Here is a 72,089-nt window from a genome sequence, read left to right on the forward strand (position 1 = left end):
AATCTTAGTTATCATCAGATGCCCCTCTTCAAGTCAGATGGAAGAACGAAATCAAATGAAGTACAATTAAATGTGTGATCAAAGATAATTATCATGGAGATAACCCCGACTACCAACATATGCTAGGAACTAATTATATATTATTGATCCTGTCCGAATGCTGAATCAATGGACGCTAGGCACGGAGCGCTCTTCGACTGCTGTCGTGGATCTTCGACTGGTGGCACGAAGTTCCGGCGAACCTGCACAGAAGTCGGGCCGGGAAGGGGTTCCCGGCGGCGACCCTCCGACGCTCAAGTCAGACGAAGCTCAAGAAAGAAACAGTGGCTTCAAAACTCGTAGAATGCGTACCTCCGGCGAAGAATGAGGGCCTTTATATAGGGGAGCGAAGAAGTGAGTGTACACCGACCGAGGCGTACACGTGTCCATGGCCCATACTCCAGTAAGGACTTGTCAGTGAGCTTCCCTAACCCATACTGCTACAGTCTCAGCATGTCCTCGATGGGACAGCGGAATCCCCTGTCACAAGATTTGGAGCATGGCTCACACGTGAAACATACCTGCTGTCAAAAAAAAGACGTTCCATGTCCTTTTCCCCTTTGCTCCAGATCTGGCTTCCGGGCGGACAGCTCCCTCAACATCTGGCCGGACATATGCGGTGGTTTACTTGGGGAGATCTTCCATCACGTGCTTTGCGGAGACTATTAGCAGTGTTACCTTATGGCTTTGGCCGAGCGTGAAGTCCGCTCGGCCCCGCGACCTTTTCCACTGAGCGCCGGAACCCTGATTTCGACAGAGCGCCTTTAACCATCAGCCGCATATCGTCCGGTCGGCCAGCCGATCGGACCCATCCCTCTCCGGACGTTCGATTCCACCGGACGGCCGGCCGGCCGTCCGGTCGGACCCGACCCTCTCCGAATGGACAACTGCCACTGTGACTTCCACGTGGCGTTGACTCCACAGGGCGGGGTCCCCTGTTCTTACTACCGGATCACTTTCCTCCCCTTCAAGTCTAGTCGAAGGAGGCGAATAGTCCGACTGACTGGACTAAGAATCTGGCCGAGCGGCCCCTCCGTGCTGGTATCCTCCGCTCGGCCAACCATAGAGGTAACCTTAAGCGAATCAACAATGGCATTCACCGGATCTCCTCGTGTTCTGCGCCAATCTTCGACATTAAGGTTGAGCATGCTTTCATTAAATGCTCCGAATGATTGAATGCCACGTGGAGCACTGCCATCGGCGTACGGCGGCGGTGGCATGGTGTTTTGATGTGATCAAAGTGATTCGAAATGGACGGCTCGATGCATGCTTTGATTCCCGTGACCTGGATCCAACGGTGGAGGCCGCCCGGCCTTCACCCTATAAATTCTTCGTTTCCTTCTCTCCCTCACTTGCCTCCGCAATTTCGACCATTGCCCCCTGCGCTTTGGAGCTCCGGCGATCCTATTTCTGCTCTCCGACGTTCTCCGGCGCCTTTTCCTGGATCTCTTTCCCCGCAGCAAGGTTTTATATCTTTCCTTCCTCCTTTCCGGTGTTTCCTCCGCATTTCTTTCTCAGTTTCGATCCTTGAAACCTCCTTTTGTTTGCTGTTGTTTATCTCCTGCCTTTTTGCCTTTTGATTCCTTCCGATCGACCCATGGCTAGCTCTTCCAATCCCGAAGATCAGTCGCTCGGCCCATGGTACACCACCATGCAGTCCCGATTCGAACAGCGGGACTTCGATATTTTGACAGATAATTTCGAAATCCCAGAGGATTTCGAAATTCGCTTAGCTGGTCCTTCCGCTCGGCCTTACAGGCCGTCGCGCGGAGCTTTCTGTGTCTTCCGAGACCAGTTTACCGCCAGTCTTCGTTTTCCTGTACACCCTTTCATCATAGATGTCTGTAATTTTTTCGGTGTGTCGCTCGGCAGTTTAGTACCCAATACCTTCCGTCTCCTTTGTGGTGTTGTCGTTTTGTTTAAGATTCACAACATCCCCCTCCGACCGGAGGTCTTCTTTTATTTCTATTACCCCAAGCAAGCCGAGCCGAGCACCTTCATGTTCCAAGCTCGGCCCGGCTTGGTCTTTTTCAACAAACTTCCTACTTCCAATAAACATTGGAAGGATTATTTTTTCTACATCCGTATGCCCGATCAGGCCACCTTCCCGACAAAGTGGCAAGTCAACTTGCCCCCCACTCCCGAGCTAAAGAAGTTCAAGACCCGACCGGACTATCTCCAAGCTGCAAATATACTGGCCGGTCTGCGACTTGACATCAACAAACTTCTCCACGAGGGAGTGATGTACATCTTCGGGCTGAGTCCTATATGGACTCCTCTTCCGGCCGGCTTCGGTAAGAACTTTGGTTGGACATTTGCTTTGATTGCTAACTGATTTCTTTTCCTTTCTTTGCAGCTGACATCGTCATGGATTCGGTCATGGCCGGTGTTTTGAAGAGAAAGGCGGCCGCTCTGGAAGCCGCGGCGGCCAGAGAAATGGAAGCTTTGGGTATCCAGCTGGTCGGATCCCACGAAGGAGAGAGCGGGACTCAAGCTGAGTCGGCCGCTCCCGCTTCTCAGCAAAACGTGGCCAGCGGAGCCACCCCTCCTGGAGAACCAACTGTCCCTGAGAAAGGTTCCGCTCGGGAGGAGGAGCAGCCTCTACAAAAGAGGCGCCGAGTGGAGACTCCCCTGCGGTCGGCAACCTCCGCGGTCCAACCATCCGAGCGGGTCACTGCAACTGCTCGGGGCAAGGCGCCAGAGACCGAAACCATCTCGTCCGACCGGACGCCTTCAGACTGGGACGAGCCAGCTGCTCCGGTGGAGGCTATTCCAATCAGCACCCTTCCGCCCGCTCGCCACTCAGCCCAGCGCTCGACCATTCATTCCCAGTTTTCTGCGCCGGCTTCTGATCCCCTTCCGACCGCCGATCGGACGACCCCCGGTCATGGCCGCACGATTCGGGTCACTCTTCATCTCCCGACTGAAGAGCTGCTTCCAAAGGCCGACCGCCCGACCGCGCCCGAGCACACCATCACCTTGAAAGGACCCCTAGCTGAGATGTGGGCCGATGCTCGGGCACGCACGACGCTGATCCCCCTCCGAAACTTGGCCAATAGCCACATGCGGGAGGCCACGGGGGTAAGTTCGCTCTCTGCGAAGTTTTGTATGCATTCTTTCCGATCGACATCTAATAACTATAATTTTCTTTTGCCAGAGATGGGTGAAGGAAATTGCGGTTTCCAACCGCTTGGCCTTGGTGGATGAGGAGCTACGACAACTGAAGGCCGCAGTTGGTCCGTCCGGCCTTCAGGGCCCTTCATATTCCGAGCTGCAAAAGGAGCTGAAGAAAGCTCAAACTTTGCTGGCGGCCGAGCAGAAGAAGACAGCCGACCAGGCCCACGCCTTGGCCGAGTCCGAGCGACAAGTCAAGTCGCTTGACACAAAAATAACCCTGGCCACCACTCGGAAGAATACAGCTATCTCCGATCTGGAGAAGAAGAACGTTGAGGCTCGGGGCCTGGAGCTGAAGATAAAAGAGTTGACAGAGCAGCTCGACAAGGAGAAAGCGGGCCGCTCGGTCGACGCAGCTAAGATTCAGAATCTGAATGAGGCCCTTACTGGCTCCCAAGCGGCTTTCAAAGAATATCGAGATGCCGAGCCGAGTCGAATTGCTGCCTTAAGACAGAGCTACATCCGTTCGCCTGAATTCTCGGAGAAAATATGCGAGCGGATGTACACAGCTTTCGACTTGGCTATGACCGCCACCACTACTTATCTGAAGTCTAAGGGTCTTCTTCCGGAGTCTACTACTATTCCGGCCGGTGATCAAGTGGAGCTTCTGAATAATATTCCCCGGGACCTCTATGATTACATTGAGTAGCTTTATGTAATTCGGCCACCCGCCTGGATATCATCCTTTTTGTAATTGGGCCGCTCGGCTTAAAACTTTACCTTTAATGCAATGTTTTCCTTGTATTTGCTGTCTCCTTTCATAACCAAGATGTGTGTTTATCCGCTCGCCCACTATTATGTCTCGTGCTCCCTCATAAGGGATTTTAACAAAGTAATCGTCGTGATCTCCCCGCTCGGCGAAATATACCGTGTTCTCTGATGGTAGAGCCCGCTTACCCGATGCCAAGTACTTTTGGATACTAGGCCAATCGGAGCGTAGAGACGATCGCACGGTATCGAAGTCGCGTGTCTTGGGACATTAGATGCTTTAATCCGCTCGGATTATTTAGAGACGCCGGCTCGTATCTCGATTTTGAACGTCGGAGCTCGACGGTCTTCCGCTCGGACGTTTATAGACGCCGGCTCGTCTCTCGATTTTTAACGTCGGAGCTCGACGGTCTTCCGCTCGGACGTTTATAGACGCCGGCTCGATTTTAACGCGAGCTCGACGGTCTTCCGCCGGAAGTTTATAGACGCTCGCTCTCGATTTTAACGCCGGAGCTCGACGGTCTTCCGCCGACGGTCGTCGGCTCGGCTCTCGATTTTTAACGTAGGAGCTCGACGGTCTTCCGCCGGACGCTTATCGGCGCCGCTCTCGATTTTTAACGTCGAGCTCGACGGTCTTCCGCCGGAAGTTTATAGACGCCGCCTCTCGATTTTAACGCCGGAGCTCGGCCTTCCGCCGGAAGTTTATAGACGCCTCGCCTCTTGATTTTAACGCCGAGCTCGACGGTCTTCCGCCGAGAGTTTATAGACGCTCGTCTCTCGATTTTAACGCCTGAGCTCGACGGTCTTCCGCCGGAAGTTTATAGACTCCGGCTCCTCGATTTTTAACGTCGGAGCTCGACGGTCTTCGCTCGGACGCTTATAGACGCCGGCTCGCCTCTCGATTTTTAACGCCGAACTCGGCGGTCTTACGCCGGAAGTTTATAGACGCCTCGCCTCGATTTTAACGCCGAGCTCGACGGTCTTCCGCTCGGACGTTTATAGACGCCGGCTCGTCTCTCGATTTTTAACGTCGGAGCTCGACGGTCTTCCACTCGGAAGTTTATAGACGCCGGCTCGTTTCTCGATTTTTAACGTCAGAGCTCGACGGTCTTCCGCTCGGACGTTTATAGACGCCGGCTCGTCTCTCGATTTTTAACGCCGGAGCTCGACGGTCTTCCTGGCTAATCTTTGACACAGCCGCTCGGCAGGAATGACAGCCATCCTTTTAATTCATTTCTGCTTCCTGCATTACAAGGACATGGGCAACTAGAATATACATACACACGTGTTACACCAGTGCACCTTTCATCCGGCACGATAAGGCTGGAGATGATTCGCACTCCATGGCCGATCCAGCTGCCGTCCGTCCTCATCTTCCAGATAGTAAGCGCCCGAGCGGAGCTTTTCGATAACCTTGAAGGGGCCCGCCCACGGAGCTTCAAGCTTGCCGACGTCGCCGACCGGCTTGACTTTCTTCCAGACGAGATCGCCAACCTGGAATGATCTGGGGATTACGCGGCGGTTGTAGTTTTGCTTCATCCGCTGCCGGTATGCCATCAGCCGAACGGACGCCTTGGCTCTTTCTTCTTCGACCAAATCCAGCTCCATGTTCCTCCGTTCGGCGTTGTCCTCATCGTAATTTTGGATCCGAGCGGACTCGACGCCGACTTTAACAGGAATGACCGCTTCGCCGCCATACACCAAGTGGAAAGGCATGACGCCCGTCCCTTCCTTTGGAGTCGTTCGGATGGCCCATAAGACGTCCGACACTTCATCTACCCAACTTCCTCCCAAGTGATCGAGCCGAGCGCGCAGGATGCGAAGAATCTCCCGATTGGCTACTTCAGCTTGACCGTTGCTTTGGGGATAGGCTACAGATGTGAAGTGCTGCTCGATGTCGTAGCTTTTGCACCAGTCTTCAAGCAACTTTCCTGTGAACTGCCTTCCGTTGTCGGAAATCAGTCGGCGAGGGATGCCGAACCGACAGATGATGTGTTGTCATATGAACTTTTTGACCATTTGTTCGGTGATCCTGGCTAGCGGCTCGGCTTCCACCCACTTGGAAAAATAATCGACCGCCACTAGTAGAAATTTCCGCTGTCCGGTCGCCATAGGAAATGGACCAACGATATCCATTCCCCACTGGTCGAACGGACATGAGACCGTCGATGCCTTCATTTCCTCTGTCGGTCGGTGATAGAAGTTGTGGTATTTCTGGCACGAAAGGCACGTCGACACAGTCCTCGTGGCATCTGCTTGTAAGGTCGGCCAGAAGTACCCGGCCAACAGGATCTTCTTAGCCAGCGATCATCCGCCCGGATGCCCACCGCAGGATCCTTGATGCACTTCTTGGAGGATATACGCCACGTCTTCCGAGCTCACGCATTTCAGTAATGGGCGGGAGAAAGCCTCCTTGTAGAGCTGATCGCCGATGAGTGTGAACCGACCGGCTCTCCTCCTTAGCAGCTGAGCTTCATTCTGATCGGACGATGTGGCGCCCGAGCGCAGAAACTCCGTGATGGGTGTCCTCCAGTCACTCGGAAATGCGAGGCCCTCCATCCGATCAACATGCGCCACCAAAGATACTTGTTCAATTGGCTGCTGGATGGCGATCGACGTCATTGAACTTGCAAGCTTGGCTAACTCATCAGACGCTTGGTTCTCCGCTCGGGGTATCTTTTGGATGATAACTTCTCGGAAGTCAGTCTTGACCTTCTCGAAGGCTTGAGCGAAAAGCTTGAGCCGAGCGTTGTTGATTTCAAAGGTGCCTGTCAGCTGCTGAGCGGCCAATTGGGAGTCTGAATGGAATGTTACCCGTCTGGCACCTACATGCCGGGCGGCCTGTAAGTCGGCTATGAGGGCCTCATATTCTGCTTCGTTGTTTGTAGCTTTATAATCCAGCCGGACGGATAAGTGCATCTTTTCTTCTTGAGGGGAGAGCAACAGTATCCCAATCCCGCTTCCGAGCCGAGTGGATGATCAGTCCACAAATATTCTCCACATAGCTTCCGGCTCTGAATTCTGAACCTCAGTCACAAAATCCGCCAAGGACTGCGCTTTGATTGCCGAGCGGGGCTGGTATTGGATGTCAAACTCACTTAACTCCGTCGTCCATTTAATGAGCCGCCCGGACGCTTCTGGATTCAGCAATACACGCCCGAGCGGGCTATTGGTTTTGACAATGATTGTATGCGCCAGGAAATACGGACGAAGGCGTCGAGCGGCGAGGACCAGAGCGAAAGCTAGTTTTTCGAGCCCAGTGTAGCGAGATTCAGCATCTTTTAAAATGTGACTAAGGAAATACACAGACTCCTCTCCGCTCGCCCTCACCAGTGCTGAGCCGATTGCCTGCTCGGTCGAGGATAGATAAATACAAAGTGGCTCACCAATAGTCGGCTTGGCCAATACCGGGAGAGAATTCAGATATGCCTTCAAGTCTTCGAACGCCCGATCGCATTCTTCATCCCAGTAAAACCTTGTGGCCTTGCACAAGATTTTGAAAAAAGGGAGGCTCCGGTCGGCAGTTTTGGAGATGAATCGGGACAGGGCGGTTATCCGACCGGTCAAACGTTGCACTTCCCTTGTATTTCTTGGAGGTGGCATGTCTTGTAGAGCTTTCACCTTGCTGGGATTTACTTCGATGCCCCGCTCGGTCACTATGTACCCCAAGAAACGCTCTCCTTTTGCTCCGAGCAGGCACTTCTGGGGATTTAGCTTGACTCCATATTTGCGTAGCGTTCGGAAGGTTTCTTCCATGTCCTTGAAGAGATCGGCCGCTCGGACGGACTTAATGAGAATGTCGTCCACATAAACTTCTAGATTCCGCCCGATCTGCTCTCTGAATACTTTATTCATCAAACACTGATATGTGGCCCCCGCATTCTTTAATCCGAACGGCATCACATTATAGCAATAAGTGTCATCGACCGTCACGAAGCTGACTTTTTCTTGATCTTCACGGGCGAGCAGCACTTGGTGATAGCCCTGGTAGGCGTCGAGCATACAGATTAATTCACAGCCGGCCGTAGAGTCTACCAACTGATCAATCCGGGGCAGGGGGTAAAAGTCTTTCGGGCAGGCTTTATTGAGATCCCGAAAATCTATACATACTCTCCACTTGTTACCCGGCTTGGAGACTAATACTACGTTAGCCAGCCAGCTCGGGAACTGCACCTCACGTATATGGCCAACCTCTAGAAGTTTTTCCACCTCCGCTCGGATGATGGAATTCTGCTCGGCGCTGAAGTCCCTTTTTCTTTGCTTTACTGGCCATGCGTCCGGTCGGACATGTAGCTCATGCTGCGCTATGCTCGGCGAAATTCCAGGCAACTCATGCGTCGACCAGACGAAGACATCGTGATTCCTTCGGAGACATTGGATCACCTCCTCTTTTTGATTCGCCTCCAGATCGGACGCGATGAAGGTCGTAGCTTCCGATCGGGTCGGGTGTATCCGCACTTCCTCTTTTTCTTCATAAACTAAACAGGGAGGCTTTTCTGTGATGGCGTTTACCTCAATCCAGGGCGTTTTCGGAACAGAATTGGCTTCTTCTCGGACCATCTCGATGTAGCATCGCCGAGCGGCCAGTTGGTCTCCCCGTATCTCTCCTACTTTGTCTTCGACGGAAAACTTGATCTTCTGGTGGAAGGTTGAGACGGCTGCCCGGAACTCGCTGAGCGCCGGTCGTCCCAAAATGACGTTGTAGGACGAGGGAGAGTCCACCACCACGAAGTTCACTGTCCACGTCCTCCTGAGCGGCTCTTCTCCCAGTGAGATGGCTAGCCGGATTTGCCCGACCGGCAGGACTTCGTTGCCCGTGAACCCGTAGAGTGGAGTTGTCATGGGCAGCAGCTCGGCTCGATCAATTTGCATCTGATCGAATGCTTTCTTGAAGATGATGTTGACCGAACTCCCTATATCAATAAAAACGCGGTGGATAGTATAATTCGCTATTACCGCTTTGATGAGGAGAGCGTCGTCATGCAGCACTTCGACCCCTTCCAAGTCTCTGGGCCCGAAGCTTATCTCGGGTCCGCTCGCCCTTTCCTGACTGCAGCCGACCGCATGAATCTGGAGCTGTCGGACGCTCACCTTCCTCGCTCGGTTGGAGTCTCCTCTGATCGGCCCACCAGCAATGATATTGATCTCGCCTCGGGAAGTATTGCTTCTATTTTCTTCCTTCCGAGCGGATGGTCGAGACCTTTCTCTGGACGCTCGGCGATTCTCCTGCCTTGGAGAGCGATGCCGATCGGGAGTCTGTTGCTGTCGCCTATCAGCTCGCGCCCGGTCGGCTTCATGAGTTATCTGTCGCCGGTCGACTGAGGGAGACCGTCGGCCGCTATTCCGGGGAACGGGATGAGCCACAAAGGGAAGACTGCGACAATACCTTGTGTTGTGCATGTCCGTCCGGTGGAAAGAGCAGAACATCGGGGTCCATTTCTTCTTTGGTTTGGGCCGGGCGGCAGCTACTTCTTGCACGTGAGACCTGGTATGGAGGAAGCGGATTGCTTCGGCCCTCGGTCCTCTGGGCGGCTGATGAGCGGCGTGCTGTTTCCGCTTGGCAGGAGGGGCCCACTCGGTTGGAGTTTCTTTTTCCTGGCCGCTTGCGCTTCCTCCACGTTGATGTATTCGTTGGCCCGGTGTAGCATATGGTCATAGTCTCGAGGCGGCTTCCGAACGAGCGAGCGGAAGAAGTCCCCGTCCACGAGGCCTTGTGTAAAGGCATTCATCATAGTTTCCGAAGTGGCCGTTGGAATGTCCATCGCCACTTTGTTGAACCGCTGGATGTAAGCTCGGAGCGATTCACGGGCTTCTTGCTTGATGGCGAACAGGCTCACACTCGTTTTCTGGTAGCGCCGACTGCTCACAAAATGGTGGAGGAAGGCCGTTCGGAAGTCCTTGAAGCTTGTGATGGATCCGTCCGGTAGCCTCCGAAACCACCGTTGAGCCGATCCCGAGAGAGTAGTAAGAAAAACTCGGCATTTTACTCCATCTGTGTATTGATGGAGCGTAGCTGTGTTATCAAACTTACCCAGATGATCATCTGGGTCGGTTGTCCCATCATACTCGTCGATCGTCGGAGGCACATAGTGCTTGGGCAAGGGGTCTCTTAGAATGGCCTCCGAAAATTGGCGGTTAATTCGCTCGGGCGATGCATCCGCTCGGGGGGCTTTTCCTTTTCTGTTATCCCGTCTAGGCCTTTCATCAGAAGAAGATCCCCGATCTCTATTAGTTGCTGCGGCTTCGGGGGTGCGGAATAGGGCCCGATGAAATGCAACGGTGGCCTGTGGTGCCTCCGCTCGGCCACCAGACGCTGACGTTGCTTGCTGCTCCGGCCGCTCGGCTGTGGCTTTCTGTTTTTGCTCCACAAGGCGTCGAGTTCCTCCGTCGAAAGCGTCACCGTGTGTTGTCGTCCAGCCTCGTCCATTATTTTCGTTCGGATACAGGAGCGTTCCCACAGACGGCGCCAAATTGATCCTGTCCAAATGCTGAATCAATGGACGCTAGGCACGGAGCGCTCTTCGACTGCTGTCGTGGATCTTCGACTGGTGGCACGAAGCTCTGGCGAACCTGCACAGAAGTCGGGCCGGGAAGGGGTTCCCGGCGGCGACCCTCCGACGCTTAAGTCAGACGAAGCTCAAGAAAGAAACAGTGGCTTCAAAACTCGTAGAATGCGTACCTCCGGCGAAGAATGAGAGCCTTTATATAGGGGAGCTAAAAAGTGAGTGTACACCTACCGAGGCGTACACGTGTCCATGGCCCATACTCCAGTAAGGACTTGTCAGTGAGCTTCCCTAACCCATACTGCTACAGTCTCAGCATGTCCTCGATGGGACAGCGGAATCCCCTGTCACAAGATTTGGAGCATGACTCACACGTGAAACATACCTGCTGTCAAAAAAAGACGTTCCTTGTCCTTTTCCCCTTTGCTCCAGATCTGGCTTCCGGGCGGACAGCTCCCTAAACATCCGGCCGGACATATGCGGTGGTTTACTTGGGGAGATCTTCCATCACGTGCTTTGCGGAGACTATTAGCAGTGTTACCTTATGGCTTTGGCCGAGCGTGAAGTCCGCTCGGCCCCGCGACCTTTTCCACTGAGCGCCGGAACCCTGATTTCGACAAAGCGCCTTTAACCATCGGCCGCATATCGTCCGGTCGGCCAGCCAATCGGACCCATCCCTCTCCGGACGTTCGATTCCACCGGACGGCCGGCCGGCCGTCCGGTCGGACCCGGCCCTCTCCGAATGGACAACTGCCACTGTGACTTCCACGTGGCGTTGACTCCACAGGGCGGGGTCCCCTGTTCTTACTACCGGATCAATTATCATATTGCTTGCAAGTAAAATCTCAACTGCCATGATATATCCCTCATTCAAGTCGAATTGAAGACAGGGGCGGAGCTAGGTCGGCCCCTTATAACAGGTGGGGCAATGAATGCCATTATTGATTATGAAGTTGGTGAACTTTTGATCCTCAATGATTTGATACAGAGGATCAAAATTCAAAAGTCCTAGTTCAACAAAAGCAACAACAGTACAACACAAATTACACAATTGTTCAAGCAGAGTAGATTAGTAGAGCAGAAAAATAGATAACTTTTGTCCTGTACAATAAGGAGACAATCACAAAACACAGAAGTCAGTGAAGATTTCTATTTTCTAGTGACGACGCTTATCAAGGAGAAGAATGCAAGAGGAAAATAGATGATTTGTATACAAAAAGATGAAGCATTATTCACCAGGTCATAGTACAATTCTGCAACTTAATTGATTAAGCAACTAAACCCACATGAAGATTTGGTTCTTTGTATCACCCAATGTAAAATAGCAATTCTGAACCTCAAAATAGAATTTGTGAATCAATTTGGTGATGGATATGAATCTAATAAATTCAATTGGGAAAGAATTGGACAAAGTAAGCTAGTTATATAGTGGTAAAAACTAAGTAAATAAACTAGTTGGGAAATTTCTGACCTTGAACATCTTTTGCAAGAATTTGCATATAACAGAAGATAAATAGCTTTGTATTTGATTCTATTAGATACAGAAGGTAAGTTAAAGAAAAGAAGGAAGCGCCTTAATAACATGATTAGTAGAAATGCCAACTCTCAATTATTGTTTTTTTTTTTACATAGATCAAAGAAAATAAGCTGGAAAATTAAGTAAAGGGTTAAGTTCCTGTATTTAACAGCAGCTGCAGTATAAAAGATTTTGTAGGATTAAAAGATCTTACAATAAGCTTGTAGCCATATCTGAAATTTGAATGACTTAACAGACACAATACACGAAATTTTCTCTGTTCAGAATTGCAGAGCTAGGCCCCTTATAACAAGTGGAGCAAAATATTTGAAGCACAATCTATTATACAAAAATTACATAACAAAATATTTTACAAGAATTCCCTACGAGTACACATATTTTGAAAACGACGTAATATTAATTCATTGTCAATTGTATCAAAAACTTCTTTTTCAATAAAAGTAACCAAACAATCATTCATCCACCGATCTCCCATTCGATTTCGAAGTCGATTTTTCACAATCTTCATAGCAGAAAATGCCCTTTCCACAGTTGCTGTAGCCACCGGTAACACAAGTGCAAGTTTAATAAGCTTATACACCAATGGATATACAATATCTCTTGTTTCAACTAATTCTCTCGCAAGACTTCTTATTCCTTTCAAATTTGCAAACTCTTTACTGGAGTTCATATCCATAAAATAATTATCAAGCTGATTACCTAATGCCAGAATCTCAACTGATGAAAAATCTGCGGGATAAAACTTAGCAAACTGAAGCAACTTTTCCTTGTCAAAAGCAGAAAAAGAATTTTCTGGACTAAGACATTCCATACAAAGAAGCAATTCAGTATTTACTTCTATAAATCGATCATTAAGCTCTTGAAGTTGCATATCCAAGACTTCATAAAATAAACTAACCTTGTAGTAGTGTAAATTGGTAACAATTGGAGCTTTACGTCTTGATCTACCCTTGAGAACACGAACTTCATTCATGTCTGGAATTACAATATCATGGCAATTACAAAACATCATTACTTCATTCAATAAATCATCCCAACCATTATCTCTTATCAATTGCAATCTCTTTTTTGAGATTTTAACTTGTATCATGGCATTGACAATATCTTGATTCTTTCTCTGCAAAATCTGGGAAAGTTCATTTGTAACACCCAAAATGCTCTTCAATAAATGCAAAGTGAAAGCAAAATCAAATGTTTCTAAAGAATCCAAAAGACCAACAGCTTCAGCCTTTTGTTCTGAATGAGAACCATCTTCCACTACATATTCTAAAACATCAAGAACAGTGGAAAAATGCACAATTAAACTCATCAATGTGCCATAATGTGAACCCCAACGAGTATCACCAGCTTTTTTGAGCCCAGATTCTTGATTTAAGCCACGACCACTGAAAATTTCTCCATTTCCAAGTGCTTTTTTAACTTCGGCCATTCGTTTCTCTCGAAAGATATCTTGTCTTTTACATGAACCTCCAACTACTTTAACAACAATAGCAACCAAATTAAAGAGAGAAGCAACTTGGAGATGATTTTTTGCTACTGCAACAATAGTAAGTTGCAGCTGATGTGCAAAACAATGAACATAATATGCAAAAGGATTATCTTTCAAAATCAAACTTTTGAGTCCGTTAAACTCTCCTCGCATATTACTTGCACCATCATATCCTTGTCCTCTAATTCTAGCTATACTCAATCCATAATATGAAAGTAGTGATTCTATAGCTTTTTTGAGTGACAGGGAAGAAGTATCACCAACATGAACAATCCCAATAAAACGTTCAACAACAATGCCTCTCAAATTTACATAACGTAAAGCAATAGCCATTTGTTCTTTATCTGATATATCGCGTGATTCATCAACTAATATGGCAAATACTTCATCTCCAAGTTCATTCAATATGGCATTTGTAGTCTCAAGACTAGCAGCATTTACAATATTTTTTTGAATTTCAGGAGAAGTTAATTGATTATTTTCCGGAGCATTTTGTAAAACTGCATTCTTTATCTCTTCATTATGATTTGCAACGAATTTCAAAAGTTCAAGAAAATTACCTTGATTAAATGAACTTTCAGATTCATTATGCCCCCGAAAAGCTAACCCCTGGCGTAACAAAAATCGTATGCAATCAACTGAAGCAGTTAACCTGACTCTATAAAGATTGTGAGCTTGCTCTATTTGCCTAGTAAGAGCAACTTCAATGTGTTGACTTTCTTTCATCAAATCTACACATTTCTGCCAAGATTGATTATGTACGCTATTTGAACTTCCAACATGTTTAAGAAAAATCTCCTTTTTTTTTTCCAATTAGTAAACCCAACTGAAGTAAATGAATCTCCACCTACTTGTTTTCCAAAATCTGGTCGGAATAAGTAGCAACACAAACAGAATGCAGCATCTTTACTTATGCTATATTCTAACCAATTTCCAAATTCATTAAACCAAGATGGACAAAATCTTCTTGCTACTTTACCGATTTTTCTTTGTGGAAAATTATGATTACGAGGCTGACAAGGTCCTTTCTGCAAGTAAGCTCTTCTCACTTTTTCCCGATCATTAGGATCATAGTTTGAAATCTTTACCCGTAACCCAGGATCTGATTGAAGATCATCCAAATTGATTTCAACTCGAGATTTTTTTAAGGGAACATGTTGTAACTCTAGATTACTTTTTTCTCTTTGACTTGTTTCTTCATTTACCATTGACTTTCTTTTAAGAAATTTATCCATTCCTGTTAATGTTAAGAAGAAAAAGAAAATGTCATATGAACAATTATTTGTAAATTTTAATATAATTTACTTAACTTAAATGTAATCCTATAACAAAGAAGCTTCCGTAACAACTTAATGGCACTGGAAAATTGCAACAACAACTGACACTAATCGTCCACCACTTATTTTTTCCGCTCATTTATTCACCTCAAGTCCTCAACTGTCTAAGTGTCTAGTAAATGCAACACCATAAGCCTATATGATGAAGAAGTTCCTCTACAAGATTAAAATATTAACTTATTTTCTCAATTTGCATAATTGAGAATCTGATCAGTCGAGAAGTTCACTTTCTTGCTCTTAAAAATGTGTTATTTTACTGCAATGTGATTTGTGAGTTAACTAGTAAATTAGTAATGTAACTTATGTAAAGTCAATAATATTTAATCAACCAAAATTAGTAAATAATAAGAGAAATCATGGAATGGATATGGATTCCAACTTGCAAGCAGTAATAAGTGAAATTGGGGAAGATACCAGTTGTCCTCGAAGTCTTGAATCCGGCGGACAAAGCAGTGGAAATTAGGGAAATCTGGGAATGATGTCCAACACAGGTCACAGGGTGGATGGTGGAGGCAAGCACAGTAGCGTGACTAGCGTCGTCGAATCCAACGAGCGGCGGCGAGGACAACTTGACAAGGCGGAGGGAAGCCGGCTGTCGACACCGTAAAAGAGAGCCTCGTCGAGTCGTTGATGAGGTTCTGCTTGGAGTCTGGAGAAGCTATGCTGCTATGGACTATGAAGGCGGCGGAGGAGGAAAAGGAGAGCGGAGAAAATTGAAAATCTCAGACTCAGAGTCGCCGTCGCGCAGGGAGAGGGCAGCCGTCACGCAGGGAGAGGGCAGCGACAGCGAGGAAGGAATTTCAAGACGAGCCCTAGTTTTATTTTTTGTTTACTGGGGCAAGATTGTAATTTTATAATATCTATGGGCATTTGTACAAAATATTGAGGTGGGGCAGTTGCCCCACCAATCATCAACGTGGCTCCGCCCCTAATTAAAGAGCAAAGTCAAATAAAATTTGATTAAATATGTGATGAAAAATAACTATACTTGGGATAACCCAGTTACAATCATGTGGTGGCAACCAATTATATATATTCATATTGCTTAGAGGTTAAATCTTGGCTACCATCAAACCTGATTACAATATTTTTTTTTAAATTTTGTTTATAATTTTTTATTTTTATCTCAATATTTCATAATTATTATATTAACCTGATATTGATATACATTAAAGGATATTAATTTTAAAAATAAAATTTGATCTAAGTAAAAAAAATCTATTAAATCTTAAATTTAGGTCAGTTTAGATCAATCTAAACTCAATCCAATTCTAACACAATCTGAAAATTCCAATTCAAATACTAACCGAACTCAAAAATCCTCCATCCGAATTTAATATATATTTTTTTTAATCAACTCAAATTGAATTGATAAATTAGATTTATTTTTGATACCTCCACTCGCCCCTGAGACATAGCTAAGCTGATCCCTTATAATAAATTTATAAAAATAGATAAGGACTCATATTTAATGAAACTCATAAAAAAATCCTCCCATTCAATTTACTAATTTATCTCTATATAACTATAGGGTCAATAATATGGGACGTCCGGTCAATAATTTTTGTAGGAACATAAACCTCGTCCTTCAGGGCATTTGTAATGGGAGGTTTATAACATGTAATTTATGCTATAAATCTTTTAATATAAATCCCTCCTCAATTATATAGGTGGAGTTTATAATTTTTTTTATAAATCTGTATCAAAATTTTGAGATCAGGTTTATAAAAAAAATAATTGAGAGAGGATAAAGAGAGAATTTTTTTAAAAAATAAAATTTTTAAAAAAGAAATTTTATGATAATAGAGAGTAATTTTAAAAAAAAATAAGATTTTAATTTTTGATGTGATAATGATATAACAAAATGTAAAGTTCTTTAGACTACGTATGTTCGCCTTATAGAATTGCATCTGACAGATCCTATCATCAACCGTTGATAGTTTGACAACTGCGAATAAAATAATCATCGTCTGACACGATAAGATAACAGCCAATAATACCTAACTCTGATATGGCAGGCAGCAGTAGACTACCAGTATAAAAGAAATGCAGTTGTTCCATGGTCGGCCTGCTCTACTGTGCGGCCTACTTGACTCAAGAGGCTTCGGCCCATATGACGGCCCGCCTAGATAGCTAATCATTTCAGATGAATGTATCAAGTTTGGAAACACAATAGAAAATTTCTCTAAGGAAGCATTCAAAACTAACATGAGAGCCACCGAATGAGAGAAAGCATAAATCTCAGTTAGTCTTCTATTTAAATTTTGACATGAAGTTTGTGAAAGATGATAATAATCTATCTTAATTTAATTATTAACAAAGATCTAATATATATATACACTCATAGAATTCAATAATTCTATTCTCACAATCAAACTTTTCTAACAAATTGACAGTTACCATAATTATAATAATAAGAATCATGAATATAATATACTTTCCTAACATATTTAGAATCAGAGTCATATAATACAAATTAGTTTTTGCTCATTTTTATAACAAAGGTGGAGTAAACATTAGAATCATTCAGTGGTGAAATTCAAATATGAAGGAATGATTTTTATATGAAATAAGGGACAGTATTCTCTATCTTTAATGGTAGAATTTTATAATACTAAGGATTTTATCATTATTGACAAAGAACAACCGCCATGCACCCCGTTGGATCTGCCCGTGGAATCATTTTTTGCAATTATTTATTGCTCGATAGATAGGAAATTGAGACGTCTTTGTATGAATTCTAAATCGCATTCAATCTTCCTTTTTTTTCTCATTTTACTCGTAACTGACGAACATAAAAATAAATAAATAAATAAATTCAGATTATATATAATAATTAAAAAAATTCACCCGTTCATTCATTTAGAGGAATAATAAAAAATCATTTAAATTTAAATTTTAAAACGAGATGAAGATTTTTTTTTTTTCGTGCGGTCTTATTCCTTCGTTATTTTCGTCCTAGTAAACAGCATAAATCTCTCCTCCCTTCCCTTCCCTCTCGTTGTTTTCCCACCGACCTATGCCCTCGCCGCCGTTAACCAGCCACGACCAGACTCCCCGATATTTCTTCCAACCGCAGGCTCAATCGAGCTGTGTTCGGGCCGCTGTCCAGCCGCGGTGCCGGTGGTCCGTGGGCTTTCCTGCTGCTTCTTCTCTACAGCAGGCCACCTGCAGGCGAGTCGCCGGATTTGCATACCGATCTTGTAGCAACTCAGATCCGGCTAGGTTCTTCAATCTTCATCCTCGGCATAGAATACCGCCGGTAACGACGAAAGGAACCCATCAGATTGCGCTTCCCGGCGGCACGCCCTAACATAGTTCTACTAGGATTTAGCCTGAGGGTGGTGGTCGATGATGATGGAGAGGGAGGAGAAGGCGTCCATGGAGTTGACAGATGAGATATTCAAGAGCATGGAAGTCGGCATGGCCTTTCGAGATTATGTAATCTTCCATCAAACTCATTGAGTGCTTCTTTTTCTTCATGCTCTTTATCTGTTGTAATTTTTCATTGTGCTTGTGGAGTGATTTTTGACGATAAAACTTGTTTCTTTATTTCGGTTTACAAGCGACCTGCAAAATTCGTATGATAATTGGCTAGTGACTCCTCTTAGGAGTGACGGTAGGGGAAGGAAAATTGCATCTCTTGTTGATGATGACAAATTAATAATAAAGGGCTGGAAGGGCAGGGAAGATAAGTTTGCTTTGTTTTTACATTTATTGTTCAATTTGAAACTTTCATATGGTCAATCTGAAAGAGATGAAACAGTATTCTTGGGGTTCATGGCTATGAATAAAATATAATAATTACCTTGTCATAGGAAGCACAACTAGCATATTTGTATTTTTAATTTAATTGGAGGAACTAGAGCAAAATCTTCTAGATTGGTTAAGTATACTTATAAGCCCCTTTTACATCTACTGGCACAAGCATGATAGTATTTCATATTCATTGTTGCAATAACAAATAGTCTAACCACGGTACAAGAACAACATTCTAATTTTAAATTTGAGCAATTTTTGAAATCTGGACATTACAAAATTGATCAACAGCATAAACATTACAAAGGAAGAAGAGAGTTATAACAAAGAAATTCAGGAAGAAGATTGGACATCAAAAGAAATTGAGGATTCAATGAGACTGTTAATAAAGGGAAAGGCAGTGTGACAATCAGAACATGTGGAGTAATCAAGGTTCAAGTAGAAAAACAGGAAGGAACAGTCATTATGCAGTTGCCTTCTTATTTTCATGCCCATTGTTGTGTTACTATCTTTTCAAGCAAGTTCAGACAGCCAAAGCTAGGCTGGCTTATCTCTATTTCTCTATATGATGGATTTAAGAATTCTAGGAGATTTTGTTGCATGTAAGTACTTTCTTCAGTGTTCACACCTTGCTTTGTTCACTCTACTGTTTTCTTTTTAATTTGTTGTCAAGTATTGATTTATAGGTGTTTTATGGTTAAATAACATAGTAAACATATTGACATATGTAACGCGGCTTAGCTTATTATTTAGTCGGACTTGGAAGATACTCAAAAGTTATCCTTAAATATTTAGAATATTAGGCAGTGCAACATCAATGCACTTATCATGTGTTTATCTTTTGAATGTGTTTTTTTATTTACCAACATTTTACTTTAGATTGCCATTCATATGTTGTTATTACAAGAACTGAGTTGACTGTTTCGGTATTAGAATGGCAGAATCAGCTCGATGGATTTTCATAAGAGTGCAAGTTATCTAGTAACTGCAAGTGATGATGAATCAATTCGCCTTTATGATGTACAAAATGCTTTGTAAGTGGTGTTTAAATTGTAAATTTTGAGGCAATCAATCAACGCATTTGTTCTGCATATCCATCTCTGATATAACCAATCTGTTTGGCAAGATAGTTAAGGATCATATGAACATTTCAATTCTCATCTTTGGCTGAATTTACTTACATCTGTTAGGATATGTAATATTTTTAATTTAGTTACTTGGATTTCAGGATTACTTTCAAGATGTGCTAGTATATGTATTCTTAAATTTTGATTGGCTAACTACTAATCCCAGAAGCAAGAGTTCTTAAAAAAGATTAATCTATTTTATATTCTTAACACTTACCTTTCACATGTGATTGTGCAACTTGTACTTGACTAGATTCAATAGCCTAAATCCACAAGCAAATTGTAAATATTTAGTGAAATTCATTAATCAACTCCTGTCTTTCATGTTCTTTTGTTTTTAAAAAATAATGCCTTGGATTTCCACTAACCTTCTTTTATATCTGACTATCAATGTCTATTATTGTTGCTAAGTTCTGGCTGTTGAATATTAACACAGAAGAATTTTTTCATCATGGCATTTTGTTTTTTTCTTTGTTATACTTGAAGACTCTGTCTTTGTTAACTTGCTTTTTTAGATGCTTGAAGACTATCAACAGCAAAAAATACGGTGTTGATCTAGTTTACTTCACTGATCATCCATCAACAGTTATATACTCCTCAAAAAATGGTTGGGACGGTGAGTTTAATCTGGTACATCATTTAGGTTTCCATCACTGATCATTTATGTACGTTCTAATTGATTTTACAGAATCTTTGAGACTTCTCTCCTTAAATGACAATAAATACTTGAGATATTTCAAAGGTCACCACGACAGGTATGCATTTCTTTTGTTTTTCTTTGAACCAAGCACATCAGTTAAATTTGGGAATAACTGCAAACATTTACTTGTTTGCCTTATCCTCTTATGTTTCTGCAACTTTTGTCAGGGTTGTATCTTTATCATTGTGTCCCCGTAAGGAATGTTTCATCTCTGGATCTCTTGATTGGACTTGTTTGCTATGGGATCAAAGGGCTGAGAAAGCACAGGTACATAAGTTGGATTATGATACACTATAGGAAAGGTGACCTTTTTTTGGCTTCGATGAATTAGTTGTTCTGTTGGTTGTTGCAGGGCCTTTTACGTGTTCAAGGCAGGCCAGCAGTTTCTTATGACGACCAAGGGATGGTTTTTGCTATTGCTTTTGGTGGTTTTATTAGAATGTTTGATGCTCGGAAATATGAGAAGGTTGATAACTAGGTTACATAATATCTATTAGTGAAATAGGTACTTTCACTGAATTTATTTATTTTTTTCATTAGGGCCCATTTGATATCTTTCCTGTCGGCGCCTTTGAGTCTGATGCTCATGTTGTGAAATTCAGCAATGATGGAAGGCTAATGCTATTGACTTCTAAGGACGGTCATGTTCATGTGTTGGATTCCTTCCGTGGAACTGTGGTTAGTTTTTATCCATGACGTTTAGTTTGGATTTTTGATCTCTATTAGATTCAGGATTTTTCGTTGCTATTTATTGGTGGGGTTTATAATTGTTAGTCATGATGCCAAACCAGTCAGTTTCATGGAGTTTTTGTGTTGTTTCCCAGATTTCAACTTATAATGTAAAGCCAGTTGTAAGTAATGGAACATTAGAGGCTTCTTTCAGTCCTGATGGAATGTATGTTATATCAGGTAATATCAGTTGTTAAAAGATGTTTGCTGTTGATTATTATCACGTCTAATACAATAACTGATTTTCATTAGCAGGTTCTGGTGATGGCAGTGTTTATGCTTGGAACATCAGAAGTGGCAAAGTATGGAAAATAGAGCTTTGCCGCGTACATTTGCCTAGCGTTATCGATAACTCAATTGCTTTTTGTATGTTCTTTCCTGATGGAATCATTTTTTTTATTATGTCCAGGTTGCTTGTTGGGCTAGCACTGATTCAGAACCACCACTGATAAAATGGGCACCAGGAATGCTAATGTTCACAACAGCATCATCTGAGCTATCTTTCTGGGTTCCCGACCTATCTAAGTTAGGATCATTCGGTGCCCTGAAATAGTGAAGTTATCATATTCCAGTTCCTGGGCTTTCAAGGTTTTGTTTTTCTTGGTCATCACAATTAATTTATGATTTTTTATGCTCCATCTAAATGAAAAATATGCATTCATATTTGCTTTCGGTGTATGCAGTTTGCCAATTGGTTCTGGTATCAAGCATTCCTGACGATGGGTACTGGTTTGTTCATTCTTGGCCGAGACATGTGAATACTCTCGAGTCTCACCATATTGACCAATATTTGTTTTCTCGTCCTTGGCATGACAAGCCTCTGGACAACTCTTCTGCTCCACAACTTTCTGCATCATATCAAGATTAAATTAATGTGAACACGGTTGGCATCTCGTCTACATCATATCAAGATTGTGTACATGAATTAGTCCCAAGAACAAAAACAAGAGCTAATTAATTTGCCCATGGATGGCGTCGATGCACTTTAAATATTTTTCAAAATGGCTGTTTGGTTGTTATAACCGGAGTTTTATTTTCGTCATAGTGATTTGGATCTGATTTCCAGTGGCTTATCATGTAAAGCAAAAAAAGGTTAGGATTTCTAGTGGATTTTCTCTTTTCTTTTAATGTTTTTGAAATTTTTTTTGCACTTTGTCTACTTAAATTTAACCCTATGTTATTCTTTATCCAGTCAAGCTTTTCTCTGTTTATTAGTCATAATAGTATATTATTTACGCATAATCTTAAATCACCTCTGTCCTTCACGTTATCACTCAGATATTTACGATTCAAATCTCAATTACATCATATTTGTAAAAATTTTCCTCTCGATTTATTTGGATGATCAATGAAAATTTTTTATAAAATTAAATCTATCATTCCAAAAATAATTAATAAAATTAACTAAAATTATTTTTTTTAATGATAAGAAAGAAAAAAAATAGTACAAAAACATATTTCTACTTCTTCCTGGGACACTAACTTCCTAACCTTTTTCTTCGTGGAATGGACTTTCAAGTGGCGATATATATAGGAGACGAATAGCATGACAAACGATTATTAAAATAATCATAAAAAAGTTTTCAATCAACTAAAAGTAAATCTAAATATAGAAGGAAAAAAAAGCCAGAATAAGTCATTAATCTAAATATTATATAATTTAAACAATTCAAAACTTAGATCAATCTTCTTCAACTGTTGAATCAGATCGTCCGCCTACGATTATATTTATTTTTTCCCTACTTTTCAAATTTGTCATTTTCCACTCGAATAAATAAAGTAAAATACAGATTGACAACTTGAGGGCGTAAATAATCTATCATTACACGACAAACTATACAACCACCATCTCTAGACTACCATTACCGCATTGTTCAGCTCTCGGACAAAAATAAGCACATCAGATCTCATTCAGGGTTGAGTTTAAGATTGGTTCGTTCCTAGGATATGCTGCTTCCCCCCTCTGATCTGCAAATCAGCAGCAAGCTGAGAACACTTCTTTTTCACTTCCGCTAGTTCATGTTCCAATTCCTCGACCTATTTCCAACCAAATAGGGAACAAAATTCACAAAGAATTTGAAAGGTTAATATTGCTAAGCAATTCAGTGGAGCCAAGTTAAGCAACTTCAGAACTGGAAGTTCAAGGTACTTCTACAGGTTGCGCCTCATGAGAAAAACTAAGGCGCAAAATGAATAGGTTGGCACAATTTACTTACAGTTCTCCTCAACTGATTGGTTGTTTGCTGGAGTTCTTCGCGCCTGTTAAGTAAAACAATAAATTAACATTTCATAATTGATGGGTAGTTTCCCTTTGATTCAAGGTTTAGTAGCGAAGAGAAAAAAAAAACATCCATTGTTAACTATCAATATGAATAGAACAAATGCACATGAAATTAGTAAGGCGATGGACATTTCTAGCTTTCTGCCTTCCCTGCATTGAAATAAAAAGAACTCAGCTACAACTATAAGATAGAAGAACAAAATGCCACCAAATGCAGACAACAGAAATCCTAGCCCTTGTAACCTGAGGGCACAATATCATATTAGTAGATAGTTCTCATATGAATAGAAACCTACAAATTATAAGGAGTTACACCTATGGACAAGAATCAAAATCTCAGCCCGAGTCAAGATTTCAGTCTAAAACTGAAATAATACTGTGCTGTTTCAGCTAGTACCGACAGAAGATGTCAATTGCTCCAATAGGGAACAGCAGGAGAAAGAAGATAAGAAGGAACTGACGAAGCACATCTGGTGAAGGAATCTTTGGCACAAGAAAAACACAACTTGCAACACACATATGCCATGGCATCCTCCAAATGCTGGCACTGGAGGAGGGTAAACTAGAGTTTTAACATAAAGGGGAGTGCTCCATGCAATTTGGAAAAGTAGGACACTCGTGAAGCACTCAAAACTGTTTTGATATGTGAACGTTTCAGAGCTTCTTGCGGAAGACACTAGAAACACGATTTGGAGCTTCTCGCAATGAAGTTTCGGTCGAAGACACTCACAACAAGAAGTTCTTGCCAATTTGCATACCAGCCATTCGGGGATTACAACAAGAAGTTCTGCTTGCCAATTTGCATACCAGCCATTTGGCGCTTTTCACTTGCCAGCCGACAGACTGAACGAGACGTTTTACTTGTACCAACCAACATGGCTCAACATTTAGAAGCATGCCTCAAGGTCTACTGCAAGTATCGAACTATTGAATTTGACTTCATTTTCTATCAGACTGGTAATAAAACATTGTGTGCTCTCACCGCCTCCTATGGATTTGCTTAGGAGCACTCAATTACATGTATACATATTTGGCTTAATACACAATTGATAACTAACAAAGCCATCAAGCACTAACCGGAAAACAAAAAACCAGTCATAACATGAACTCGACCTGAATCTTCCTTTCCATCCTAGGTACAATTAAATTTTCAAACAGCTATGATATTTATTAGATTCTGGCAGATATTTAAAAGAACTAATTGATGCAACTCTCATCACCTTATTAACAAGAGTTATTTAAAACATAAAGAAAATATCACCTCATGAAAAGCTGTATATTCTCTTCAGTGATTTTTTTTATCAAACTTGGATCCTGGACATCAATAATTTCGATATCGTCATCATCCTGAAAAAGAAAAATATTTTGAATAGCAGCCATCCATGCTCTTAGCACATTATGTCAGTTGATTGCAGCATATCATTCTAAAAATTGAGAAAAACAAACTCATCACATTTCGTAGAAGTGACGGCAACAATACAAGATGAAGTTGGCATGGGCATGTACCATGTCAAGATGGGTCTCAACACCAAAAATACCAATCAGTTCAGATTATAGCAAGAAGCCAACAGAAGATAATTGATTTGTTAACTCTGTTAGGTCAAACCACTGGCCAAAATGCTTTAGCCTAAGACTATGGTGGATTACTCATCTAAGTGTACAAGTCTCCCCCATTAGAACACCACCATGAATGTGGAACTAACCTGAGTTGTTATAATCTCCCTCATTTTAAGGTTTGATGTCCACACGTCAAAGCCCCAAGTCAAATTCATGGCCCGGAATCATTTTTAATTGCCAACCTGCAAGGCCAAACCAATGTTCGCTCTACCATCACAAGAAATTCATTCCAATTGGAATACCTTAGAATGCTGAGAACTAGGCCCAACTCGAATATCAATTGTAAAAACCCACCAAATAAGAAAACTAACCAATTAAATTTGTTAGTCCCAACAACTAACTCCACATGCTTAATCACAAATTACCAACAGTTGGAATATCTATACCATAGTTTCTTATTTGGCATATGAATTATGATCAAGGTGAGTAAAATCCTAAGAAAAGCTCAAGTTCCAAAAAAAGGATCCACACGGAAGCAACAATGGGTGTTGCCCAAACAATATCCCCATCCTATGACAATAGGCCATGAACAAAAGTTTTAACCCGACTTGTAAGGCTGAACATTTTGCTACATATGATGATCACACAATACAGTTAAAAGGAGTTGATATGCTGAAAATAACAAAAAAATGTTCTAACAGTTGAGAAAAGTAACTTAGCCATACAAACTCTAGAAAAGTAACTTACATGGATGAATAATCAATTCAAATATAGAAAGAAAATAAAATAATATCAGTAGTTAGTTGTTTGAAAGTATTTACCTCTCCTGATATGGGCATGGTGTCATGAGATTGAGCATGTGTCTGACCAGTGGGTTGTAAATGTGAACCTTCAGTTATCACATGGAAACAGAGTATCAGCAAAGAATCATGTATTGAGACATTTGCAAAACTTTTATCAATTAATTGCAACATAGTGCTTCATATTTTATTGTCACAAAAGTTGGCATTCATAGTTCTAAAAATATTAAACACTGCATCTAAAAAATACTGCAGCATGAAACTCTTTCATCTCTCTCCTAGCAAGAATCTACAAGAGGCTTGTTCTCCCTATCCACTCTTATATATAGAAATCTACTCTAGATTATCTCTTGAATTTCCCCCATCAAACATCAAATCTAACTATACACTGGAACAAATTTCAACTGACTTGTTAATTAGATTCTTAGTCAAATCTAAATTAAAACTCAATTGTAGTTAGTCTGAAAGACAAAAATATTATTCATAATTAAGAAAAAAAATGAGATAAAAAAACTAGACAATAACATAAAGTAGTTCAATAAGAATAACAATAGACTATTAATCGATCCAAACTAACACCAGCATAAGAACACGATATTATCTATTCCAATATAGCAAACCCCCAAGAATAAAATATCACGCCAATCCATCAGGCAATATATCAATATGAACCAGAATTCCAGTGTTTCTCAAAGTATTCAATATTAAGAAAAAACAATACCCTATTTTCGTTTATTTATCCAGACAATGATGCTATAACAGAGAATGAATTTACCCACAGTTGCAGTATTCCTAATTTATACTGCAACTAAAACGTGCAGTAAAGTAGTGACAATTCCTTATTAACATCCTTGCCCTTTTTATGATCTTTACTTCATTTTACCAGATATAGTATCTAATTATGACATAATAATCGGCTTTTATAGTACAACTCAAGTACATACATTTAAAAAAGGTTTATGATTTTTTTAATGAAGATCTTTTTCTCCTACAATTGAATCTAATCTGAAGTCATACAACAATAGAGCATTGTTCATTCTTCAACAATGAATGCATTAAGTGGACAGGTAAACTCAACCAAAAGACATAATGTTTCAAATTATCCTTGCTCACAGTTGACATAATTTCAACTGCATGACAATATAAACAGTTGCTTGATTATTAAAATCATATGGTGATTTTAATAATATTTGACAGTATTTGGGGAACAAAAGATCAAATGATATAATACCGTCAGCACATGCAACTCCAATTGGTGTAGGCACTTTGAGTTGTACTTTTGATGCATGCCTGTCAGAGTGCTTCTCAGATTCCTTCAGTTTTCGTTTCTCTGTAGTTATATCAATCGATTGATAACCAATCATATGACAATTATATTTCCTGCATAAACATAATATTTGATAATTAAGGAATGCAAATAAAATGCAATCAAAAAACAAATTAAATAAGATAAAAGTTTGTTAAGAGACATTGAGAAAGCAAAGCTCCTAATTTTGAGAGAGATTGTACCCTAATGATTGTAAGTTAAATACCAGAGTACCAAGAATGGTATGACTTTCAACTACAGAATAAAACATGGCTTAATCAAACATGAAATCTAGATTACATAACAAAATGAAAACTCAAATAATTAAATTGTTCCTCATAAGGATTTGGTACACAGCCGAAATAAGCAGGACAAATATAAGCCCATCTTCGTGCTGCAATATGGCCTACCATTAACACAAAAATATCAAGATGCAGCCACAAGGGCCCACAATGGTGACAGGTTCATCAGTAGACAGTGGCAAAGAAGCACCTTCATATCTTGACAATGAAGCATTATAGATCTAACAGGAAGCAACACTAGAGGTAGCATAGGAAAGGACAAAAGAGAAGTGGGAAGAGCATGAAGGAGACAGGGGCAAAAGGACAAAGAGGAGAATAGAAGGGGTTGAGGGGTTTAGGTCGGTAATGGCTCAGTACCAATTTGGGCTGTACTGAACCAGTATTATTTCTAATCTTCCTCATCTCTATTTTTTATTTCAGCTAACCATTCTAATAACAGGAACTTGTTTTGACTGACATATTCATAATGATATGCTATGGCATTCCTCCAACTTCGACTCAAACAGAACAGACAAATTTCCCGAAGGACACACCCAAAGTTGGAAATTTTCCATTTCTTCCAAATGGTGCAATTTCTCTCACATCTCTGTTTCAGATACCTAATATACCTTGTCATTATGAACTTTATTTTTCCTTCTTTCTAAATTTTTTTTTTGAGTGTCAAAACTTCATCATTTTGACCAAAGATATCATTGTATTCTAATATTTCAACCATCCAGTTTCTACAACACGTTTTAGGACATAAATAAATAGCTAAGCAGGTGCTAGTTACATGCAACTCTTAATTCATTCCAAGTTTGACAGATTCAAATCTTATCTCCACATCCACCTATTTGATAAACACCACTACAGGTGACTCCCTTAAAACCACAGAAACCAATACAAATGACGTTGTGACATGCTTATCTGCACTTTCCATTTAAAAAACCAGGAGTCAGGAAATGACATATGGGAAAACCGTACAAGTAAACATCAACACAAGACAAGGTGACTCCAACCAGGTTCGTGACAAGATAAATTGATGCAAGACCATTTTGCTTCACCAATGGATTTATGCCAGTAATTTCTTATTTCACAAGCAGTACATTAACAATATTGGCTCTTATAAAATCAAGAAAAGAGAATTTCTGTAGATGCTTTACCAATATTCAAGAATTATTTGTCTAAGCTTTGACTCTAGGCGAATGAACAAGGGTGTCCTTTCAAAATCCTGCTTATCATGGGCAGGTTCGATGAAGTTGGCCTCAAAAATTCCTATAAGTGGATAAAGTTGAAGTAAAAAAATTTAAAATCATGTAATAATAATGGATAAACAAAACATCATTGTAGGTGCATACCAACAACACACCTCCCACGGCTTGAACCTTCCTGAACAACTTTCCAGTATGGCTAAAGAAAGAAATTGAAAAGTCAATCAACAACAACAAAAAAAAACACATTAGAACGTGTTAGCATATACTATATTTCTCAATTTACATCGTAATGGTAAACAAAACATCAACCTAAAGGAGATACAAAGAAATATACATATAGAAATAATCTTAAAGCTACAAAATCAAAGAAGCATGTCTTGGAACTATGAAGACACGTGCCAACATATAAGGCAATAAATAACACCAGTTTGTTTGTTACGCTCCCTCTTCATCAAAATTCACAATATGATCTCCTAAACATAATTGTGTATCTTCATTTTTGTGCTGCTGAAGTTCCATGCAAGCAAGTAAAAACAGAATGAATCTTTCTATTAATGTTATTTATTGTACTAATGTATCATTATATGATCTCCTAAACAATATTGTTAGTCATTTTTTTACGTTAATTTGTTTCTAGTTTCATTTTTTTAGTTTCAATATAAAAAATTGGATATATAGAAAAATATAAATCTTTTATGTTGTACACTTTTATTGTATCTATCAAGCAAGAAGAAAATGCAATTGTCATTATTGGATCTTGTTGGACACTTCACCATAATTGTTGATCAAGTGAAAGTGGGAGGGATAATTGGTTATGATTAACAAGGTTAGGCAAATAATTTAATGGATTTGAGGATATATGAAGGTGGTGTTCTCAGTTAGAAATGAACCTATAATGTTGATCAAGAGCTGATGCGAGCTAGATTCTGGAATGGCAGCATTGTGTATTGTAGTTGTCTATAGATTAATCCTTGTGGCAATTGAAGATCAGTATCATCAAGCTCCACTGCCTTGGAGCTCAAGCAATTGACAACTTTGTTGAGATAGAAACTAAACAATGACTGTGCTTTATCATATATACAACTTCTTTCCAGGTTTTGCAAATAATAAGCATTCAATTACTGCAACCACATCCTTTCAGAACTTAGGCTATGATTACTTCAAATAAGAGAAGGGAGAGTGGCAGAAGCGGAGGGAAAAGAGAGAGAGGGAGAGAAGTCAGAAGGTTGACTGCTCAGTGGCTAAAAGGAAAACAGGGCTAAGAGATGAGAAGAGATTAAAGGATAAAATGACTACTGCTATTGATGCATCACCTTCTCTACAAATTCATCTTCTATTGCTTCCCAGAAACCATACAACAGCCGATAATAACCTTCAACAGATCATCAACCTCCCATCAATCCATCCTCTTTTATCGCTTCACAGAAACCACCCAACCTCCACAAACAACCTTTTACAAGCACCACATCTTTGAGTGGAAACCCTAGCGTCAGAGGAGCAGCGGTGATTTCTCTCCATCAATGTGGAGTCAACCTCATCCATTTAGGTTGCGAGGCTCCAGCGGCAGTGACGACCTCTCGCAAACGGTGTTGACAACCCCTTGCCAAGGGTGTCAGCAGTTGTTCCTCCGTCCCACAGCAACAAACAACATTGTGTACAGGAAGTCAAGTTGTGTGGTTGGGGCAAACTGATGCAACTAGAATTCCGGAACCCAGTTTGCTAACTAGAGAATGACCTATGGGAGATTAGATGCAAAGTTCAGATTAGAGTTAGGTGATGAAGCCGAGACCAAGGATTGCCCCAACTACTTTTATTATTAATAATTGCTTTCGCACTAGCTTTGCAGAAAGAGTTCTATTTCACTTGCCATGAACGCTGAGAAGCACAGAGACAGTGCAATATTTAAACCCATCCAATCTAAGATCACCATGAAAAACAATATGGAGGAACCCATGGGAAGAATGGCCAAAGTAAGTGCAAGAATAAGCTTGATAGGTGAATCAACTTAGGCAGAATCAAGCCACTCTTACAAGAGACAGTAGCATTTGGGACCAATTCAATAAAAAAAGATGGAAGAGATGCAAATAAGATCAATACCGTATGGCCTACATATAAGACATGGTCATTACAACTGTACATAGTTTTTTTCATCATTATTTTGATGTTGATGATGCTGGACTTGTTATTGACCTTTACTTTATCTGGTATTCATGTTATCCCTTTATGCATAGTTTGCACATTCATGCTCACTTTTCCAATATTGTCTTCAACTTCAAGTTTCCTATAGAGTTGATTGTGCTAGATACTCCATGTGGTTGATTCTTGATCAAGTTATGTTCTCGCTTTGATATTGCTTTAGATCACACATGTTAACCTGAGTCTATCACTAGGTGGATTGACCTCAAGTGGGATGGCATAAACCAATATCATCTAGTTCAAGCTACGCATCGAGGTATCGAGACAACGACACAAAGTGAGATTTTGAATCTTAAATTTTCCTATAAAGTAACTATTTTCTTAAATAACCTTCAAAGAATCACACACAAAAAAAAAATGATCCAGCATAACAAAGGCAATAGATTGGCAGAACTACATGTCATATCTTACCATAATAAGACGGTTCTTATGGTACACATTAACACCAAAAATTCCTAAAACAGGAGCCTCCTTTGCAAAGCCAATTGTAATCCTCACAGACACCTGTATTGTGAGAAGTGGTGTGTTAAACAAATTAACGCATTATGCCAGACATGCACTTTTGTAAAGTGACACAACATCGTAAGAAAGACATGATAGAACAACGTAGCATTATCCCACTAGGTGGGGTTGGCAAAGTATAATATGAATACGATAAATTAAAAAAATATATAAATATAAACTTACACTTTCTCCATCCATACCCACTTGGGGTTTATATGTAATTGTTTTTATAAATTTCAACTCATCTGCAATACTAACTTGCTCAACGGGTTTGCCTCTTAGGATAATATGAAAATTTGAGAATTTCCGCATATAGAGAATGGAAGCATAAGCCTGAAAAGTAAACTTCCATTAACATAAAGTTGGATATACGCAAACCATTCCATTCACATATGAGAAAAGTGCATAAACTCACCCGCAGAGAATATTTAAGCCTAGAAGAGACATGGCAATGGACAACCTCTTTGTTAGCTCTTGTAAAGCCTCCACTGTAAGCTTGATCTCTCAGTAATATATCCTGCAGTGAATAACATTGGTTAACAATAAGAAAAATAAACTTTTTCTGATAAATATATAACAAAGGCAGTAAGAAAGCAACTTAAGAATCTAAATGTTTCTGGATATGGATGGAGCTATTAAAAAAATGCAATAATTGTGCAGGCAGAAATGTTAAACGCGTTGTTATAAAATAGTGTAGACAAGAACGCATGATACAGCAGGCTCAGAAATTAGTGTAAAGCTAAACATATTTGTGCATCACAATGTGCTTTAAATTGTTAAACACAGAATTTTCTTCAATATTTGTGGATACAGATACTGGTATTGTGAATAGAAAAATGCCACATTTGTGCAGAAGACAATTATACACAAGTAATTGTGTTGTAAAAGGCACATCTACCCATAGCACAGAATTTTCTGTACAACTTAATGCACTTATGCATGATCTTAAATGTTCAAACTGGAATAGAGATACATTCTTAAATGTGAAAAGCTTGGTAACAAGTGAATCCTCCTATAAGAATTAAGAAGGTGAATCCATAGCAGTAAATGCAAATATAGAATTATAGAAGCAAAATTTCAGACTAGTATATAATTAACAGACAAATCGTTTTGTCTCCAGAACAATATCTATCCAACAACTGTTTTCTCTAGTAATTGCTCCCACACAGCATAACCAAGCAATCCTAGTCCAGTCATATCATTTATTATCACAGAGGAAAATACTTTTGCAAAATAAAAAACATAATCACTAGAAACAATTAAAACATTAATCAGTTGCATTGTTCTAAAAAGCAGTCCACGTGACAGTGTGCCCACATGATGATGTAGGGAAATAACACAATGCGTATTTACATATAATAACACATTTACTCTTCAATCGTCTTGCCAAAACCAACTATTTTGTTAGTCTGCTCGACTAAATATCCTTAGAATAAAATTAGATATGAAGAAGATTATTAACTTCATGTGTGTTTAATTGAATGCAAATATAAAAAAATGTCAAGACGGAAGAAAAGAGATTCCGTGAACAATAGATATCATTAAAGTAAATGAATGATCATTTGATGACTAAGAAAATAATTATTCAGATACAAAGCTTCATGAGCAATCCAGTAGCCAGAGTGCCCACAATCAGCAAGAATATTAAGCAGTAGAGTACAAAGTTTATAATCCTTATGTCCACCGCCATTAGTTGTTTCTTACTGATTATGTTTACAAACATGAGTAGACACTTGCACGAAAAGTGGATGCATGGTTTGCAAATTAAGTTACCTGATCATCATCATCAAAGTCCAATTCCAGGAGTCCATCATCATTCATCCACAAGTTATAAACCACTACTTTGGTTCCATGCAGCCCCATATCTTCAAACTGAATAGTCAAAGAGAAAAGTAAGATTTATCTTATTTAAATAAAATTATGAGAGGTTTCATCCTTTGTAAATACGTGAAAAATAAAATGCAATTCCCATTTGTAAAGAAAACACTAATGCATACTAGAAGTAATCCATTCACAAGAACCATAAGAGAACAACCATAGCAATTTTTACATATTAGTTGTAACTACCCAGACAAAATGAAATCAATCATATCTATCAAGAATATCATATTCTTCATTTGGAAAAAAAAATCAAACTAATATAAACAGTTAAGATTGGGCATTTGCCAAATGAAAAAATATTTCTACCAACTAAAGTATTCTTTAAATCAATATTTTGCTAAAGAATTTAATTTACAATAGGGCATATCAGCAACTATTAGTCCAATCGTGAACTCTAACATGTCCGGGATTAAATCAGGTGTGCCATTGAACTGAGCTATGCTTCTTCAGTTGAACCACAAAATTATTAGTAAGTGTACAGTTTGTTGTTCTTCATAACTACTGGTTAGTTTAGTGAGGGAAAGATAATTGGAGAGAGAACAAACAAACACAAAGGAACAGGAGAAAATATTTTAAGAGGAGAGAGGAGAGAAGAAAGAAAGAAAAATAATAAAGGAGAGATCATCCACATTTATCATAATCCATATCACTTCCCACATGATGCTAGAATTGGATCTACATGCCCTCGGGCTACGGTGCAACAAAATGGTGCCAACTTGTCACTCAAACATCCACGGTTCGATCCCTAACTACGGCGCGTTCAATCCCCAACTACAGCGCATTTGCAGGAATTTTTCCTCCAAATGGGACGCACAACCACTGGATGTGGGCTTCTGGTCCGCCCTCTGCGAGCACTTCCTGATTTACCCTAGCGGCCGGTAGAAAACTTTCGTGGAGCTGGCATGGTCGTCCCAGGTTCTGTGTTACCTAGTTCATCATAGAATTGGATCTACATGGCCTTTTATCAGTTCCTTATTTTGGTATGTACATACCTTTTACAATCATTTGATCATTCTAACAGTGCTAATATATCTAAGTTTTGTATTACAATATGTAACTATGGAAAGCAAAAGACAAATTAATTCTGCAATGAACAATTAATTCTGACTGACAAACTAATCCTACCGAGTAATAAAATAGTTTGGAGTAAGTGATTCAGGAATCTAATCAAATCAGAATTAAATATTCTGTTTTCTTTTAATACAGAAAATTAGATCCTATTTTGGATAACTTTCTTTGTTGAGTCAATTTAAAAAACCAAAGAATGACAAACTAATACAAATGTATTGAAAGCAAGATAATACAAGGCAATATGCTTTAGAACCAGTCATGAGTTTTTGCAAATAGACTACCTGTAGCAAAAGTTCCTCCATTGAAGAAAAGGGGGACCAATCAAGGATGGCTTTCAAGCTACTATCCCATTCATCTTGTGAACTCAAGATTATTGGTGTTTTCTGACCATTCACTATGTGGAAATCAAGCTGCAAAGAGAAAAGACAACAGGTTTACCGCATTGAAGAAAATACCTATTTGAAGATGGAAATATTGAAAGAGGACTATGTTACCATAGGAACAATAATGTCATCTTTCATTGTTCTTCTCAAGAATGTATACGACAGCAGGCCAATGCACAATGTTACATTGCTAGAAAACACAGCCATAAAGTATAAGAACAACAAATATAGGAGAATAACTAATAACTAGCTTCACAAAATCATATAGATGGAGAAAATGACAATTGTGTTCATTCAGAAACTGACAGAACTAGGACACAAACTGTACAAGATGTAAAATGTAATAAAATGAAATAAAGAAATTTACAAATTATAGTAAAAATATGCACATACTTAGATACTTTTATAGTAGCTGTCAACACTCAAAGCAACCCTTAACATGTTTCATCTTAGCCAAAAACTAGCTTTAATCAAAGTTTGTTCCTCCTCAATAGTGCAACATCTCCTAGGAGCCTTCACACAAGGAAACCAATCTTTGCAAAGAACAACTCTTGCATCATCCACTCAGAGGAATGAGCAATGTGCAAGTTGGCCTCAAAAGTTTGAATCAATAAGCACCAACAATTTGACAGTTTGAAATGTGAACTTAGCATACCATCAAGATGTACTTCATTCATAGAAGCAAACAGGCATCCCTTGAATAATACACACGAAGATCACCCTTCTTGTGTGATCCAAGGGGTGCTAAGGAAAACATGGTCGATGTTTCGTTTTTAATTGTTGTCGACTCTTATGGCATAGGCATGGCATAAAACTTAGTCACATGTGATGCTGCTACATGTCAATTGTGAAACACCAACTACATTAAACAAACTGATGGTTGATACTTGATATAAAAATTCATGTGTGAGGCATCTTTTCCATATGCAAACACTCAACCAAGCAACTTATAACAAAGATAGCCCTCTACCTTGAGATCATCCATTAATGTAAGTCATGTTTTATTTGGGTTTATCCATGCACAAAAAGGAAAACGGAGGACTCTAATGGGTTGAAGGAAACGTCCTGAATATACAAACAGTTTCAAAGGCCCCATTTCATCAGGACTCGTGCGAGAAATCACATCATTGACAAAAAAAAATCCAACAAAGAGCAGTACAAGCTCAATTATTTATGTGGAGCAAACCTACATTCCTCAAATTCCCAAGATTAAAAAGTTAAATTGTAAACTAAATAAAGATCATTTGAAGATGACAAACACAGGGAATGATGTGGCATAAGGATCAACAAGAGTGCAAAAACTTTACCCTCCGCGGTTAGCACGACTAAATACAATTGCATCAGCACCTAATCTCATGGTACTCGTTTTGAAGCCATTTCCATCTGTAGAGAGACACACATACAAATAAGATAACAAATAAAATAGGCATGTCATCAGCAGATCAAGCATATTGTGAGTGATACTCAAATAAAGAAAAAAGTCATATTAATGCACTACTATGGATGAAATTGTCCAACATAGTTTACATTTGAGATTTATGGAAAGAAGAAGACAGAAGACAAACATAGTTAGGTATGACAATAGGACGAGGCGGGGACGGGTTTGCCGTCCCGGTCCCCGAACTAAATCTCCACCCTCATCCCCGTCTCTACCTAATTGGGGAATCCCCGTTCCCGAACCCATTGGGATTAAACTCCCATCCCCGCCATAGGAGATGACAATGGGGTGGGGATTGGGGCTGATCCCCATCTCCGGGAATTATTTTAATAACTATTGTTATTATTGGGGACATCGGGGCGGATTCGGGATGGAGATAGCATCCCCATATCCGCCCCAATCTGCTGTGGGGATTTTAAAAAATCCCCAAACCCGAATCCGATAATGCCTCCCCAAACCTGCCCTGTTTCAGATTTTTCCCACGGGTATCCAAACCTATGGGGAAAATTGTCATCCCTAAACATAGTTGGTGTTTTGTAACTAGTATTTTCGAAGAGAATAGAAATGAAAGGCATCGTAACTGAGCTACAAACAATCTATTTACTAAGAAACTCTTGAATATTCTTATTTGTTAAAAAATATATGATATTGAAAAGGCTTCATCGTTTTGTCAGAGAGAATGAATCAAGGTATATTCACCATCCAATTACTGAAGTGTTTATTCCCCCTTGCTTAAAAATGAATATGCATTAAAATTATCAAAATCAAAATATTAGACACATTTACCACAAATAAAAAACATTTTAATGTACATGGATAAAATCTGTAAATAATTGAGAACAATATTCTAAAACAACACTGACATTGTTATGAAGCACTAACTCAATTTTAAACAATACAATCTGGAATTGTAAAAATGTTAACAAGAATATTATCAATTTAAAATATATATATATATACATAATAAAGTTTAAAACAAAGTAATGTCTCAAGAAAAGTCATTGGCAAACAATCAAACTATATGGAAGAATAACAATTGAAAGTTTAAAATTTTATCGAGAAAGGAACCAGCAGAATTTTGAAGAGGTTATGAATAGCTGGTTAATGTTGATACTAAAAGGCTATCTCAATATGTGTTGCATAGATGACTTCATGCGCCTCACTTATCCAAACCAAATGCATAATAATATTTTTTTTATGAAAATAAATGAAATTAAAGATGGGAAGATAGTAATTACATTGGCCAATGGTCGTCTTTGACCTCTTTGTTGAAAAACCAAGGCTCATGCATCGTCGTATACCTTCAGGGTCCATACCCCCTCCATCATCTGCAAAATTCTCCTTGGTAAATGTAAGAAAACCAACAAACTACCTTCTACCTGTAACTACAAACAGCTGTAGATAGAAGCAATAATGGAGCGGATATTGGAAAAGAAACCCACGGGTCATAGCTGCATACAACACAGTAGATAGGGGAAATAGTGGAACTGAACATTTTGAAACAACAAAATTATCTATAGACAATGTATAAAAATTATGCTATATTCTCTTCCAATAGTTGCATCCGTTCTAAATTAAATGATTCTGATATTGAACAGGGGGATATTTTCTTAAAAAATAAAATAAAAGAAAATGTGGAGATGTTGGAATGAAGAAATTTCAAAAACACAAAAATAACACAATAAAGTATCTTTACTACATAGTACATGCTTATATCCATAATGCAGATTCAAATATCTGAATCCAAATGAAGATGAACCCATACCTTAGTCAATGACCAGAAGTTTTAGAGAAGCAAAACTTCAAAAAAGTAAAACATATTGCCGGACATATTCATGTTACCATATCCTACTCTGGTTCTCAGCAGGATATAATCCAATTTGGATAAGTACTAGACAATTCCATTTCTACTCAGAGAAGAGTTGTGTGGATGAAAAGTACCTTGAAAAAGTAACATAGGACTGTTATCTTTTGAGTTGCTGACCTTATCAACCTTCACAAAGGTTGCACCATTTTGAATCTGAAAAAGAAGATTATTGGAGGCTCCAAATAGGAAAAAAAGTGTTTCAACTATTCTTCAAACCATTCAGAGTGATGATGGAGAGGAAAATAAAAGCATATAACACAACTTAGGATCTGATAATATCTCAGAAATGCTGTAAGATCTTATTAAGATGAAAGACCAATTCCAAAAGAACATTTAAGAGCCAAGCATACCTCATCAACCGAATTATCGAGGAGTTCAGCTATAGCTGCATATACAGGGTAAACAATGATATACATCATGCTTAAGCCGAATATATCTTAAAGCAAGGTTTTAAAAATCATACACAAATAGCATACTGCAAAATCACAGAATAGCACAGTGCATATGCAATATGTCAATGACTACACAGATGCATATGAGGTGATTATTAAGAAATTATTTGTCTGGCATTTAAAATTTGATGTGAACCAATGGTACATGAGCACAAGACCGATAACCATATGCAACAATAGGTAGTATTCCTTTGAAAAACAAGAGGAGGCAAGATATATCTCTGTTAAGAGATAGCAACTGTTGGATTGAGCAAATGCATGTCATGGTTATAAAATAGCTTGATTTATTAGGCAGTGAATAGTCATTAATGCCTCTTTATCCATTCATGGTATATCTATGATAATTAGCATTCGGTGCACTGAGACAATGCATGTCATGGTTCTAGATAACATGACTTAAAAAAAAAAAAAAAAGGGTAGCCCGGTGTACGAAGTTCCAGTCATGCGGAGTCCCGGGGAAGGATCCATTGTACGCAGTCTTACCCTGCTTTTTGCAAGAGGCTGTTTCCAGGATTCGAACCCATGACCTTTTGGTCACATGGCAACAACTTTACCGTTGCGCCAAGGCTCCCCTTCGTTCTAGATAACTTGACTTAGGGAGGAAAAATTATTAATGTCTTTTCATTTGATTCATGGTATATAGAAAGTACAACCTTCAAATTCAGGACTTAACTAAACAAGTCCTACACTCTCTCCTATATGTATTTAACACATTACAATTAATGGATATGAAAGACCCATTTGGCCATTATTAGTAAACAACCTGGGACAGATATCTAAGAAAACAATAATTAGTTTTTATGAGATACTAACACTTAAACCCCCTGAAATAATTTTGTGATTTAACTACTATATTATGTACAGATTTTTTACAACGGATATTAACATCTGCAGGATGATGGTGATAGAAACGCTGACCCAGAAAATGGCTGATGGTGCAAGTAGTAGTTGTTTGCTTGAATATTGCATAACTAAGTGGGTAAAAAAAAAAAGGTTTTTTTAGCAGCACCACTGCTAATACTATACAGTTTATCTTTCTAAAGAAAAGGACTACAAGCATTGCAGCCATCCCTTAATTGTTTTGGCTCATCACGTAAAACAAAATTTGTTTTCTTTTGCCCATTGGGTTAGAACTTACAATGAGGATTAGCAACCTTGCCAATGATGGCTATCATACCAAGTAAAATAAAAAGGGAGACGTACCACCAAAAGCCCACTTGTGCGAAGTAGCGTTGGTGTGCAAAAATTTTGGATGCACGCGCGCTCGATCAAAATCAGATGACTCCTGCGCGGCTGCAGCAACGGGGTAGCGTAAGATGCAGAACAAAAAACATCAAATAAATGGGATGGCTGAACTTCAGTGATATGAGGTACAAAGAACCATGCCGAGCAGAAGGCGAGACTCCTGAGCGTACTTCATACGCCCCTGCTCTCCAAAAGTTGCGACATTCGAGAACGCGGCGCCCCTTCTGCGCTTCGTCTCCCTCGGGGGCCACTAAGGAACATACCCGATTGACGCCGCCATCAGCTGGCGACCCAAGGACCACCATATCGTCGCCAGGAGATTCGGTCGGCGGCATGGTGGCGTGGGATCCGATCGCAGGTGAAACAAAACACGATCGGAAACTCACCGAGAGTTCGGAGAATCCCTGACGAACGGCGAAGCAAGAGAGGATCGAAAGCTCCAAACCCTACCGCGGAATTGGGTGGTGAAACAATGACTCTTCGAATTTTATATATACAAACTATTATTTTTATCATGTTAAAAAATATATATGGAATAATTTTAACAAATATATTAAAAAAATAAGGATGGAATAGAAGGATATTTCAAGAGAATTAAATTAGGAATGGATATTCCATATGAACAGGATAGAACAGAGGATTAAAAATTTTCGTGTGTTCAAATCTGGTTCCTAATATGTAAATAATGTATCAAATAGATATTCATACAAATTCATCATAATCAAGATGGATCGGCATATATTCTCGTTAATTGTATAGAGCACATAGTTATTATTCTAGATATATATATATATATATATATATATATATATATATATATATATATATATATATATATATATATATATATATATATAATAAAAAATATATGTATGATTGTGGAGAAGAACAAAGTGAGACTATAATATCATCTTCTTTTTCTTTCTTGTTTTATTATACTTTCTTTATTTCTTAATTTCATATTTTTTTTACATTTATTCCATTTTTCACTCTTGCTTGCATTACTTTTAATTTCCAGGGTCCATCTAAGTAAGTTATGTGCATGGTACAAAGTTCATAGTGCAAAACTCTTTTGATTGATCCTATTACTTTTGCTCATATGAAATGGACATAGCATTTTCCTAATTTTTAAATATAAATATTTTTTTCAAGTTATTCATAATATAAATTAAAGTCCATTACTTTCTTTGATTTAGAATGGAGTATAAAAATCTTCCTTCGCTTGAGTGAATCTGGAATTGTATCGTAATCATATAACTAAACATTAGTTTGTATAACTAAACATTAGTTTCTTATTCTTATCATTAATGAACATCTTGTATTTCATATAAATTGGGGATAATATAGTCCTTACGCAGGAGTCAACCTATTCCCAACATATTATAAGATTCTTGTTCTTAAAAATTAGCACTTCTCCAAATCCAAAAAATAGATGGGATTCAAGGATTACTCCTGGGGGAAAATACTTTTATGCATACTTTTCTGAGTTTATCTATATTATACTCTATTCTCATAAGATGATATACACTGGCTAAAAATCCCCCCGGTGCGACATCATAGGCACATTGGGAGTGTAAATAATTGTAACCATCCATATGAAATGACAGCAATGAAATCTCAATCTTCAATTTTTATTTGTACTATTTCTATTCTTTGGCAATCGAAGCCCAAAGATCTATGAACTAGCTCATGTTTTACTAACTAATTAGATAAACAACCATGTTGCATTTTCTTGATTTCTCCCACATTTGTATTTAGTATTTCAATTTATAATAAAAATTTTAAAGAGTGACCCTTTTTTTCTTATTCTACACAAAAGAACTTTACCTTTCTTGATTCACTAATTCGAGGGGAGATACTCAATTTTTGGATTAAAAAAATATTTTAGAAGGTATATCTGAAGTAGATGTAGATTTATAGAGCAATTCTTGAACATAATTTTCAATATGAATACTACGCCGAATAGAAAACTTATGATTGATAGTAAAACATCGATTTTTCTGTTAAGACATAGTTTTATCTTCAAGGATTTCTCTAGATAACTTCTTACGAAGTTTCGTTATAGCATCTATAACAATCTCTGGTTTAGGTGGGTAGCCCGACAAATAAATATCGACATAAATTAGCTTATCGACTTCACGAATAGTACTATAAGAATCAGTAATGAACATACCTCCTATAATAGTACAGGCTTCCATGGCCATATTTTAGTTCAGTGATGTCAAGCAAGATAGTGATTATCCTGCGAGCTGACAAGAAGAGGAAAGATTGAGGAGAAGACAAGAAGAGGAACCTCTAAAAAGAAAACTTTTTATTAAAAATTAAGGGTTAATCCCTCAACATCTAAATATGACTCTTATATAGACCACAACCTAAGACTCAAATAAGAAAAAAAATATAATTAATAAATCTTAATTTTAATTTTATAAAGAAAAGAAAAATATTTTTACCCAAAAATAAAACTAATTAATTTAACGATCTCAACTCAAATCAAAAGACGAATCAAGATAAGTCTTATCTAAAAAATACCAGAAATATAAAAATTACCCTAAATATCCAAAAAAAGGAAAAAAAATACCAAAAATAACAAAAAGACCTTGAAAAGGATTTAAATGGTGGAATGTAAGGTTGAAATTTTGATGATTATGGTTTCACCCATAACAAATGTAGGTTTTCTAATTTTGCACGCATGACGATAAATATAGCCTGATTTTGAGTCCCGAGTCAAAAGTTATGTCCGTTTGAAGTTTGAAGACTCATATTGGGCTTCAATACGGGTTGAGTCTGTATCAGTCTCCCGGGCTTGAAAAGAACTCACCCTCGAGTTCATATTAACTTAATTAGCAATCGTCAAATAAGGAGTTAGATGTTTCACATTAAAGACATCAGAAGTCTTCGTATGATTAGGTGCTTCACATTGTCGTGAGTCTTCTGCAATATCTCGCATGGTTTGATTTTTCGATCCTTTAGCGTATTATATTCTCCAACAGGGAAATGATACGAGTCAATGCAGTTCAGACAAAATCTCTAATCTCAAAAAATATCTATCGACGATGACGATCAACCCGAGCCTTATACTTAGTATTGCCTTTCATAAGTGTCAGTTTCACTTGCTCATGAATAGCTCGAAGATGTTCTATCATGTCATCTACTTTAGGACAAATTCGCTCTACACGTGGAACAAGGTACCGGTGTAGTGTCCAGAACTCATTTGTTTTAATTAAGAAGATTTTTATTTAATTAATCCAGATTTAAGTCGAATTGATTTAATTTAAATGGATAGCTTTACTTAAGTTTAATTAATTTAGTTATATTATATCCGAATTTATATAAAATTTCATGACTTAAATATATATAAAATTTATACGACTTAAATAGGTATAAGATTTATTTCCTTATATAAAAAATTATATATAATTTATATACCAAAGGGATATAGAATTTTATGTAGTATATATAAAAAAGGGAAACTTAATAAAAAAATTTACTACTAGGGGATATAATCCGAAGTTGGAAAGAACAATGTGTATAAAATTTTTTATAGAATCATTCAAAGTATGAGAGGGATTTGGCACAACTAACATATAAACCTTAGAAAAAAAAAAAAAAAAAACCTTGCTTCTATTTGGTTTGTTCGACCACCTCCCCTAAGCTCCTAGCCTCCACCTTCTTCAAAATCCCGCAAGTCCTAAAGCCTCCCACCTTCACCTAAAGACCGTTGGCCCTAAGCTCTAAAGGGAAGAGGAGAGGAAGGAGATTGATAGCAAGGATTTGAAAGGCATGTTCGCTACCTTGGTCGATGCTTTAATTATGTTCTATAACTTGTGGAATTCATATCCTATGGTTTTTGGTGTTCTTTGTTGTTCTTGGGAGGATGATGTTATGGTTTAGGTTCTTTTCTTATGCTTAAAATTATTTGTTTAGATAATGGATTTTGGATTCTATAGGGTTTAGTTTTAGTCACTGTTTTAGAGTTATTCTTATTGATGTTGCACTACAATTTGATTTATGTTCTACTATTTGTTTACCCTTGGAAGTTGGAGAATTGTTTATGCTCCCATTATATTGATTTTAGAACTTGTAAGTTTCGGATTCTATAGGAATAGTTTTAATCACTGCTTCTAGGGCTTATTCATTTGGATATTGCACTACATTTTGTTCCATGTTCTAGTTGTTTTCCCTTAGAAAATAGGAAACCTTTTTATGCTCAATTTGATTTGTAGAACTTGTAAGTTTCAGATTTTATAAGAGTAGTTTAATCACGATTTCTAGAAGTTATTCATTTGGATGTTGCATTACATTTTTTGTTCCATGTTCTAATTATTTTTCCTTAGAAGATAGAAAACCTTTTATGCTCAATTTGATTTGTAGAACTTATAAGTTCAGATTTTATAAGGGTAGATTTGATCACTGTTTTTAGGGAGTTATTCATCGTGATATTGCACTATAATTTGCTTCATGTTTTACTATTTGTTTAACCTTAGAAGTTGGAGAACTTTTCATGCTCACATGGATTCGTAAAACTAGTAAGTTTCAAATTTTTTTAAAGACTAGTTTTAATCTATGAAATTTAAGGGGTTTATAATCACATTTTTTATGTGTAATCACATTTAGATTATTCTACTTGTTTCCAATTAGGAGTTAGCAATTTTGTTGCTGTTGCAAATGGTCGAATAAGTTGTATAATGGGATTAGGAGGAAGTTAATTTATTCACTGCATTAGGGAGTATAGTTATGTTCTCTCTTTACCATCCTACTAGCCTCTTATACATGTAGACAACTAGATGTTAGTTAATTTCATGTTGCTCTTAGTTGTGTGCATGAATATTATATTTTGGTTATTTTAGGAACATGTATGTTCGTGATTGATCCGGCGGTAAGGGCAGGGGACCCCCTTTGAGGGGAGTCAACGTCACGTAGAGGTCAAAAGGGTCAGCATGAGGCTCGGCCGATCGAAGAAGAGTAGGGTCAACCGCCCGAACGGGTCCAAGCGGAATCAAAGACAACCCGACGAGAAGTCGGGTTTCCGACGCTCATGATGAACAAGGTCACCGAGCCGAGCGGGTAGCCCGCTCGCAGAGGCATAATTTAGCATTGCTGTGAAGAAACAGTGTCAGCTGAGCACACGACCGGGAATCCTCCCGGTCGGACCAATACCTGTGTCCGGTCGGACGATTGGAGACTGCCGAGCGGCTGGACACTCGGCGTGGGGAAAAAGAAGACAAGGGCAAGGGGACATTGGGGAACATCATTTTCTGACAGCAGGCATGTTCGACGACCAGGCCATACGCAGAATCGTACGACGGAAGGTTCTGCTGTCCCATCAGAGAGATGATCAGACTGTAGCAGTATGGTGTCAGGCATGTTCCTCTGACAAGCCCATACTAAGGTATGGTAAAGGACACGTGTATGCCTCGGTAGGTATGCATACGCCTCCCCGCAACTCTATATAAGAGTCCTCAGACTTCGACGGAGGTACGCGATCTCGCATCTTCGGAGCCACTTCATAGTTTCCTCTTGCCTGACTTGAGCGTCGGAGGGTCGTCGCCGGGAACCCCTTCCCGGTCCGGCTTTCTTGCAGGTTCGCTGGAGATCCATACGGTCGGTCGGAGATCCATGTCACCAGTTCGGAGAGCGCCACGTGCCCAACGTCCATCGATTCAGGGTTCGGACAAGATCAAATTGGCGCCGTCTGTGGGAATGCACCTGCATCCGAGCGGAAGAGATGGACGAAGCTGGACGACTGCACACGGTGATACTCTCCCATGAGGAGCTTGACGCTCTAATCGAGGCAAGAGCAGCTAAGCTCGTGGAGCAACAGAAACAAAAGGCGCAAGCCGAGCGTTTGGAGCAACAAGCGACGTCAGCATCAGGAGGTCGAGCGGAAGCACCGCCTGCCACGGTTCCATTTCATTGGGCCCTATTCCGTACGCCTCCTGAAGTCGCAACAGTTAACCGTGATCGAGGATCTTCATCCGACGAGGCGCTCATGCGAGACAACAGAAAAGGCAAGGCTCCCCGAACGGACGCCTCCCCCGAGCGGATTAACCGACAGTTTTCAGAGGCCATCCTGCGGGACCCTCTGCCAAAGCATTATGTGCCCCCGACGATCGGGGAATACAACGGAACCACCGACCCGGACGACCATCTAGGTAAGTTCGACAACACAGCTACACTACATCAATACACAGATGGAGTGAAATGCCGGGTGTTCCTTACCATCCTCTCGGGATCGGCGCAACGATGGTTCGGAGGCTGCCGGACGGATCCATCACCAGCTTTAAAGAATTCCGCATCGCTTTTCTCCATCATTTTGTGAGCAGTCGGCGTTACCAGAAGACCAGTGTCAGTCTATTTGCCATCAAGCAAGAGCCCAGGGAGCCGCTCAGAGCTTACATCCAACGATTCAACCGGGTGGCCATGGATATCCCAACGGCCACCTTAGAAACAATAATGAATGCGTTCGCGCAAGGCCTCGTGGACGGTGACTTCTTCCGTTCACTTATTCGAAAGCTACCCCGAGACTATGATCATATGTTACACCAGGCCAATGAGTACATTAATGTGGAGGAAGCCCAGGCGGCCCGAAGAAAAGAAGCTCCAACTAAGCGACCATCCCCTGCCGAGCGGAAGCCACTCCCTGGCCACCAGCCGCCCAGAGGACCGCGAGCCGAAGCAGTCCACCCCCAATAAGCAAGGTCCCACGCCATCCAAGAGGTAGCCGCCGAGCGGCCCAAACCAAGAAAGAAGGTATAGACTCCCATGTTTTGCTCGTTCCACCGGACCGACACGCATAACACATGAGATTGTCGAAGTCTTCCCCTGATCGCCCACCCCGTGCCCCGGAGTGGTCGTCGCCGATCGCCATCGTCCGACAGGAGATTGCGACACCATGAAGCCAGAAAGTCTCCCGAGCGGCATCATCCTCAGAGGCACGAGGACAATCCCCGGATGTCTAAGGAGCGGCCTAGGCCGTCCACACGGGAGGAAGAAAATAGAAGCAACACATCCCGGGGTGAAATCAACATCATCTCTGGCGGGCCGACCGGAGGTGACTCCAACAGAGCGAGGAAGGCGAGTGTCAGGCAGCTCAAGATCCATGCGATCGGCTGCAGCCAAGAACGGGCGAGCGGACCCGAAATCAGTTTCGGACCCAGGGATCTGGAGGGAGTCGAAGTACCACATGACGACGCCCTCATCATCAAAGCGGTAATAGCTAATTATACTATTCACCGTATTTTCATCGATACAGGCAGCTCGGTCAACATCATATTCAAAAGGCTTTCAACAAACTGCAAATTGATCGAGCTAAGTTGCTGCCCATGACAACCCCCCTCTACGGGTATACGGACAATGAAGTTCTTCCAGTCGGATAGGTCCGACTGGCTATTTCGCTGGAAGAAGAGCCGCTCAGAAGGACGCAGACTGTCAACTTCGTCGTGGTCGACTCTCCCTCAGCATACAATGTTATCCTTGGCCGACCAGCGCTCAGTGAGTTCCGAGCGACCGTCTCCACCTTCTACCAAAAAATTAAGTTCCCGGTTGAAGATAAAGTTGGAGAAGTGGTCTCCTCTGGCGGCTCGGCGATGCTACGTCGAAATGGTTCAAGCCGAAGCTAATTCCGCGCGGAAGACGCCACAGATCAAGGTGAACGCCATAACTGAAAAACCGCCCTCTTTGGTTTATGAAGAAAAAGAGGAGGTGCAGATCCACCCGACTCGATCGGAGGCCACCATATTTATTGCAGCTGATCTGGAGGCAAGCCAGAAAAAGGAAGTGATCAAATGTCTCCAGAGAAACTGTGATGTCTTCGTGTGGTCGACGCATGAGCTGCCGGAAATTTCGCCAAGTATAGCACAGCATGAGCTTCACGTCCGACCGAACGCTCGGCTGGTGAAGCAAAGGAAGAGGGACTTTAGCGCCGAACAAAACGCCATCATCCGAGCGGAGGTCGAGAAGCTCCTGGAGGCCGGCCATATAAGGGAAGTCCAGTTCCCGAGCTGGCTCGCAAATGTAGTGCTAGTCTCTAAGTCAAGCAACAAGTGGAGGGTTTGCATCGATTTCCGGGACCTCAACAAAGCATGCCTAAAGGATTTCTACCCTCTGCCCCGGATTGATCAACTGGTAGACTCCACAGCCGGGTGAGAGCTGATATGCATGCTAGACGCCTATCAGGGCTACCATCAAGTGCCGCTCGCCCGAGAAGATCAGCTTCGTCACAGCCGACGGCACTTACTGTTACAATGTAATGCCGTTCGGACTGAAGAACGCGAGAGCAACCTACCAGCGCCTGATGAACAAAGTATTCAAGGAGCAGATCGGACGCAATTTAGAAGTGCATGTGGATGATATTCTCATCAAGTCTGTTCGAGCGGCTGATCTTTTTATGGACATGGAGGAGACCTTCCGAACGCTGAGGAAGTATGGAGTCAAGCTGAACTCTCACAAATGTTTGTTCAGAGTAAAAGGCGGGCGTTTCTTGGGCTATATAGTGACCGAGCGGGGCATAAAGGCCAATCCCAGCAAGGTGAAAGCGTTGCAAGATATGCCGCCACCAAGAAATCTGAGGGAAGTACAGCGTTTGACTGGGTGGATAACTGCATTGTCCAGATTCATCTCTAAGACCGCCGATCGGAGTCTCCCTTTTTTCAAGATCCTACGTAAAGCTACTAAGTTCCATTGGGACGAGGAATGCGATCGGGCATTTGAAGAGCTGAAGACATACCTGAACTCTTTGCCCGTGTTAGCCAAGCCAGCTGTAGGTGAGCTGCTCTGTATTTATTTATCTTCAACCGAGCAGGCAGTAGGCTCGGCATTAGTGAGGACGAGCGGAGAAGAACAACCCGTGTACTTCTTGAGTCATATTCTAAAAGATGCTGAATCTCGCTACACTGGGCTCGAGAAGTTGGCTTTTGCTTTGGTCTTCGCCGCTCGGAGACTTCGTCCTTATTTCCTAGCACATACAATCATCGTCCAGACAAATATCCCATTGGGAAGAGTGCTGCTGAACCCCGAAGCGTCCGGACGGCTCATCAAATGGACAACGGAGTTGAGTGAATTTGACATTCAGTATCAACCCCGTTCAGCGATAAAGGCGCAGTCCTTGGCAGATTTTGTTACCGAAGTGCAAAAGCCCGAGCCGGAAACTATGTGGAAAATATTTGTGGATGGATCGTCCACTCGGCTCGGAAGCGGGATTGGCGTGCCATTACTCTCTCCCCAAGAAGAACGGATGCACCTATCCGTCCGGCTGGACTACAAAGCCACAAATAATGAAGCGGAGTATGCGACCCTCATAGCCGGTTTGCAGGCAGCTCGGCATGTAGGAGTCGGTCGGGTAACACTCCATTCAGACTCCCAGCTGGCCGCTTAGCAGCTCTCAGACACTTTTGAGATTAACAACGCTCGGCTCAAGCTCTACGCTGAGGCCTTCGAAAAGCTCAAGGCGTACTTCAGAGAAGTCATTATCCAGAAGATACCCCGAGCAGAGAACCAGGCGACAGATGAGTTAGCCAAGCTCGCAAGTTCAATATCACTGGTCATCATCCAGCAGCCAATTGAGCAAGTATCCTTGGTGGCGCACATTGATCAGATGGAGGGTCTTGTATTTCCGAGCGATTGGAGGACAACCATCATAGAGTTTTTGCGCTCGGGTGCGACACCGTCCGATCGGGAGGAAGCCCAGCTATTGAGGAGGAGAGCCGGGCGGTTCACACTTGTTGGAGACCAATTCTACAAGAAGGCTTTCTCCCGCCCACTTTTGAAGTATGTGAGCTCAGAGGACGCGGAGTACATCCTCCACGAAGTGCACCAAGGATCGTGCGGAGGACATCCGGGCGGGCGATCGCTGGCTAGGAAGATCCTGCTGGCCGGGTACTTCTGGCCAACCCTGCAAGCAGACGTCGCTCGGATCGTCGCGACGTGCCTCTCCTGCCAGAAGTACCACAATGTCTCCCACCGACCGGCGGAGGAGATGAAAGCATCTACAGTGTCATGTCCGTTCGATCAGTGGAGAATGGATATCGTAGGTCCATTCCCTATGGCTATCGGTCAGCGGAAGTTTCTACTAGTGGCGGTCGACTACTTTTCCAAATGGGTGGAAGCCGAGCCGCTGGCCAAGATCACCGAGCAGATGGTCAAAAAGTTTATCTGACAGCATATAATCTGTCGATTCGGCATTCCTCGCCGACTCGTATCTGATAATGGGCGACAGTTCATCGGGAAGCAGCTCGAAGAATGGTGCAAAAGTTATGGCATTGAACAATACTTTACTTCCGTGGCGTATCCCCAAAGCAACGACTAAGCGGAAGTAACCAACAGAGAAATCCTCAGAATTCTCCGGGCTCGACTTGACCACATAGGAGGAAGTTGGGTGGGCGAGCTGCCGGGCGTCCTATGGGCTATCCGCATGACCCCAAAGGAGGGAACGGGCGTCACGCCATTCCATTTAGTGTACGGAGGCGAAGCGGTTATCCCAATTGAAGTCGGCGTCGAGTCTGTCCAGATCCAGAACTATGATGATAATAATGCCGAGCGGAGGAACATGGAGTTGGACTTAATTGACGAAGAGCGAGCCAAGGCGTCCGTCCGGCTGATGGCGTACCGGCAGAGGATGAAGCAGAATTACAACCGGCGCGTGATCCCTAGAGCATTCCAGGTCGGCGACCTAGTGTGGAAGAAAGTAAAGCTGGTCGGGGATGTTGGCAAGTTGGAGGCTCCTTGGGCGGACCCCTTCAAAGTCATCGAAAAGCTCCGCTCGGGTGCCTATTATCTAGAGGATGAAGACGGACGACAATTGGATCGACCATGGAGCGCGAACCACCTCCAGCCTTACCGGGTGGGGTGAAAGGTGTGCCAGTGTAATGTATGCTGTATATTTTCCGTTCGGCTGTATACTTGAAATGCAGGAGTAAAAAATCGGAAAATTAGCGCAAGTATAGGACATCGTCAGCCAGATCGGAAGACCGTCGAGTTCTGACGTTAAAAATCGAGAGTCGCACCGACGACTATAAACCCTCCGACCGGAAGACCGTCGAACTCCAACCTTAAAAATCGAGAGTCGCGCCAGCGACTATAAACCCTCCGGACGGAAGACCGTCGAGCTCCGACGTTAAATATCGAGAGTCACGCCGGTGACTATAAACCCTCCGGACGGAAGACCGTCGAGCTCCGACGTTAAAAATCGAGAGTCACGCCGGTGACTATAAACCCTCCGGCCGGAAGACCGTCGAGCTCCGACGTTAAAAATCGAGTCACGTCGGCGACTATAAACCCTCCGGCCGGAAGACCGTCGAGCTCCGACGTTAAAAATCGAGAGTCGCGCCGGCGACTATAAACCCTCCGGCCGGAAGACCGTCGAGCTCCGACGTTAAAAATCGAGAATCGTGCCGGCGACTATAAACCCTCCGGCTGGAAGACCATCGAGCTCCGACGTTAAAAATTGAGAGTCGCACCGGCGACTATAAACCCTTCGGCCGGAAGACCGTCGAGCTCCGACGTTAAAAATCGAGAGTCGCGCCGGCGACTATAAACCCTCCGGTCGAAAAATCGTTGAGCTCCGATGTTAAAAATCGAGAGTCGCGCCGGCGACTATAAACCCTCCGGTCGGAAGAACCGTCGAGCTCCGACGTTAAAAATCGAGAGCCGCACCGGCGACTATAAACCCTCCGGCCGGAACGAAAGACGTTTGAAGATAATCGGCAAGGGAAAGTAGTGACAAGTCGAATGTCACCTACTCTCACTCGAGAGGCCTAGTTGGCCGAGTTGCGCGTCATAGGCCCCGACCAATCACCCACAAGCAGACAAAGTAAAAATGAAGTTGCACCACACAGATACATTTTTCATTGAAAACAGAGGAATTAAGGTCGAGTGGCCGAATTACAAAAAGGATAGTTTTGGCTGAGCGGCAGAATTACATAAAGACTTTTACTCAAGAAAATCATAAAGGTCCTTTGGGATGGTGCTGAGGAGCGTCGCTTGGTCCTGGGCCGGGATGAGGACGGAATCAGGGAGCTGACCCTTGGACTTCAAGTAAGTTGTGGTGGCAATCATAGCAAGCTCAAAAGCAGTATACATCCGCTCGCATACTTTTTCGGAGATTTCAACCGAACGGATGTAATTTAGCCTCAAGGCAGCGACCCGGCCTGGCTCAGCCTCCTGGTATTCTTTGAGGGCCGCTCGGGAGGCGTCGGCGACGGCCTGGTGTTCTTGCAAAGCAGCTTCCAGCTTCGTCACCTCATCCGATCGGGCCGCCTTCTCGCCGGCCAGCTGATCCATCATCTCCTTAACTCTTTGCTCTAGGCCCCGAGCCTCGACATTCTTCTTCTCCAGGTCGGCGATGGTTGTCTTCTTCCGCTCGGTGGCCAGACTTATTTTTCGGTCAAGTGATTTGACCTGTCGATCGAGCTCGGACAGAGTATGCGCCTGGTCGGCCGTTTTCTTTTGCTCCGTCGCCAGCAGAGCTTGAGTCTTCTTGAGCTCTTTCTGCAACTCGGCATATGATGGACCCTGGGAAGGCACGCCGCCCGAACTCCTTAACCTCTTTAGCTCCTCGTCCACCATGGCTAGACGATTGGAGACTACGATTTCCTCCACCCATCTCTGACATAAGCAAGATTATTAATAGCCGATCGGAAAGAAGGCGTAAAGGACTTGAGAAAACATGCTTACCCCAGTGGCCTGTTGCATATGACTATTGGCCAGATTGCTGAGCGGAATCATTGCGACACGTGCCCGAGCGTCGGCCCACATTTCGGCTAGGGGCCCCTTCATGGTGATCATGTGCTCGGGCGCGGTTGGCCGATCGGATTCGGGCATCAGCTCTTCGGTGGGGAGATGCAGGGAGACCCTGATGGTGCGGTGCCGACCGGGAGTCGTTTGGGCGGAAGCTGGGGAAGGATCGGAGGCCGGTGCAGACATCTGGGACAAAATGGCCGAGCGTTGGACTCGGCAGGGAGAAGGCGGAAGGGCGTTGACAGGCACGACCTCGAGGGGGTCCGCGGGCGCGTCCAGATGGGACGGAGTCCGATCGGACGAAATCGCCTTCACCACTGGGGCTTTGCCGCGAGAATCTGCGGTGGTCCGCTCGGACGGATAGACCGCGGAAGTGGCCGATCGAAGGGGTGTCTCCGCTCGACACCTCTTTTGTCGAAGAGGGCGCTCCTCCTCCTGAGCGGAGCCTTCCACCCGAGCGGAAGGCCCTCGGCTGGAAGTTATGCCAACCGCCGGCTCCGGGAGAGAAGCCTAAGCGGCCGACTCCCCCGCATTCGTGTCGCTCTCTCCTTCGTTAGAGCCGACCGGGGTGATGCCCAGTTGCTCCATCCCTTTGGCAGCTGCGGCCTCGAGCGCCGCCGCTTTCCTCTTCAAAATGTCGGCCATCACGGACTCCATAACGATGCCCGTTGCAAAGGAAAAAGAAGAAAATCAGTTAGCAATCAAAGCGAATGCACAAATAAAATTCTTACCGAAGCCGCTCGGAAGGGGGGTCCTGATCGGACTCAGGCCAAATATGTACATCACCCCTTCAGGCAAGAACTTATTGATGTCAAACTTCAGACCGACTAACATGTTGGCAGCGTGCAGATAGTCCGGTCGGGTCTTGAACCTCTTCAACTCAGGGGAGATTGGCGGTCCAACCTGCCACTGGGTTCTGAAAGCGACCCGCTCGGGGAGACGAAGATAGAAGTAGAACTCTTTCCAATGTTTATTGGAAGAGGACAGTTTATTGAAGAAGACTAAACCGGGCCGAGCCTGGAATATATAAGTGCCCAGCTCGGACTGTTAAGGATAATAAAAATAATAGAAGACCTCCGGTCGGAGGGGAATGTTATGGATTTTGAACAAGACGACAACGCCGCATAGAAGGCGGAAAGTGTTAGGGACTAAGCTTCCGAGCGGAATGCCGAAAAAATTACAAACTTCTACGATGAAGGGATGGATTGGAAAGTGCAGACCGGCTGTGAACTGGTCGCGAAAAACACAGAAAGCTCCGTGCGGCGGTTTGTGTGGTCGAGCGAAGGGGGAGGGTAAGATAATTTCAAAATCAGAGGGGATGTCAAAATTGTTCATCAGAATATCGACGTCGTGTCGATCGAAGCGCGACTCCATGGTAGTTTACCACGGGCCAAGGGCTTGGTCTTGGGGCTGAGAGGAACTAGCCATTGTCCGAACGGACGAAATCATAAAAGGCGAGAAGAAACACAGATGATAGAAGGAAGAGGATGACAAACGAAACAGTGCCCAGAGGACCAAAACTCGGGAAAGAAACGCAAAGAAAACACAAGAACCAAAGATAGAAAAGAAGAAGAACCTTACAGAGAAGAATGAAGATCGACGAGGAACACGGAATTGTCGGAAAGAGGAGAACCGAAGCTGCCGGAGCACTGAAACATCCAAAGGAGGTTACGGGACACACGAAAGCACAAATGCGGCGAGGAGGGGGAGAAGGCGAAGACTTTATAGGGTTAAGCCCGAGCGGCCTCCACCGTCGGATGCAGGTCACGGGAACTGAAGCACGCATCGGGCCGTCTATTTCAAACCGCCTCAGTCTCGTCGCCCGCGATGCCGCTGTCGTACGATGACGACAGCAGCGCCACGTGGCATTCGGCCACTGGAGTACATTTAATGAGCGCGTGCTCGCCCTTAATGACGGAGATTGGCGCAAATTCCGAGGAGATCCGAGGGAGGGTGGCGTTGACTGAAGCCGTAGCTACCTCCACACGAGCCGAGCGGAGGATGGTTTCTTGGATGCGCCGCTCAGCGCTACGGGCGTCCAGTCAGTCGGACTAATCGCCTCCTTCGACTAGACTTGAAGGGGACACAAGTGATCCGGTGGTAAGGGCAGGGGACCCCCTTTGAGGGGAGTCAACGTCACGTAGAGGTCAAAAGTCAAAAGGGTCAGCATGAGGCTCGGCCGATCGGAGAAGAGTAGGGTCAACCGGCCGAACGGGTCCAAGCGGAATCAAAGACAACCCGACAAGGAGTCGGGTTTCCGACGCTCATGATGAACAAGGTCGCCGGGCCGAGCGGGTAGCCCGCTCAGCAGAGGCATAATTTAGCATTGCTGTGAAGAAACAGTGTTAGCCGAGCACGCGACCGGGAATCCTCCCGGTTGGACCAATACCTGTGTCCGGTCAGACGATTGGAGACTGCCGAGCGGCTGGACACTCGGTGTGGGGAAAAAGAAGACAAGGGCAAGGGGACATTGGGGAACATCATTTTCTGAAAGCAGGCATGTTCGACGACCAGGCCATACGCAGAATCGTACGACGGAAGGCTCTGCTACCACTAAATTGTCACGCCCCCAAAGGAGTCCCTGCTAGACAAAAATCCGACAACATCTCCCCTGTACCGGTGACAATATGAAGCATCACTACAAACAAAATACATCAGCCACATGCGGCTGGAATATTTATATACACAACCACGCAGTTATAATAACAGCCCACATGGCTGTAATGAAACAATCACAACCACGCAGTTATATATAAAACAGCCCACACGGCTGTACCAAAAACCAACACAGCGGAAAAACGAAAAGGGAAAGCTCACACAACACAAATAAATACAATGCATGTCGGCACGGCTTAAACACAAATACAACACCAAAACCATAAGATAGCCACATGGCTATACACAAATACAATGCCAAAAATAAAAAGAATATACAAAAGAAAACCAACACAGTCTTCGAATGTGACGTAGGACCCGGCAGACAGGATACTCCGAGCGACACCAACCATCTACAGGCTACCTGAAATCATAAATGTATACATGCGGTGGTGAGTATAGGTAACTCAGCGGGTAATAGACAAGATAGTGCATGGTCCATAAATAAACATGGAGATCAAAGTATACAGTCTTAGTAGGGGAATAAGAACATGATCATACTATCATAATCAATGCACCTAAACATATCTGACATAATAACCTGACATATCAACTGTACAAACCATAACTAACATAATGACAGATACATACCCAATCTGGAATCAACACCTGGTACAATGGTCAGTATACTCACCGGATCTGCAACAGACATACCTATGACACCTGTGCAATATAAATACAACTGTATATACATATAAAATAAATGACATGTATGCAGCATGACAACCAAATGCAACAACCATATCTCAATCAAGTGCAACAACGACAATCACATGCAACTAGTATCTACTAGGCATGTATGCAAATATAACCCCCAGATGCACTGTGCATCATATGCAAAAGTGCATGCATGCTCCATGGTCACCCCCGCCACCTCTCCGAACACCACGACCCCTGTATGGCCGAGAGGCTTGGGTCTGTGACGACTATACTACCCTCCAGCCCACTATATAGTGGTCGAGGCGGACAGCCCGCTAATAGCTATCTAGCTAAATAGCATCAGGGTCCCTGACTGCTCACAACGCCGGATCTCACTAAACCTCGTGACCGGGTGGCACGACAGGATGAGCGGCAACTGCTCCAGCTACCACTACCCATGAGTGGCCGAGTGTGCGGTGCTAAACCAAACCAACTGACGACTCTCTCACCACAAGGGAGACAATGGTCATCAGATGCAATGAATGATGAACATGATATATATATATATATATAAAATCATCATCCAAGCAATAACTCCAAACCTCATAAATACCTCCAACATGAGTATAATCGTCATGATACCTCCACGTATCCCACCAAATATATGTACACACTACATATGTATAATCAACCAAAAATCTCCAATAATCCCACCAGACACATGTACACAAAAGATAAGTACAATCAACATGTATCCTCCAATAACAATACAACAGATATGTGTATATACTCTAAACATACAATCAACACAACTCCTCCAAAAGTACATGACAAATACGTATGTACACACCACATGTAAATGCACGGTCAACTAGATGACTCCTATAACACATACCCATCTATGTACAGTCCACATCATATACCCAATCAGCATGAGAATACCAACAACTCGACAATCCCTACAAGCCATACTCTACACGTGTAATCACAACAGAGTAGATATCAAGAGTGGAGACTGTATATGAATTAAAATAGATCATCACAAAGGTCAAGCATAAGTATCATGCAGGAAAAATAGCAACCGATCATGATATAAGATAAAGCAGCCTAATTCATCCAATAATATCCATGCACTAAGTACAAGAAAATCTACATAGAGGCCAAAGAAGAAATACCCGCCTTTATCTGTCGACTGCGAAGATAAATCAATTCCACTTCGAGACGCTCGTCCCGAATCCAAGTCCTGCGAATCACATGGTATATATATAATGTTTAGCTAGTCACATAATCAACAATAAACTAAACCCGAAACCTAATCCTACGTCGATTAGGTAACCCTGTTTAGTTTCAACCCAATGATCCAAACCAAAGTAGATGATAGGTCCATCCTTAAACTCCACTCTTTCTAAATCCAACCATAATCCATAATCTATTAATCAATCCAAAACTCATTAATCAACACATCTTAAATCCAACTCACATAATTCATCATCAACCAAACACTAATCCAAATTCATCATAAATCCTTCAAATCATAAACTAAACACCCCACCTCTAATAATCAATCTAATGATCCCAATGACAAACATGAAGTCATGATATTCATCCACCCTACATAATCCATCATTTAATCCATGACTTCGCACAATCAAACACTCATCAACAACTAATTAACCAAAACACAACAACTTACAATTGGAAGTAAAACCCTAATCCTTCTTTCAACCTTCCATGATCACCCAAAACAAAGCAAACCTAATAAGAAAACTAGTGGTAAACACTTACCTTGAGGCATAGCCACCAATCAAGAGCTCACAGCCCCCACTCCCACTGTCCAAAATATACAAAAATGCCTACACACCAATTCCTTCCAAGATTAACCCAGAACCTAGATGTAGAGTATCTATTTTGCTGCAACTCTAACAAATATAGACCTTACTCACCTCCATTGATCCCTAATCCTCCCACCGAGACCTCAACAACTACAAGAAGTGAAGGGGCAGTGATATGCTTACGAAGAATCCACCAAGAAGCTGATCTGATGCCTCCTACAAGTCCAGCATCAGGAAGAACATCACAAACAAACCCAATTACATGAGAATCCTTGAATTCACAGCACTTCCTGACACTTCCTTACCTAAATTATGCTTCGGCAGTCCATCCACTCTAGGATCAGCAGCCAATCAACACCAATAAGAAGGAGGAACCGGAATCCAGTGAAGTGGACCTCCCTGATCCAAGATCCGATGACGGGAAGGCACTGGACATCCACAAGAGGCAACTAGGGCTCGAATCTCCCCTCCCTCGTCGGGCTCTAGCCTTGCCGTGCCCTAGCCACTTGATCACCACCGATCGCGCGTAAGGAATGGCCGAGAGGCCGAGAAGGTGGTCGGTCCTCCAGAGATGGATGATACCGTTGAGATCCGGCGCTCTCCCTCAGGTGACTTGGCGAGAATAGGTTTGTCGGGGAAGAATCTCTCCGTCGATGTCGGGTTCATCCGCGCGAGAAAGGAAGGAAGAAGAGAGGAAGATCGGTTGCCACTTCCCTCCTTAACACTCAAGGGTTGTCCTGCGCCGGCGACGTTGAGAGAAGAGGAGAGGAGAATCGCCGGCGCTGGTGAGGCTCGGGACGAAGAGAGCTCGCGCGCATGAAGGGGGAAGAAATCGGGAGGAAGGGGAATGGTTCGGAAATTAAACCTAGGTAAAGAATTTATACTTAGGTAATTTAGATTAAATGAAATTAATCCACTCCCTTTTTAAGGGTATTCCAAATAGGCCTCCAACTAGCCCCGAATCCGTCCCCTCAAAACTCGTCGTACGAGCTCCGAAAAATTCTTAGAAAATTTCTAAAAACTCCGGAAAAATCCAATAAGATTTTTCGTCCAATAATATTTATTATGTAATTTTACGATATCTTACATTCTCCCCCACTAATAAAAATTTGGTCCTCAAATTTACTGATCAACTCAGGGATCCTCATCCAAGGGTAACATCCAGATCAACATACTCATATATCACTCCACCCAAGTATCATAAACATATCTCCAAACATGACAATCCACCTCCAAGTGACTAGCGACAACTCTGTGAGCTATGAACTCACCCTACTCCCGCTATTCCCATTCTGCAATCTAGCCAACTGCGGGATAAATCAACTACCTCTGAAAACCACAATCCACTACCAACAGATCATCCCACATCAGTATAGGGCACTCAAACTATCCATCAGTCTGAGGATGAAAATCTATACTAAAGCAAAACTCTGAACCTAAAGTCTGTTGTATCCATAAACAAAACCATGATGTGAAATCACTGATCTCCATCCAACACCACACTTAGAGATATACCATAAGATCCGGTAATCTCTCTACAATATAATCCTGCTACTCAAACCAATGAATACATCCTGCAAATCAATAGCTAGAAAGTAAAGTCGTCATCCAATAATGATTATCCAAAACATCATATCCTCTCCATGTCCCATCAGAGAGATGATCAGACTGTAGCAGAATGGTGTCAGGCATGTTCCTCTGACAAACCCATACTAAGGTATGGTAAAGGACACGTGTATGCCTCGGTATGTGTGCATACGTCTCCCCGCAGCTCTATATAAAAGCCCTCAGACTTCGACGGAGGTACGCGATCTCGCATCTTCGGAGCCACTTCATAGTTTTCTCTTGCCTGACTTGAGCGTCGGAAGGTCGTCGCCGGGAACCCCTTCCCGGCCTGACTTCCTTGCAGGTTCGCCGGAGATCCATACGGTCGGTCAGAGATCCACGTCACCAGTTCGGAGAGCGCCACGTGCCCAGCGTCATCGATTCAGCGTTCTAACAGGATCGGTGATCATGCTTATGTTTATGTACATGATTATGTTCATGCCTATGTAGGGATCATGTTTATGTTTATGTACATGTTTAGTAATCAGGTTTTTCTACATTGTTTATGTTTATGCCCATACTTATAAAGTGATCAAGTTAATGTTAGGTGCATGTTTTTGGTCATGCCCATGTTCATGTAATGATCTTGTTTATGCTTATACATGTGTTTATATTTATGTTCCATACTTAAGTAGTGATCATGGTTATACCTATGTACATATTTAAGTGTAATTAGTGTGACCCTTGGGACCCACGCCCAGACCACTGACCCGGTTATGTTCTAGGGACCTATGCCCGGAAAACTTACCAAGTTATAATCCGGACAAGCCCGAAGAACTTACCAAGTTAAGATCTGGGCAAGTCCGACGAACTTACCAAGTTATGACCCAAGCAAGTCAAGGAGTTTACTTTATGGGTAAGATATGCTCCAGGGACTCGCGCCCGGGAAACTTGCCTTTAGAATTAATTATGTATGTATGAGTAAGATATGTCTTGGCAAATCAGGAAGCTTACCATAGAATTAGTTACATATGTATAGAGAGGATATGTCTCGGCAAGTCGGAAAGCCTCCCAAGTATTGATTCGGGGGAGTCCTACACCTCGGGGAGCTTACGAAGCTACAATTTGGGTAGCGTGTATCACTCTCATTCCAAGGTTCGAGTGCGGATACCTTTTATCTGGGGAGCTTCGAGAGTGATCCGGGGATCCCCTCCTGAGTAGCTCACACTATGGGTAAGATATGCTCCGGACGAGCTCGGGGAGCTTATACCATAGTATCAGTTTAAGTATATATGAGTAGGGGTGTCCGTTCCAAGGCTCAGATCCCTACCAATTATGGTAGGAGTATGGGAACATGTAAGATATGTCTCGAGCAAACCTGGGAAGCCTGCCTAAGAAATCAATTAACTTCATGTATAGGACGGTGGTATGATCTGGGGACTTATGCTCTGAGAGCACGCTAAACTATAAAGGCTTATGTTTCTACTTATGCTCATGTGTATGTTTATGCTATGTATGCTCATGCTCATGCCTATGCTCTTGATGCTCACACTCATGTTTATGTTCATTTATATTTATGTTTATGCCTATGTATGTTTATGCTCAAATCTCTCTTATGTTCACGATTATGTGTAGGTCCTTGCATGCAGTATAATTATCTTCATGCTTTAGTATGCAGGTGTAAGTAAAATACTTTACTATGAATAAAGATTAGTTAAGTTAGAATTCCCCACTTGGACACGTGAATATAGGAACTAATTAATGCATAGCATGGTTTGAATATGCTAAGTCTCTCAACTCATAGATTTTAACTATTTCAGGTAATGGGATGAATGAAGCAAGAGCTATTGATCAGTGAGCAAGCTCGGGACAATGACAGTACAACCCGATGACATTCTAGTTTAGTTTCCGCATTAGTTAAATGTTTCTTTTTGAAGAATAAATTCTGAAACTGAATGACCAGTATCCAAGGTTGCTAGTAGTCAATGTTTTAAGAGCTATTTATGTACCTTAGTTAAATTAAGAATCGATTATGGATGAATATGCAATTGAGATTTGGGATGTCCGCGTGATATATATATATATAATAAAAGAAAAAAAAGGAACATTTCAAGGGGCTAAGTCTAGAACTCCTGATGGATTCTGACCATAGATAATCTCAAAATGACTCAATCATGTGGTCCTGTTTTTCTATCTATTGTAGGCAAACTCTGCTCGAGGTAACGCTAAGTCTCAATGCTTTGGTTTAGTTCCTGTAAGACATCTCAAAAGATTGCCTAAACTCTGATTCGCCGCCTTAGTTTGTCCATCTGTCTAAGGTGGTAAACACTACTAAAATTTAACTGTTTCTTAATTTCCCCTATAAGCTCTTCCAGAAGTAACTGATGAATTTGGTATCTCGATCTAAAGTCATGGATTGAGGAACGTCATGTAAATGCATGATCTCCTTGAAGTAAAGGTGAGCAATCCACACAACATCCATAGTCTTCCTACAAGCTACGAAATGCATTGTCTTTGAGAATCTATCAACAATAATAAGAATTGAATATGAAATCTATGCTAACATCGAGCTAAGGAGCTTCAGAAACGGGTAGGGAGTGTATAAGCCTACATTGGTTAGAACCCCCTTAGACCGTTGGCATACAGAACATCGATCAACAAGTGAGCCACATCGCTAGTCAACTTGGGCCAATAGAAATTGATAGAGATGAGAGCCAACGTCTTATCACGTCCAAAGTACTTCTCATTATGAAACTTACTCATAATCTGTTGTCTTAGAGAGCAGTTTGGAATACACAATGACAACCCATGAAACAAATAACCATTATGTAAAATAAAATCATGTCGATAACCATCTACACCTCCTGGAAAATTCTTCCGAATGATGGGTCAGTTGTATACATATCTAGAAAAATCTCAAAGCTTGCAACGCTAGTACTCATGGTGGTGAGTAATGAAGAATGCTGACTCAAGGTATCTGCGGCATGGTTCAGACTTCCAACTTAGTGCCTTAATATAAAGGTGAACTCTTGCAAGTAAGCCACCCACTTGACGTGTCGCTTGCTCAGCTTGTGTTGACCATTGATATACTTTAATGTTTCATGATAAGTGAATATGATAAATTCCTTCTATACTAGGTAGTGTCGCCAATGTTTCAAGGACTACATAATGACATAAAACTCCAAGTCGTAGGTAAAATAATTTTTCTTGGACCCGGAGAGCTTGTCATTGAAAAAAGTAACTGGTCACCCAGATTGACTCAGAACACCCCCGATACCTATGTCGGATGCATCACAGTTGTCCTCGAATAATCTGTCAAAGTTAGTAAGGGTCAGAGTTAGTGCTTCAGTCATCCTTTGATCCTTTGTTTGACCATTGAAAGCTAGTATCTGCTTCTTTAGACTACTTGAACTCTCGTCCCTTGAGATGCTTAGTGATATGAGCAATTAGAGTGCTAAAATTTTTGATGAACTCGCGGTAAACAGAAATTAAGCCATGGAAGTTTTTGATATTGTGCAAGGTCCTCGGTTGAGGCCACTCCAGGACTGCATCTATCTTTGTTTGATCTGCATGCACACCATCAATAGACACAATAAAGCTAAGAAAAGTTATCGATATAGTAAAGAAAGAGCACTTTTTCTTGTTTATAAATAAGCACTTCGTTTTAAGATTTTTGAAGATAGCATGGAGATGACCGAAGTGTGATGCTCATATCAAACTGTAAATGAGGATGCCGTCAAAGTATACCACCATACTTTTCCATAAAGGGCCGTAAGATCTGATGCATAAATCTCATGAAGATGCTGGGGTGCATTGGATGGTCTAAAAGGCATGACCATCCACTCATATAGCTGATCCTGCGTCTTGAATGTCATCTTCCATTCATCACCAGACCTTATTCTGATTTGATGGTATCCACTTTTAAAGTCAATTTTTTAGAAAGCTTAGAATCAGATAGTTGATCGAACATATCGTCCAAGCGGGGAATTGGAAATCTGTACTTCACTGTAATATTATTGATGGCTCTGCTATTGACACACGTACTCCATAAGTTATCCTTCTTCGTTACTAGTAGGGCAGGAATTGCACATGGGCCCATGCTCTCTCGGATATGTCACTTTTTCAACAACTCCACCACTTAATGCTGCAATTCTTCTACTTCCTTAGAGCTACGATGATAAGTTGGCTGATTAGGCAAACTCGACCTCGGAAGAAGGTCAATCTGATGTTGGATATCTTACATAGGTGGTAGCTCAGAAGGAATATCCTCTGACATCATCTCATCAAAATCCACTACCAGTTGTTGTACTTCGGTTGGTAACTTAGCACCCATGGTCAGAGCAATGCTTTGGCATGGTAGCAAAGTATATACAACTCTATGCTCCACTTCATCCAAAAATTTGGATATAGAAAGCATATTAGTATTTTCACTACCGGAATTGGAGTAGTTCCTTTCCGCCGTGATGCCAACATAATTTTTTCCCCTTAACATTAAGGGTATATGTATTTTTTTGCCCATCAGGAATAGCACTATGATCATACTGCCAAGGTCACCCCAACAATACATGACATGCATCCATGACCACCATATCACACCAAGCACTATCAAAATATTTATCAATTGAAAAGGAAATGAAGCATCGCTGGTCTACTGTTACCTCTGTTTCTTTATTCATCCAAGATAACTTGTAGGGTTTAGGATGATGGTCTATTTTTAGTTGTAATTTCTAGACAGCATATGTGGATATTACATTTTCACAACTACCGCTATCAATAATCATCTTGCAAACTTTATATACGATGATGCATGTAGTGGTTCTCAACTAATTGCCCCCTGAATCACCCTTAGGAGTTAGCAAACTCTTACAAATGACCAAATTGTCATGACCATCACCATAAATCACTTTGTAAGGTGCTTCATACATCGGATCACCAATTGCTATTGTATCTTTTATCACTTCTTCCTCAATTAACAAGTTTTTGCTCTTCGGATCAATATAAGAGGGCTTCCTGCATTGATGCGCTATAAGTCCTTGTTCACCACATTAATAGCATCTAACAGGAGCCTTAGAGCAAACCTGTGGCGATTGTTGCGGTGGTCACTGTGATAACTACTGCGATGGCTGCTGCTGTGAAGGACGAGAATTTTTAGGGTGAGATGACTGATTGTTCTGATCGCCTCTCCTCGCTGGTTTCCTATTTTGTTGTCTTTCATTCACCGGTGCACATTGAAAGGTCACTGACACCGTCAAGAGTGAATAAAGACTAAGGGCATCTTGCAAGGCCAAGCACAGACCCCCTAAGTAACATGCCACATGCTGCTCCTCCATCTTGGATAGATTATTTCGGGCCACCAGCTAGAAAAATTCTTCTATATATTAATTGACCGATCTTATACATGTCTTAATGAGTGAAGTCGCTAGGACATAATTTGGGTGTAGGCTGAGGAAAGGAAGTGTTCCTTCATGTTTTTCTTCATGTCTTCCTAGACAATTATTTGGGATTTACCGTATTTGTCCCGATAGCACCGCATTTGTTCCCACCATGCTGATGCTCGCCCTTTGAATCTGATGGCAATTAATTTCACTTTCATCCGATCTGGAACTCGCTTGTAGTCGAAGATCCACTCTATTTCGTTGATCTAATTGATGAAATCCTCTGCTCGCAACAAACCAGAAAATTTGGGCAGATCTCAAAATCCGAAGTCTCCAGCAGACTCCTCTCATCCACGATGTTCCTGAGGTGAGTCTCGTCGGTGATATGGGTTCTCGAAGGAAGACTCAGATCCATGATCTTTAAGATCTCGCGCCATCATACATTGGGTTAAATCCGCAACTTGCTTCCATAAATCCTCAATCGTCATTATGTCCTAGACGCTATGACCACGGTGCTCAGCTTCCTCTGTTGAAGTCTGCCTGTTGTTATGACCGCGACTATGACCACAACGACTCACCATTAGATTTGTTGATGACCTTCTCATGCTCTGATACCAACTGACATCGAGCAGGATATTGATTATCCTGCGAATTGACAAGAAGAGGAAAGATTGAGAAGACAAGAAGAGGAACCTCTAAGAAAGAAACTTTTTATTAAAATTTGAGGGTTAATCCCTCAACATCTAATCATGACTCTTATATAGACCACAATCTAAGACTCAAATAAGGAAAGAAATTACAATTAATAAATCTTAATTCTAGTTTTTTAAAGAAAAAATAGAATTTTAACTGAAAAGGAAAGTAATTAACTTAACGATCTTAATTCAAATCAATACGTGGATCGAGACAAATCCTCCTTAAAAAATATTAGAAATATGAAAATTACCCTAAATACCTAAAAAATAAAAATTACAAAAAATAGTAAAAAGTTCATAAAAAGGGTTTAAATGGTGGAATTTGAGGCTGAAAATTTGAAGGTTATAGTTTCACCAATAACAATCTTAGGTTTTTGAATTTTGTACGCATGACAATAAACAGAGTCTGATTCTGAATCTCGAGTTAAAATTTATATTTGTTTAAAATTTAAAGGCTCATATTGTGCTTCAACGTGGGTTGGGCTTGCATCATTCAGGCATTTGCTCATATAATCTTACTAAAGAAGGAACTACTTTCATTGTTATTGCGTTGGCTATAAAATTAGGTCAGCTTGCCTAGGACTCGATCTTGGTACTAATCCATAACAATCAGAGTCGGATCACGAGCATATTAATGAAGCAAATTCAATGAAACAATAACTAGTACCATAGAGAAATGACCATAAATTCGAAAGTCTTCACCAATTAGAAAGATCATTCAATGTAGTTGAAATAACTGAATTGGTAGTTATTTTGTCATGCAAGGTAAATTTAATCAAATTCATAACTATCTTTGCAAGGAACTAGAGCGCTAAACATGCTTATGCGCAATGGAAACCATCTAGTTCCTTCCACGAGATCCATGCGAAGGGAAAGAAAAATATACTAAGTTTTTTCATAAAATTATAAGAGGGGTATACCTTTGGTGCGTGCTCATGGACTCCAAACAACTTGGATCTCAGCACGATCATACGTTCGTGCTTGTACGGTATCTACACGAACAAGCGTTCGTTTGTCGAACAAACTCACAAAATAGAGATAGGTTGTGCTAGTAACCTAGAGAAAGGATTTCGGCCAAGAGAGGAGAAGAGCAAGGAGAATGAAGAACTATCCCAAAAAATGAAAAGAAAATTGCTTAAGTATTTTCATCTAATTAAAACACTTAATTAGTATTAATAGCCCTAATGAGCATTTACACTCCATTAAGGACCACACTTGAAACTCCTCATTTCAAATTCAATTTCGAAAATTGAATGAAATGAATCATTGAAATTTGAAATTCAATAAATCTCTCCATTTATCCTCACTTGAGTTTAACTCAAGTTTCCTCACTTGAGTGTAACTCAAGTCTAATTCACTTGAGTATAACTCAATTCTAATTCAATCGAGTCTTACTCAATTAATCTCATACAATTTCAAATTCAATGAATCACATTTCATTAATTTGAATTGACTCCTTGAGTCTAGTTTGAATTGGATTTAATCCAATAATTAGATCCAATTGAGTCTATCATATGAATCTATCTCCAAATCTACTTGTTCTTTGTGTGTGACCCAATAGGTTCTCGAAACATTGGCAATGTACTCAAATCAACATTTAGATACATAAGCAATGAGTGATATCTAGCAAGACATCATTGCTACCCATGTGACGTGAAAGTCGAGATCCGACCTAACCTGTCCGTGGCTATTATCTTGTATGACTTTGTCCCTCTATCCTTGATATCTAGATTGATCAATGAGGCATAGACTGTGTCATCCTCTTATCAACCTTTGTGTTTCTTGATATCTAAGTAGACACACTCAATCAAATAAACTCAATATCTCATATTGACTCATTTGTGCATGGTCATGCTTTCTTGTGTCCTACTAATCAAGGAGCCCACAGATATCACTTCTGTCATATGAAAGGGATAGATCTCATCTACATCACTCACATCCCTCCTCATAATTCATTGCGTACCCAGATCGACTTTATTATCCACCTTGTTACAGGTGATATTTGTCGATACCAAAGTACACAACTCCTTATGTAAGGAATCATAGCAACTTCATGTCTAAGGACTATTCATACCAATAGTCACATGAGAATGTTTATGACACTCATATAACGATCCATGAAACATTCTCATGGCAGGTCATTCAGTATATATTCTTTAATATATACTCATGTATCAACCTAATATCGCATATTTATGACTTGTGAGATTAAGTCATCCGTTGACCAACATGCTAGTCTCAACGTATTAATATTGTCTTTTTATATTAATGCTCGACTAGGAATAGTTAAGAGTAGTGTTCTATGTATATATACAATATCTCACTATCAATTCAACCAATTGATATGCTGTAGATAAGAACTTACTGTCCAAGGGCATTATTATACTTATTTAATCGGCAATGAACTGAAATAAATATAATAAACAACTTTATTTTTTATTAATAATGATATATGATACAAAATGAGCTCTTTACAATCATCTCATAATTGGTATTAGGGCTAATACTAACAGTCTTAATGTAATCTTTTCCTTCCTTTTTATTTTGATTGTATGAATATTTAGTTAAGACCATTCTAATGCTCCTTTTCTCCATGTATAAACTGAACCAACAATTAAGATAAGTATGAAAATGAAAGCTTCAATAAATATAGCTACACTCAATACATTGAAACTCATTGGCCATGGATAAAGAAATATCGTTTCAATGTAAAAAACAACAAAAACTAGAGCAAATATGTAATAGCTTATTCGAAATTGTAATCAAGCATCCCCTATGGGCTCTATATCCGATTCATAACTAGATAGTTTCTCCGATCCTTCCCTAACCGGGGCTAAAACTCTAGAAATTACAAATGCCGAGATAGGAAAATGCTTGATATTATCATAAATGCCTAGAAAATATCATACTCATGAAGTAGATGCAAGATCATTGTGCTATAGGGGGTGAATAATGCTTGTGATTTTTTTTACACTTTTCGAAAAATAGAGAACAATGCAGCGGAAAGAAAAAAAAAACACAATGCTAACACATCCAAATTTTACTTGGTTCGGAGCCTATGATGACTCCTACTCCAAGACCTATGATAGTTGATCACTTTCGTTAGACAACACTATAATTTCAGAAAATCTTTACAAATAGCAAAATTACAAGTGCAATAATTTAATTACAATATACCAACAATGACGGTGTTGAAATTGCAAGCATCTGGTTGTCGGAGTAGCGTTACAAATTCGTCAAATCGTCTTTAGAGCAACGCACAAGAGAGTAGTCGTGAATTTAAGTTGTGTTCATGCATCTACTTGACAGCTCAAGGACTTGTTTTATAGAGTGCTGAAGGCGCCTTCAACCCCATTGAACGCGCCTCCAATTATGTTGCTTATCCCCACAGCATTGGAGACAATAACCTCCGTAATCTATAAAGTTTATCCCTTTGAAGGCGCCTTCAAGCTCATAGAAGGTGCCTTCCATCTAGTCTCTAAAGCGCCATCAAGCACATGGAAGGCGCCTCTATGCCCCTCCGTGCAAGCCTTAGGCCAAGCCACCCGAGGCACCTCCAATCACCCCGGAGGCACCTTGAACATTGTCCATCCAAGCTTGAAATGTACTTTTCAATCCATGAAAGATACGTTAGTCCAAAATACTAAACATATCCTGCAACACAAAGTTAGAACAATAAAATATGATTAATAAAATGTTTGACAATCTCCAGACTGTCTGGTTCTAACATTCGGATTTCCCAAAAATCCTAGATCAAACTAACACCTACTGTTCCCTCAACAGAAAATGTGTCCTCACCTACTCCTCTCAGGAAAAATTACCTTTTTCCAGACTGGTCCTTCAAACCATCTGGACTTTTGCTCAGCATCAGAGATTTCAGAACTTTATGCTGAACGTTCGATCCATGACCCATCCAGTCTTCCACCTGGTGTCCGCGACCCCTAGGATTTTCACCTAGAGTCTTTAACTATAAGATTTTGCCCAAAGTCCACAACCCTCCAAGACTTTGTCAGCCCCCCAGACTAGAACTTCATTGCCTAACCACAACTAGGACTTTTCACCTACCTAACTGCAGTTAGGACTTTCCTTTGCCTAATATCACTTAAGACATTCCTGCACACTCAGTCAACCTTGTTAGACAATAAAAAATCTTAACTTTGAACCATTTGCCATAATTAAAACTTAGTTTCTATTGTCTATCACTTTTTGCACCAACAACAAAAACATAAATGTACTCCTATTAATGTGGAATATGCTGAATTATTTGATTTAAATCAGAAGTGTCAATTTATCCAGAACTTCTTATCTTAGTTTAGGAAAAAGAAGAATATATTTTGATTAAACAACATAGTTTTTCTATGAGACATATCTTATCTAAAGATTCACTTAAAAAATTATCACTTATATATTTTATTTTAATTCTATTTAGATATGGTGTAAACATAGAGTGCTCCTTCTTACGATATCAAAATTCTCTCACTTCATCTTGGTTCTCTATCCTCTATAAAAGGATAATTCTATAAAAGTAAGTTAATAAAATACTAAAATATCCTATATATCCTAAGAAAAATGATACAGAGAGGGAAAAATCTCAGAAATAGACACATAAAGTGACGAGGCTCACAAAAGAGAAAATAGTGGGCCATTAATTTATGATTATATCCCTAAACTTTTCTCTAAGATTTTTTCCCTCTACGTATCATTACTCCTACCTATATAATATCCTACCTATTATTATTATTATTATTATTATTATTATTATTATTATCTATATATTTATATATTGATGTGGATGTATTTAGAGGACCCAACAAAATTAGGGAGAAAAAAAGAGGACATTTAGTTAATGTATTGGAGGTGCCCTTTTAGGTTGGGGCTTGGACAAGAGAAGAGGAAGGAGGTCTTTGGTTTATTTTGCTGCCACAAAAGGGAGGCAAGTGACAACTTCCCTAAGCTCCATTTAACGCCTGATGGGAAGAGTTTCTTGCCACACCCTTGCTTCATTGCTGCTCCTGTTGGGACCTGGATCGAGTCGACACTGTCAAGAAAACCCGATCGTTGTCTGTAGGTAGCATTGACCAGAAATCTTCTGACGACTTGGTCAACATAGAAGACAGCTTATCATATCCTCTCCCTCCGGGTCATGACGATTTGATCAGTATTCCAGCCACATCAATTCTATTATTCCATCTTCTCAATTTTTAGACGGGATCATATATTATTATAATTAATATCTATATTATAATCCTAATACCTCATATATCCCAATAATTATTATTATAATATTATAAAATAAATATCCTATAATTAATAATTAATTAAATACTATGAATAGTCTATAATTAATATATTCAAATTATTTATTTCATTCCCTTTTTTCTTAATTAATTGATTTAATCCGTTGAAATTAGAGGTGACATATGACAAGTTATATCTTTCTCTAAAAAAATAAAAACAAAATGAAAACTTTTAACTTGTACCATACCACCTTATCAGAAATAAGTAAGAAGGATGAAGTTATTTCATTAGAGTTTGAATAAAATATTCTTTCTATTTTAGAACAATCTCTAATAATAAACTAGATTACTATTTGGAATGAATCAAAAATACTTGTTTATTTTGTTATGACAATAACACTTAATATTAATAATACAATGATAACACCAAACAATGGGGTAGATTCCATCATAAAAAAAAAAAAAACTTTTGCAGTACACCTATACTAGATACTAGACAATGAAACATAACAAATAGTGGAATAATTTAATTGATGAAATCATAAAAGATTTACATAACATTACATTTTCTAATGAAAAAATTACATATTATCGAATGATTCAATAGACCAAATCATGCACAGAACCTAATTTAACTCGATTGACCATATTAAAATTATTCTGAATATATATATATATATATATATATATATATATATATATATATATATATATATACACACACACACCTCATGGTGCATATCTTATAAGCACTGTGTGTAATTTTATTTTATTTATTTGTTTAAACTTAAATATTATAACCTAAATCCTCAATTCTAAACCTTAAACTTTAGAAAAAAACTACATTTGGTGCTCGTAAGGTGTGCATCATGTGATGTGTAGGCTATATATATATAAGAATGCTACCCCCAACGGACATAAATGAGGTGGTAAGTGGAAGGAGGTTTGTCGCTTAAGGTTTAGTGGTCGGGGTATAAATCCTTGCACCCCGTATAACTTACCCTCCATCCATTTGTCTCCTCAATCATTGTGATTTACCTTCTACATGTTGGTCCTATGCGAGCTGGCGAGGGCGCTAGAGGAGAGCATTTTGCCTTTTGCCACTTATATATATACAAGAATGTTAGCCTACATATCTCACGGTGCACACCTTGTGAGCTCCAAATGTTTTTTTTTTCTTTTAGAACTTAGGGGTTATGGTTTAAAATTTAAGTTATAGTATTTAAGCTAAAGAAATGTAACAAAAATACAAATGATACCTACAAGGTGTGCACCATTAGCTTATAGATATCATGCACAACTTACCCTACACAACTCGTGCACACTAAAAATATTGATTTAATTTTTTGTTTTGTGCTTAATGTTACAACTCACACTCTAAACCCTAATGTCAAAGTTGATTGACACAATCAAAAGCTTTAAAAAAAACAACACGTTTGGCGGCTATGAGTGTCACTCATGGTCGTCACTCATGGCGTCCGAGCATGATAAAAAGAGCACACGTGTGTGTGTGTTATATTCACTTCCTTTAACCTAAATATTATACTTTAAACCATAAACTCTAAACTATAAATCTTAAGTCCTAAAAAAAATTAAAATAAAACATTAACAGTAGTTGTTCACCAATGGGTGTGCAACATATCAAATTTCTTACCCTACATATCCATCTGTGAGCACCCCATGTTAATTTTTTGAAAAAATATAGGGGTTAAAATTTAGAGTTTAGGGTATAGTATTTATGCTAAAGGAAGTGTAAATTGAAAAAAAAAATATACTAGGTGTTCATGGATGAGTGTGTATA

General features: G+C 41.0%; 2 protein-coding genes and 1 pseudogene across 7 annotated transcripts; 1 reads left to right on the forward strand and 2 right to left on the reverse strand.

The window, feature by feature from the left end:
- Positions 1 to 12,310: 12,310 nt before the first annotated feature.
- LOC122021490 lies at positions 12,311 to 14,685 on the reverse strand (annotated as a pseudogene).
- Positions 14,686 to 17,721: 3,036 nt separating this feature from the next.
- On the forward strand, positions 17,722 to 22,252 carry LOC122021006 (protein ANTHESIS POMOTING FACTOR 1-like). Of its 2 annotated transcripts, none has more exons than XM_042579074.1 (11): positions 17,722 to 18,228; positions 19,480 to 19,580; positions 20,189 to 20,289; positions 20,362 to 20,428; positions 20,541 to 20,640; positions 20,726 to 20,839; positions 20,914 to 21,051; positions 21,198 to 21,282; positions 21,358 to 21,404; positions 21,512 to 21,690; positions 21,786 to 22,252. In XM_042579074.1, the coding sequence occupies exons 1-10, from the start codon at positions 18,139 to 18,141 to the stop codon at positions 21,653 to 21,655; spliced, it is 987 nt and encodes a 328-aa protein (XP_042435008.1). In that variant the 5' UTR covers positions 17,722 to 18,138; the 3' UTR covers positions 21,656 to 21,690; positions 21,786 to 22,252. The 2 variants fall into 2 exon arrangements, with proteins under 2 accessions (XP_042435008.1, XP_042435009.1); XM_042579075.1 differs by having other exon boundaries at positions 19,488 to 19,580.
- A 489-nt stretch (positions 22,253 to 22,741) lies between these two features.
- LOC122018970 (protein MICRORCHIDIA 1-like) lies at positions 22,742 to 40,055 on the reverse strand. 5 transcript variants are annotated; one of them, XM_042576464.1, is made up of 19 exons: positions 39,715 to 40,055; positions 39,537 to 39,626; positions 38,232 to 38,266; positions 37,956 to 38,034; positions 37,253 to 37,342; positions 35,884 to 35,959; positions 34,688 to 34,766; positions 34,475 to 34,603; positions 33,015 to 33,113; positions 31,657 to 31,758; positions 31,425 to 31,574; positions 31,149 to 31,241; positions 28,686 to 28,737; positions 28,491 to 28,602; positions 26,981 to 27,120; positions 25,762 to 25,829; positions 24,645 to 24,730; positions 23,319 to 23,361; positions 22,742 to 23,139 (listed from the first exon to the last, which is right to left on the reverse strand). In XM_042576464.1, exons 1-19 carry the CDS (start codon positions 39,911 to 39,913, stop codon positions 23,026 to 23,028), a joined length of 1,836 nt encoding a protein of 611 aa, XP_042432398.1. In that variant the 5' UTR covers positions 39,914 to 40,055; the 3' UTR covers positions 22,742 to 23,025. The 5 variants fall into 5 exon arrangements, with proteins under 5 accessions (XP_042432398.1, XP_042432397.1, XP_042432400.1 ...); XM_042576463.1 differs by having other exon boundaries at positions 26,972 to 27,120; XM_042576466.1 differs by having other exon boundaries at positions 26,972 to 27,120; positions 39,720 to 39,904.
- Between the last annotated feature and the right edge of the window lie 32,034 nt (positions 40,056 to 72,089).

This window comes from Zingiber officinale, chromosome 9A (genome assembly GCF_018446385.1).
Source record: "Zingiber officinale cultivar Zhangliang chromosome 9A, Zo_v1.1, whole genome shotgun sequence".
Taxonomy (NCBI): domain Eukaryota; kingdom Viridiplantae; phylum Streptophyta; class Magnoliopsida; order Zingiberales; family Zingiberaceae; genus Zingiber; species Zingiber officinale.

Bases quoted from the DNA above. Each gene is read 5' to 3' on its own strand.
- LOC122021006 (XM_042579074.1), top strand. From the start codon at position 18,139: ATGATGATGGAGAGGGAGGAGAAGGCGTCCATGGAGTTGACAGATGAG. The intron at 18,229-19,479 runs GTAATCTTCCAT...TTTCGGTATTAG, and splicing joins GCATGGCCTTTCGAGATTAT to AATGGCAGAATCAGCTCGAT. The intron at 21,052-21,197 runs GTTAGTTTTTAT...GTTGTTTCCCAG, and splicing joins ATTCCTTCCGTGGAACTGTG to ATTTCAACTTATAATGTAAA.
- LOC122018970 (XM_042576463.1), bottom strand. From the start codon at position 39,913: ATGCCGCCGACCGAATCTCCTGGCGACGATATGGTGGTCCTTGGGTCG. The intron at 28,603-28,685 runs GTATGCACCTAC...ATCCACTTATAG, and splicing joins CCGTGGGAGGTGTGTTGTTG to GAATTTTTGAGGCCAACTTC. The intron at 23,362-24,644 runs GTGATATTTTCT...TTTACTTAACAG, and splicing joins AATATACAGCTTTTCATGAG to GCGCGAAGAACTCCAGCAAA.